The sequence below is a fragment of the Petromyzon marinus genome, chromosome 15, assembly GCF_048934315.1.
Source record: "Petromyzon marinus isolate PM22_M1 ecotype Great Lakes invasive population chromosome 15, UKy_Petmar_22M1.pri1.0, whole genome shotgun sequence".
Taxonomy (NCBI): domain Eukaryota; kingdom Metazoa; phylum Chordata; class Hyperoartia; order Petromyzontiformes; family Petromyzontidae; genus Petromyzon; species Petromyzon marinus.
Window position 1 is genome coordinate 13,883,532 of NC_133681.1, and position 64,805 is coordinate 13,948,336.

Here is a 64,805-nt window from a genome sequence, read left to right on the forward strand (position 1 = left end):
TCCAATCAGAGGCTGAGATATTCCTGTCCCTTTGACATTCGGATCCCTAATCCTACCTATAACAAAAGGCATTCAGTTGCTCCCGCATCCGTGCCGCCCTGTCCATTCAGAGGCCTGGTTATTCCTGTCCCTTTGTTATTTGGATCCCTAATCCTACCTATAACAGATGCATTCCGATCCGTGCCCCCCTTGGCCTTCTGCCCAATCAGATGCCCGGATTTTCCCGCCTTTTTGGTACTTTGATCATACTCTGGTGACGTCACCGTGGTGGTTTCTTGGACGTCCGCTCTCCGTTCTTCCCGCTATTGGCCCACTGACTCGCGCTTGTGTGTGTGTGCGGTTTCACTCGGGGTGGCTCAACGGCCTCCGCCGTGACCACGCGACTTTAATATCAGGTCACGGCGCCGCGGTGCGGGTCAGCCTCGGGGGTAGATCGCCCAATTTCCCGACCGCAGGAAACCATGAAGTTTGATCCCATTAGGGGCTTCTGGATAAAAACCTGTCGGCCAGATGACCTTCCCTCCCGGCTCTACGTGGGGTGTGCGTGCATTCATGTGGGGGGGGGGGGGGGGGCGGCGAGGGGCGCGCCGCGTCGGCGCCGTCACTCCCCGGTGGCGGTGTCACGGCGGTGGGCACGGCCCCCGACGGAGCGGCTCCGCTGTGTAGAGGGTAAAAAGCGGACGTCTGAGAGAGCACCGGCCTCGGGAGAGTGGCGGGAAATCCGAGGCACCGGTGGCGGTGTCGCGGCGGTGGGTACGGCCCCGACGGAGCGGCCGCCGCTGCGGCGGCACCACATGTAACAAAACCCCTTTCTATGCTAGAACATGCCATGTACAGGTCCAGAAAGATTAAAATAAAATACAGCTCTTACTATTCAACATTTGGCGGTGGTGTTTACATAAATGACGTTGCAAAACATCAAACTATGTTATTGCTATGTTTGTTCTTCCCAGGACATTCTCAGATGTCAGGAGCTTCAGCATCTGCCGTCCCTTCACCTGGTTCGAGTTTAGTTCACCGAAGTTGATCGTCTTTGTTGATCTCCTCGCCGGTGTTCTCGTGACATTTTATGTGGGGTTCGCGATGTTCAGAATATTGAGATGCAATAGCATGGATTACGCGATATGTAATACAATAATTTTTATTGATGTCATCGCTCTTGTCAAGCCACTGCTGCATTAAGGACTCTCCATGCACTGTTGCTGATCATGGGGGTTGTTTTACCATACTCCATGCACATGCTGGTCAATGCGAGTTGGTGAACAGGGGACTTAAGATTTTCAGACATCACTCGCCACTGATGTTAACCATAGCCGGGAATCAAACCTGGTTGGCTGGGTTAATCGCGTTGTTCTCCAATCGTCGCACCACCACTGCACCCCAACATAGAGTGACAATCGGAATATTGGTGTTACCTCCAGAAATCCGATGAGCTATTAAAGCTCTTTTTTCACAGATGTCCAGTAGGGGCGGGTAAGAATGTTTCAACAACAACCAATACAAAAATACGATAGGAGTACTAAGTATAGGAAAGCAAATTATTTTAATAATATACAACTTAAAATAAATATTTTTCTTAATCTTATCAGGTAACCCCCCCCCCCCACCTGTGGCTATGTGCCACTCTGGTCATGTACCGTGATAAATTATGTACCACTTTGTGTGGGAAGCCACCTGCGGTTATATCATGAAGTGATTGGTCCCTGCCGTAGAGAAACGAGAAAATGACACCCACAGCAAAGGAACGTCAACAGAAATGAGTACTAAGAGTAGTAATAGGCGATTTTGGCGATTCCGTACTGTACTGATGATTCCTAACAAGAAATGAAACAAGTATATAGATATTCAGGGTTCTTTTGGTAAAGTCACGCAGAAGGAAAACAATAAAATAATAAAAATATAAAACAATAAAATTCTCACGACGTTTCGACTGCAACACAAGCAATCATCATCAGGTGTGGTTTTCACACCTGTGGTTTTCACACCTGATGATGATTGCTTGTGTTGCAGTCGAAACGTCGTGAGAATTTTATTGTTTTATATATTTTTTATTGTTTCCCTTCTACGTGACTTTACCAAAAGAACCAAGAATAATAATTGTATTGTTTCCCTTCTACGTGACTTTACTGAAAGAACCAAGAATATGAATCCCTGCAGTCACGAAAGCTTTAACTCAAAAGTATATAGATGTATAATTGTCCTTGTAGAAAATAATCTGGCCACAATTTACATGTTCTCCCTGTGCTCGTGTGAATTCTTTCTCCGGGCCCTCCGGATTTCCGCTCCACATTTAGAAACATGCATTAAGATTATTTAGATTATTTTGATGCTATGAATGTCAAATGATGGGCCACTTTGTTAAACTATCATTTGTGGCCAGATTGCTTCAGAAAAATAAGTGAATACCTCGGTGACCTTTGCCTGGTTGGATGGGGATGGTTAAGTTGTATTTGTATGTTTGTGGGTGATTTGTTGACATTTCTTGTACTTTACACTACTATCACGTTTTTTTGCACTGTTTGTTGTTGTAACGTTCTTACCCGTCCCCACTGGACATCTCTAAAAAAGAGCTGTTTCGCTCACCAGAGTCTTCCACCAGTATAAATAATTATTCTGATTCTATAACGAGCCGACTGATTGGACGCGCACTCCTTTTGCGCGTGGATTGTGAGTTGGTGGTCTAAAACAAGGCTGTGTGCATTATACACACAAGTATTGTGGTGTCACATGACATACAAGGTATGATGGGAAGACCAAGCCTTTGGTCACAATCGTGCCTTTTGTGCGAATAAATCACCTTTCGTGTATAATAATTATCATCATTAGCCATGGTCATTCCACTGCTGGATGAAGGCCTCCTCAAGGTATGTTTGCTGAATTTCTTTCGCACCGTACGTAGCCAATATATAGATACTGTATAGTAATCCACAGTGCACCTAGATACGTGCTGGTGTCATCGCTCCATCTTCTCAGCAGACGTCCTCTTGGAAGCGTTCAGCCTGGCCGCACATTTTTTTTCGTACGATTAATCATTTACTGAAAGTGCTAGAATTGGTTCACAGATGAACGCTACTCAATGATCATGTGTGAGTGGCGGAGATACACTTTGTGTATCCACACGGCACTTACTGGGCCGTGCGTAAATGGGTAGCGTGCGGGAGTCGCGAATTCCCGTTCGCACGCATCACATCTCAAATGCGGACCACGAATCGGAGATGAGTCAGCCAGCTCGCATTACATAAAGCCCCACTCGTGGAATGAAAACAGCCCCGGTTTCCCGTAACCTCTTCATTAGCATCACAGCCATTGCTGTGAAGTCAGCGTGGAATGGTTGGCAGGGCACGTTAATGGGCGATGGGGGTTGTTTAAGGATGATCCACATTTAGTCATGTCACCGGATAGCCAGTCAGCGGAAATTCTGCATGTAAGTTGTTGTGACAAACCAAACACGGTTTATAGGAGGGCAGACACAACTCTGTGTAGGAACACAAGTCAGGCGGAAGGGAATACGAGTGAAAATTATTATAATTATGTGTGGTCTTGGTGGAGTGAATATAAAATGTTCTGAACCTTAGACCGGTGTTGAGAGCACAATGGTTGACAGCAACAGGAACTTTAAAAGTGCGTTGTTCGGAAAAATGGAAGGAACCGGTAAGTGAAGAAGACCTGGCAGAGAATGGCTTGGCGACATTTAAGATTGTTGCCAGAAAGTTGTTGCACTACTTGAGCATATTGGCACAAGACAGAGGAAAGTGGAAACATGCAAAATGTGCAGTGGAACACCTTTTGGGCCAATTGCCCATGGATCGTGATGATGATCGTGCTGTACATGCAATGTGGCGGTGACGTGACATGCATGGAAGACGTGATGTAAGTGGCGCACGCCCTGGCTATTTGTGAGCGCACCTTTCCGTGTTGTTATATAAACAATGGTCTGCAGGTGCGAGGTGTGGATTGTTGCATTGCAGGATTTGTGGAGGCCTTCATCCAGCAGTGTATTGATCGTGGCTGATGATGGTCTGTTTCAACACATCATATCAATAGTCCATCAACCTCTGTGCCACAATCCTCTGATGACAGACAAGCCTTAAACCAGCTGACCCACCACCCCTACGTCTTTCCACGTTTACCAAGTTACTCTCATTCAAATGAACTCGTACCACGCTGCACGCGCCCAATGCGTCACGTTGAACACGTGCACACACGCACGTGGAACACGTGCACACACACGTGGAACACGTGTACACAAACAGACATATATCAATCTTAATTTTAATGACTTTATTAACTAAGCGTTAATCGCATAGCACGTTACGTGGGGCATGTTTAACAAACATTCGGCGCGCACGGCGTAGAACGACTGAATTTGTATTCGAATGGGATACAATTGGTACTTTAACACGGAAAGTCGGAGCGTGGTGGTGGATGGCCGGGAGGGCTGAAGTTTGGGAAACCCTAAATTACGTCCATTTTACGAGGTGCATTTATCAATGTTCATACGCCTCTTCTTCCCCATAAGTTGGCACCAAAGTTTCTGGCTGTGTAATGCTGGAGCCTTAGCTACCTTATTAATTACATTGTCAAATTTTAATTTCATTCATACCGTGCCCTATGCGGTTTTATTGAACGCGCGTTTCGGCTATACACGGTTTACATATTGAGGTCCATTTTCCGGAACACTGGGGTGATATTTGGGCTCTGCGCGGTTTGACGTTGCTAAGATTCTCATCTCCGAATGCTGTTTGGGGTCTCCACCTGACACTGATGTGATTACATACATAAACGTGCAGCTCTTAAACTCTATGTTACTCTGGAGAAGGTCCCTCAACCCTGTAAGCCCGCTCCGACAGACCCAACAACATCATCTTCACCATCATCATTCATTGCAAGTCGAAACATATTTGATTTTCACTTTATTTCATTCAGTCTCAATATATAGTGTTATTATATTTACATGTACAGCATTACCAAGTGGGCTAAAATAATGTAGAATTACTGTAGTTAAACAAAGACGAAACGGTGCTAATTTCGGACGTGTTTTTTGCCCAACACTGAATTTTCCAGGAATGTAACCCCTGCGTTTGGTGAGGTATCAACTCTACTCTTAACCTATTACAACAGACGTACCACCAGATTTTTTCAAATTAGAAACATGTGCTCATGGCCTTAAACCATTATGAAATATCTCCAAGTCTTGTGGACCTTTCTACTTGTTCAGCCATACTCTATCTGCTGCTGGACAACACGTGCCATGCTGGGTTCAGTGTCTCGCTCCCACAAGTTCCCCGATGTCAGACATCTCCTCGTGTCCCCTTCATCATGCAGTCCCATAGTGAAAACCAAAAACGCATCTGTCAACCTGCCACATGAAAGAAGAAACAGATTTTAATAGACGACGTTTCGAACAGTGGCCCCTTATTCACAGCGCTCACGTAGTGGGGGGGGGGGGTGGCTGGGTGGGCCCATTTTCAAAGAAAACAATATGAAATTCATATTCTTGGTTCTTTCGGTAAAGTCACGTAGAAGGGAAACAATAAAATAATCAAAATATTTTTTACCGAAAGAACCAAGAATATGAATCCCTGCAGTCACGAAAGTTTCAAATCAAAATTTAATATGAAATTCGTAAAATTAACCGCGAACTATTATAATGATTAAACCTCTGTGACATGGGCTTTCCACGTTCTCACCCGAGGTGGGTGCAAGTGAACACAATAAATCCCGACTAATGCCCCCCCGCCATCCAGTAAGGCTCCCAACAACAACAACCACCACCACCAACAGCAGCCAACCACCCAGACGTCAACAGCAGCAGCAATGCGCAACAGATCAGAGGCGGGCGAGGGTGTGTCGGCTCCGCCCACACAATTAAGCTCCGCCCTCAGTTACGTTCGCCCCGCCCCCTATCTGCAGTATCCCCGCCTTTATCTCCAACAGCCGCGCTCCTGGCCGCGGTAGCCGCGCCCCTAGCTGCGGTAGACCCCGCCCCCTGACCGCATTAGCCCCGCCCCATGGCCGTGAGTGCCGCAGCGATGCAATCGCCCCGCAGTGGCGTCATGGCTATGCGACGGAGTCGGGCAGAGAAGAGCAATTTGTGAACTTCGCTATTAAGGGACCTCTCTGGGGATTGTTTTATTGGAAATGACCCATCCTTTTTGGCAACACAAATAAGCAGACGATACGTCTGCCTCGCGCAGCCGTCTCTCTCCGCACAACAGTAACAAGAGTTTGCTATTGCGCGACCCATCTCGTGGGGCGTTACGATTTAAAGGGCTTGCATTTGTTTTGCGCAATCGAATCCCTGTGGGCCGGATTCGACACTCATAATGCCTCATCAGCTGAGTTCAGACTCGTCTGAATCAATGCAGGTGGAACGGCCGATCCTACAGGCAATGGCCCTCTCTGAACGATATGGGTCCTCGTTGAACGCAGATATTACATGGTGGGAATTAACTCGGGATAATTCAGCATCCTGGAATGTCTCCATGTTTCCGTCTCTGTAAAAAAATATATTTTCTAAAGTGACAAACCTGTCGGGTGGTGGAGGGTTAATGACAGCAATTTTTGGTTTGAAGCCACCACGTGACCCAACCCAAAAACAAATATGGACTTATTGCATTGTCTATAAAACTTTTTTTTTAATTTCATGGTTCATCTGTTACTACATACATACCGCTCATGTGCCAAATTATTATTTCATCTGGAAACATTCCTAAAATTACATCTGTATCAGGTCCTCATGGTTGTATAAAGTCATGCAGTTTCCAACTTTTATTCACTCAATTCTCTCCAATCTCTGAGCAAGCTCTTACAAACTTGCTCAGTGGAGGACATGTCAGCTCTTAACTATTGCAACTTTGACAGTGCCGTTTGTTTCTGGAAGCTTGACGTTTTGAGCATTTGGGCTTGTGCTCACCAACTGTTAAATACATCTGACCTCCTTGTGCTGTGAGGAAGGGCCATTGTCCAACACGTCACCTATTGCAGAACTGTATGCTGTCCGAATAGGGCAGCACCATTTTATTGCAGAATATTTATACTGGAGGAATCCGATGAGCTGTAAAGTAATTTTTCATATGTTGAGCTTTTGTTAGGTGTCCGTGTGCACCACTGCCAGCAATATCACAACAAAAACACATTTAGTTCAGAATCTTCAGGGCATATTTATCTACTGCTGTATATAAAAAAAGCTTGCTTCTTACAGTCACCACCATGGGCCATAATTTGTGTCAACTCCTGCACACAAGCTAATTTAAACTCTCCGTGTGGTTGGATGTCTTCTCGGGCATGTGCCCTGCATTGGCTGCCATTCCATTACCAGCCTTGTCCACAGGCCATCAGCCTCTATCGTGAATGTGTCCTCTTGTTCAAGCCCAATTAGCTTCCTGAATCAATGTCTGTGTTTGTTCTCTGATCCACGTGTCCTCCTTTTCATTTCTCAGCGTAACTCCCAAGTACATACCTGTCAACCCATAAGGTTTACCGGTATTCTTGTACATGGAAATTGAGCTTTCAGGTCCAAACGGCATAAAGACGTTTCAATAATAACATTTTTGTTTGTGTTTCTCCCTTGTGGTAGGATGAACGTTGAGATGTATAAGGGCACGGGGGTGACTAATAAGGTCTGTAATAAGGTAGGCATTGATAATGGGTTGACAGTTATGCAAGTATGACATTTTCTTTGAGCTTTTATTCAATTTGTCAGTGTCCATGTTTCTTGATCCATGCCCTGGCAGAATGTATAATCAGAATCTTCATTTTGACTGGAGGAATCCGATGACCCACGAAGCACTTTTTCGCAGATGTCCAGCAGGATAGGCGGATCAGAGAGAAACAAGAACAACCATTCGCCGCTAAGTGGCGGGACGTCAGAACGGTGTTTGTGCCAGGCTCGGTGCACTTTGAGGCCACGTGAAGTGTCGAACGCCCGCTTACAGGAGGTCACGGGACAGACCCAGGTTCCATGGGTTGGCTGAGATGACTGGCCGATGCACCATCTGAGCTTCTTCCTACAATAACACACAGTATGACAATTATTGAAGGCGGACCCGGGATCAGAAATTATATTCGGACAAGCAACAAAAAAAAACAGGATGGCGTGGTTCTTTGCGGAAACGTCACTTTAATCATGAAAACCCAAAGCGGTAGCAGGAACACATGCCAGCGTGTCTCTTGGTGAAATCTGGGCAACAGGGAGCGGGGGGGGGTGGTGGTGGTAAATAATAAATAAATGTTTCATTATTGTCTCGCGCGACGCCGCCAACCAATGGGCGACTGTTGCTGGGGCTCCGGCTCGACCAATGGGCGCGACGCTGCGAGCGCTGCCGTTCAAGGCGACCGCGCCACGTGCGACGAGACTCCGGGGGCGGCCATCTTTCTCAGGGGGAGGGGGGGGGGAGGTTGTCAAACGCCTTTGTTTTAACAATCTGATGGAACCCGCACGCGAAAAACACGCTCGTTCGATCGATTTTAATTCGATTTAAACTCGATCCACGCGCTTTAAACGTCCCTTTTGGTAACATCGCAGCGATAAACTCCGCTGCTGCTGACGCGCTTGACCACCTGGACGTGACATTGCAGATCCGTTGCTCCCTTTCAATCGTCGCATCAGCCGAAACGAAAGGACGTAGGGAGTACCTTTGGTGAAAGATGACCACGTGAGGCTGCTGAAATGTTTGATTTTGTTTTAAAATGTATTATTAAATATACACGCACACACGAATGTCGTGATCGCGGAGGGGAGGAGCAGGCAGTGGGCTGAGCTACAGGGCGGTTCTCTCTCTTCTGTCTCTCTCTCTCTCTCCCCGCGGTCCCTCCCGCCTCTCACCCAACCACCGTCGCCTCCCTCCCTCCCTGGGCTGCTCCTCCTCCTCTCTCCCCTCCTCCTCTTCCCTCCCTTCTCCTCCCCAACCCGGGCCCGGCGACGAGGGGCAATGGTGCTGCTGTCTTGCGAGCTTCGCAGAGACGACAGCCGCACCATGGACGCGCGTCCCCGCCAGCACGCGGTGTTCGAAGCGGGCGGCTTCACGTGGTCCAAGTATAACGTGAGTTAGCCGGGACACGGGGAGGGTGGGGAAGAGGTGGGGTGAGGAAGCGGCGAGGCAGTGGTGGTGTAGAGGTGAGGAGGACTTGGTGAAGGGGAGGAGGAGACGTACTTGGAGTGGTGGTGGAGGAGGAGGAGGAGGAAGAAGACGAGAAAGAGGACAACACGGGGCAGGCAAAGACGACGACTGGACGGTGGTGATGGGGGAGGAGGTGACGGCGAGGAGGATGGAGGAGGTGGAAGATGAGATGATGGTGGCTGGTGGAGGTGGCCGCTCCGTTCCGGAGCTGATGGGGAGGAGGAGGAGGAGGAGGCCCTGTTCAGCTTCTGCTGTCACTGCTGTGGTGAGAGAGCGACCCTTGTTTATTGCGGTTTTGGTTCTCCCATTGTTGCTCGGCGTGGCTTGTGTCGGTGCAAATCTGTGTTTCTGTGTGCCAAAGTGTCATCAGCGGACACTGTCAATGTGAGTTTCCCCACCCCACCCCCCCTTGTTTCTCAGGTTGTTAAAGACACGTCTCCATTTGGTGTCACTATCAAGGTTGTTCGTGTCGCCTTGTGTGTGCCACGTTGTGTTTCTGTACGGCCAGGTGTCATTGTGCGTGCGTGTTCTCTCTCTGTCACTGCCAGGGTGTCAATGTGTGTCTGTGTGTGTCAGACTCATGAGGGTGGCATTGTTTTATGGTTAAATCGTCAATGTTGTCGACATTTATGCCACCCGATGTGGTACATATTGCCACCGTCTCTGGGTTCCTTTACTTGTGTTGAGTGACACAATACGTTGATCACTGTATTGACAAGCTGTCAATAGAATGTCAATGTAACGATGTCTTCATCACACTGGGTGGTGTGTGTGCACAAAGGCCTTTTTTTTAATCATTTTCAAGGTTAAATGAGAGCGTTTTAGTCCAAGGTTATCCATTTATAGACACCCCACTAAAATAATATGAAAAAAAAATTACAAACATGTTATTGTAAAGCATCTACATTCATTCCACCAATCTCCAGAAACACCGTTTTCGACCTTTTTTTTTTGCGCACATCGCTTATCCAATCACACTATTCAATCACCTGTTGAAAGGAAATGATGAGAAATCGGTAAGGATGTCGACAATTGTTATTCTCTCGAGTAGCAGCGGGGGGTCCGTGTGTGTGCGGGGATGGCAGTGCTTGCTTGCCCTGTTGTGCACGTGGCTCATTCCGTCGTGCCAATGCCGCCTTGTGGTGGTTTGTGCCTTGTGATCGCTGTGCCCTGCTGCCTTCGCCCTGCCTGATGATTCGAGTCTCGCAGGTGAGAGACCGAGAGACGTTATCCACAGAGCTGGTGCTGCAGTCTGGGTCCAACGCGTGTTAGTGGTCCTGAGCCCTGTCCTGTGATCCAGAATTCACATATATATACCACATTGGCACATGCGTATACATGCCCGTACATATCGGTGCAGTCATTTTGTCAGTCCATCCGTTAAATACAGCCCCTCTCTCCCCCCCCCGACACGTTCCGAGGATGGGTGGCCTCCTTGCGTTAAATAGGTGCCGTAGACTGTGAGGAAGTTGGTGGCAGATGGACGTGTTGCACCCAAAACTAAATAATTAAACGTGTTTCATTTCCTTTTTTCCAAAAGAGTTTTTTTCCCAAGAGCCGTCGCGCTGATAAGAAAATAATTGGTGGCCTTTAACGATTGTGAATGCACTTTTTTTAAACACACCCTGGAATAAAAAAGTGTTTTTTAATTAGAAGGCTTCATATGTTTATAGCACTTAACATATATTCATAATACCGGATTTTTGTAGTTAGATCGTGTAAATATATAAATGTGTCGTTAAACCCGCCACCACCCGACACAGCCAACTAGTAAGGTTTGTCACGTAAACAGAACGTGGCCAATTCGTCACTAGTACAGCACACCGGAACGTTGGAGATCCAAGCCACAAAATGTACAATCTGAGTACGACGTTTCGCTAGTTATTACAACCAGCTTCATCAGGCGACAGACATATTTGTGGATAAAATCCTCCTGCCTCGTTCCTTAAATGGAGGGGTGGATGTCATAGATGTTCATTTCTTATGCACAGTACATACACGTCAAGCCCCCTTTGTTGCTCCACAGCTGCATAATGATCTCCAACTCCATGCAGGTAGTGGGTGGCAATTTGACCATACTTCACATTGGTCGGCGCGGGTTGGTGAAGGAGGGGAGTACAGAGGTAGGAGCATAGAAACTACAGTACAAAGTAGATTTTACTACACCGCCCTCTACTGTCCACCACGTGGCCCTGCAGCAGTTTAAAACAACCTGTTTATGAATTCTAGATTTAAAGCTTTCGTGACTGCTAGGATCCATACTCTTTGGTTCTATTGGGTAAAGTCACGTAGGTGAAAATAAAATAACAAAAAATCACGACGTTTCGGCCACAACACAAGCGGCCTTCATCAGGTGAAGGGACGAGCCTGTCTGGAGGACAGCGCTTGAGTGGAAGAAGCCATGCTTAGATCACGACCTTTAAGCTGTGTGAGAATATAAAGAAGACCAAGCGCCTTGACAAAGGAATTAGCATATAATTTAGCATTGAAATGGCTCATTGAAATAGCTAAGTTAAAGTATACACATCCGCAGAGGTGCCCCTTGACAAAGGAATTAGCATCGAATTTAGCATTGAAATAGCTGAGTGATTAGCTAGTAACTGGTCACAGAAATAGCTATGTTAAAGTTAGAGTGTATACATTCACCGAGGCACCTAGTACTCATCAAACAGGAGAATTTATGCATGGTGGTTGCCCAATGCTGATTTGCTTCTGAGAACTGATGTCATCTGGCACATTCTGGGTGATTTGGTCATTCACTGTAAACTACCGATTATATCAAACGAGAGTTTATTTAATTGGATTTGTGATATGTTCAAAGATGTAGGCAATACACATGCTGGAAGGAACAACCTTTGGGAATTAGTGACCTTATGGCCAGCATGAATATCTGAGGGCACTAAGATAATAAAAATCTAGTGGCAGCAACGTGCCTACAAAAACTGTGGGCTGATTAAAACTAGGTTGTGGTTTCCACATAAGATGGGCCACCATCTAGCAGCGGATCAGAGAATGGGAACTATGTGCAGAAAATCTATATCACGTTGTTTGGAATACATGGTGAAATTTGGTACAAATTGTGCCTATGTTTGGGGGTCAATATTTAAGCAGAGGACATGCTTGACAATGTGAATTGGATAGAATGACATTTATGGAGATGGAGAAGCCATATGGGGAAAATGGGGAGTTATTTGGTGATGGAGAGCAATCTCGTGGTTTTCACAGGCAATAAAAAAATGCTGCAATGAGTCTTACTTTTGGAACAACATGAGTACTCTCCAAGTGAATGTCAGGGGAGTGCTGTATAATGATGCAAGTGCATTTATGAAGTATGCGGGGACAATGTGTTGCAGTACATCTTAAAGGATACGATGTTCACGTGGATGCATTTACATTCAATCTGGTTATTTTGTCAGCCTTCTAGTGTTCAGCAAGACAATTTACTGATAAACACTGTGCTATCTGACGAAATTGATGATAATGAAGATGGCAGCCTGACCATCTGCTTATATGTAGCTGCAGTTTTTCTTACTTTTGAAAATGTGTCAATTGCATCCACATAATTCTAGAACATTGCAAGTCCTTCAGTTTTAGTTTCGGCTGTACTTGTACATCCCTTTTCTCAATCCACTTCTGGATAAGTGCCTCACCACGGTGTGCAGGTCATGGGAGAGAGGGGGGGGGGGTTAATTGACCTTGGTTCAATGTTGGTTGGGTGCTGCTTGATGGACATGGTAGCATTGAAGTACAATACATATATTGCCACAATGAAATATTATTCACTGCCCTATGTTGCCCACCTCGGAGCCCCACCGATGATAACACCTGTTATGCATTGTGCAGACCCATCCATGCACTGTCCAGGTTCAAGCGTGCTTAGCTTTCGAGATTTGACGAGATTCGGCAAATTTCGGCGAATTTCGGGCGATCTTGGTCATAGGCGCAGACTTTGAATGGAGCATTAAAACTGATTTGCTTATGAACTCTTTTCTATACTATTCGTTATTTATAATGGTTATGCCAGTCTTACCATCTGTAATGTAGCTAGTAACACTGATAGTTAATTGACGATTTTTACAATTATGGCTCTTAAGCCACTGTTAAACTACTTAGTCAATGCTGATGAGTATTTAATTTTGCAATGTCTTTGCATGCACTATCAGCACTATGAAAAATTTACATGCTTCCTTTCGGCAGGTTTCACATACATTTAATCCAGATGACGATGTTTTTGTATTTTAAATGAAATACTGTTTTACAAAGCAGACAGTCTAATTATTATATTACTAAAAGCATGTTCACCCTTGGTATTTACTGGTACCCCGATTCACAGCTCCCCCCCCCCCCCGCCTTTTACATCGATTTGCAAATACGTCATCACTTTATTCACACCACTACCCAATTTTGCATCGCCTGAACCCAAACGTCGCTGACGGCATCGTCCATCCTCTCTCGTTATCTGTCACCTCTCAGCCTTGGCCTCCACCACCGAGCCTGTAAATCGCTTTGATTTGCATCGTTTCGATTTTTCGTAGTCGCACCTTTCAGGAACTCATTCCTCCCCTCCCCCCCCCGGCGTAAACTGGGATGTTACTTGTATGTCAGCCGCATTAAAATATAAGCATTTATTCTTTGACGTTGCATCTATGAAGTCAGGGCCATCCGTCTTCAGATGACTGGCCTCGGCAGAAACATTTAAAATAGCGGCTTTAAAAAAAAAAATCAACCGTCACCAGTAATTGACCCCGACCTTTCTTTGCAGCCTGTGACAGCACGCGATAGCTGACATCTCTCTTACAAAGTGTCTGCTGATGTTTGCATGCCGCAGGAAGCAAAATATGAAAAAAATAAGCAAAAGAGAGGTACTGGGCCACAGATGTTCGGTGGATCATAAAGATTTGCACTTTCTTTTTTTGAGGGGGGGGGGCTCGAAATGCATTACGCTGTCACGTGGGGATATGTGTTGCCAATTTGTAGTGCTGATAGTGCATGCAAAGTGCTCCCCGGAATCCTATTGTTGATAGCTGCAAACATCTGCTCCATTTCAATTGTCATCTAACGAGCTCTTATGTGCAGGGCCAACTGTACGCAATTTAAAATATTTGATAATGTAGGTGGCGCTTTATAGGGCTGCTGTATTTTTTCTGCATTGCTGCACACAATTTATAAACTCTACTGTACATTATTAGCGTGTTTTTTTTTCCTTCCATAGATTTCATAAAAATCCTTTCAAAGCCCTGCTGTCATGGATATGTTTAGTTCTATCCTGCACACATTTTAGAATAAACTTTGAGGTCGACTGGTGATTCACCAGTTGCATTGCTTTTGGCAGGGCAGACGTAAAAATAAGAATGCAAATAATTTTTTCCAGAAAAACCTCACCGAGTGTCAAGATCTTATGAGGTGGGATCTGCATTGGAATATTTTAGCTAATTTCTTGAAAAAGTATTGAAGAGAAACACACAGATGTGGGGTAGCACATTTCCTGGCCACCCGATAGCTCCACACCTTAAACACCTGACAAGCCCTTTCAGTCAATCGGGCAGACACCAGGCTCAACCCTCATGAGCTTCTGAGATTAGGCACACGAAGGGGAATTTGGTTTGTGGCTTTTGTTTTTTTTTTAACATGTAGGCTTTTGTGACCAATATCCATAATGCAGGTTTTTTTTTGGGGGGTTAGATTCCATAAACATAATTGTGCCGTTAAACCCGCCACCACCCGACACAGCAAATTAGTAAGCTTTCATCTTCTTTGGTTCTTTCGGTAAAGTCACGTAGAATGAGAATAAAATAATACATTGATAAAATAAAATAACACAATATTGTGTTATTTTATAATAACACAATATTTTATAATAACACAATATTGTGTTATTTTATTTTATCAATTTATTATTTTATTCTCATTCTACGTGACTTTACCGAAAGAACCAAAGAAGATGAATCATTGCAGTCACGAAAGCTTTAAATCGAAATTTAGTAAGCTTTGTCATGTAAACAGAACATGCCAATTCGTCACTCGAACAGCACACCGGTGTGGTTAGCGAGCAAATCCACAACATTTACAATCAGAGTACGACGTTTCGCCAATAATTACAACCGGCATCATCAGGCGAAGAGCCAGATTTGTGGAGAAATTCTCCTGTTTCGTTCCTTAAATAGAAGGATAGATGTGATGATGTCACTTGGGAGCCCTTCACAAATGCGAAGAGGGGGATTCATGAATGCATATAAAATGACAATGGGTATCCATTACCAGTCGGGTTATTCATATGGTAATCAACGCACATTATGCATGCACATTTTCCTTGTACCTCCTGTCATTTGTGTGCAACTAAAATAGCAGTGCCTGTTATTGTCAATCCACAGGTAATCCCCATTAACGTATGTTGACCTGTATAGGCATGTTTTTAAACAATGTATTATTTCATAATTCGCTTCCAAGCAGAGCTAAGCCTGTAGCTATACGAACGGTTCAAATTATTTGTATTTCTCTCAATTTCGATAGATTATATGATTCGTCTTGGCCAGTCGTAACTAGTTTTGCACAGAACTTCAACATTATCAAAATCAATTGAGTGTCATTGTTGGCACACATGTTCTGCCACTGCCATCAGTTGTATTTGGGAGTATTTAATCATCCTTTGGTGTTCTTTTAGTCTCATGCTGATCATTCGTCCTTTCTGCCGACCATAGCATTTGCCAAGATAAATTAATCTGGTACACACTTTTTGTTGATAGCTTCGGTAATGCATCTTAAGTTCCGGATATTATATTCTTGGTTCTTTCGGTAAAGTCACGTAGAAGGGAAACATTAAAATAATAAAAATATAAAACAATAAAATTCTCACGACGTTTCGACTGCAACACAAGCAATCATCATCAGGTGTGAAAACCACAGCAAGAAAATTTGAAAAAAGTGACGTTTTTTTTAGCGTTAGCACCATGGAGAGCGATTGGGCAGTTATTCAGATGGACGATTCCATCTATGTTCGGAAAAGAGGAGGGGGGAGACGAAAATAATGGATGCGGTCTGAAAGCCACCGTAAGCGTGAACAATCAATTAAGACCCGAAATGGTTTATCAAATCCTTCCAATGATTGCTAAGTCAGAATCCATCTTCTCGGTTGAAATTGTCTCTGTGTTTATATATGTGGATAGCCTCATGAACGAATCTCTCATGGTAGCCAGATGGCTTGCAAAGAACCTCTGTCTTGGAGAAGTCAATGTCTTGTGAGCCTACTGAATTATAACATGGATCTGCCACGGCCGAGGTGTTGGTCCTACCGTGTTTTAGGTCTGCTTTGTGTTCACGAATGCGGTCCGAGACATGTCGTTTGGTTTCTCCAATGTAACTACTACCACAGAGGCAACTTAGTTTGTAGACGCCAGGGTACTGTATGTCCGGAATCACATCTTTTACAGACGGAACCAGATCACGGATTTTATGTAATGTGTTGAATTAGACCTGGATCTTGTGTTTATTCAAGATTTTGGAGATCTTTTTTGTGATCCCTGCAATGTAGGCTAAAGTGATGGTTTTGAAAGGCTCCTCAAGAGGGTCCTTCTTCATGGTTGGAGTGATAGCTTTCCGGATTGTGTAGTCGGAGTAACCATTAGCTTTAAGAGCTTGGTGTACGTGCTTGAGTTCACTGGCTATGTGTTCCTGGTCGGATATGCATTGGGCTCTATGGTGTAGAGTCTTGATGAGGGAATTATTCTGGGATGGATGGTGGTGGGAATCCGGTTTCAGGTAAGCATCCGTATGGGTAGCTTTCCTGTAGACAGAGTGGCTCATTGAACCATCAGGTCTCTTTTTTATTAGGACATCCAAAAAAGGTAGCTTGCCATCTCTTTTTCGACTTCCATGGTAAATCTGATGGCTGGGTGTATGGAATTGATGTGGTCGAGCAATTGGTCTAGAGCAGACTGGCCATGTGGCAAGATGGCAAAAGTGTCATCCACGTACCTCTTCCATAAGGTTGGGCACAGTGGCAGTCTGGATGGCGTCAGTTTCAAATTTCTCCATGAAAATGTTGGCTACAACCGGAGATAGGGGGGAGCCCATTGGGGTGCCCTCATTTTGTTTGTAGAACGTTCCATTCCAAGTGAAGTGTGTATTGGTTAAGCAGTGTCTCATCAGGGGGGTACCTCAGTGTTTAGTCCTTGATGAACCAAGTCTTCAATGATTGCGATGGTGTCAGGTACAGGAACTTTGGTGAATACGGAAACTACATCAAAACTGACAAGCAGGTCGTCTGGGGACAGGGAAATACCCGTGATTGTCGATACCAGGTGAGTAGAATTTTGTACCGCAGAGGTGGGTTTTCCAGTGAAAGGCCGCAGGATTTCAGACAGAAAACGAGCCAGTTTGTAGGTGGGGGAGTTGATAGCAGAGACGATGGGACGTCAGTACCCTGGCGTCTACAAACTAAGTTGCCTCTGTGGTAGTTACATTGGAGAAACCAAACGACATGTCTCGGACCGCATTCGTGAACACAAAGCAGACCTAAAACACGGTAGGACCAACACCTCGGCCGTGGCAGTTCACTGTTATAATTCAGTAGGCTCACATGACATTGACTTTTCCACGACGGAGGTTCTTTGCAAGCCATCTGGCTACCATGAGAGATTCGTTCATGAGGCTATCCACATATACAAACACAGACAATTTCAACCGAGAAGATGGATTCTTGCTTAGCAATCAATGGAAGTATTTGATAAACCATTTCGGGTCTTAATTGATTGTTCACGCTTACGGTGGCTTTCAGACCGCATCCGAACATAGATGGACTCGTCCATTTGAATAACTGCCAAATCGCTCTCCGTGGTGCTAACGTTAAAAAAAACGCCATTTTTTTCAAATTTTCTTGCTGTGGTTTTCACACCTGATGATTGCTTGTGTTGCAGTCGAAACGTCGTGAGAATTGTATTGTTTTATATTTTTATTGTTTCCCTTCTACGTGACCTTACCGAAAGAACCAAGAATATGAATCCCTGCAGTCACGAAAGCTTTAAATCAAAATTCCAGATATTAGTTTGTGTTTTTTATGTACCGTACCAAATCTGACTCGGATTTTTTTTTTAAATCCGGATAGTTTATCAGTTACTCTCACAATGTATGCTATTTTAATAGTTTTAATTACTTGGTCAGTTTCAACGCTCCTGTTATTTGATTTGGTTTTGGCATTCAGTGCCCTGTTGATTTTGTGCATCATTGTAACTGTTCAAATGCAGCGCTTTTTTAACATTTAATTTCACTTCTCAGACTGTCACCATCTGACACTTTCCTTAGCCTGATGTATGAGCATCTTGATGAGAGAGGATTTATGTGCGGGGTGATGGTGTGACTGCATTCAGGCGAAACATCATCCTCAGGTTGTAAATGTTCTGGATTTTCTCTCCACCACACTGGTGTGCTGTAGTATTAGTAGTAGTAACGAATTATCATGTCCTGTTTACGTGACAAACTTTACTCATTGGCTGTGTCGGGATGGTAGCGGGTTTAACGACACATTTATATTTACGCGATCTAACCCAAAAAAAAAAAAACTTGTGTTATGGCTTTTGGTTTGTTGGTTGAATTATTGCCGAGCCAATTACAAGTGAAATATTTCATTTGGACGTACAGTCCTCACAACTGCGCACTCTTTTGTCGATCTTCACCTCAACAGTACCTTCCATCATCCCTTCCACCTCGTTCTTTGTTTGCCATCCTTCCCCCCCTCCCCCCCAATGCCCCTGCCAACTCCCCCCATTTTCCATTCACGGTGCACAGTCCTGTAAACACAGCGTGGCGCGGGCCGACATGAATAGCCTCGGTGCCACTGTGTCTTTCTTTGAACCGTAATACGATCGCCACGCTGTATAACACTACACAAGCCCCTCTTGAATGTGACCCTCATCCCAGCCGGGGTGCACAAGCAGATCTGCTTTCTGGCTGTGTTTATCCCCGTGCCGGAATGGTTGCACACTGTTGCCATCGTGTGTGTGTGTGTGCCGCCCGAAATGTATTTCCTTTGGCTACACTCGGCGCTCGGGTTGCGGAGCAGGTGTAACCATGTAATGGAGCTGTCAACGGTGCATTATTTAAAAAAAAAACAAAAGCAAACATTTATCAGGTGTCCCAATTACTTGATGATGTTAGCATTTTTGCAGGAGCATGTGTAATGTTTTAAAATTAAACCGTGTTACATCTGAAACATGTGAAAACATTATGCGGTACAGTATATCAAAAAAATGTCATATCATCTTTTAAGTTTAGTGGCGTACTGCACTTATCAGTTGGCTTGTCATCAATAGCCACCTCGTTGATTTTATAAATTGTGGCGATTCCATATAAATTGTGTCAATTTGATGAGTTAGTGCATTTTGCTGTCCACCTGGTAGCCTGAGTCTTTTTTTCTTCCCGGCCACAGATAACATCAGCAGCGAGTGACGTCTGTCCTGGCCCCTTTGCCATCTCACCTTTCCCAACCCGCACTTACCAGCGTGGTGCATTATGGTTAAACAACCCTATGGCCAAAAGTATGGGGAGGCCTTCATATTCCAGTGAATTGACAAAGGGCTGAAAATTAATACATTTATACTATCCTCATTACAGAACATGCCAGAAGCCCTTCACCTGGTAAATGACCAAGTGCTTGGTAGCTGTTCCTTTTTCTTTTCTGTATCCATGAGGGACAAGTTATTTGTCTACAGCAAACAGATTTATTCGTCATTTTTCTGTGCGAACTTTACTTCTGCAAACTGTTACTTCATGCGTGCCAACAAAAGAACAAAGTGATGAACATTTGCGGAATTAAATGTGTCCTTGGGGATTCTGTGGATGATCTATCTCAAGAAATGTAAACCTATTATGAAAATATTTGACATTTTCATAATTGAGTATTACATTTCATTGGGAGGTATTGTATATTTCATATGGAAATACATTTAATCATTGGCTCTGGCTGAAATTGCTGCTTTTACATAGTACACGGGCAATCAAACCGTGATTCACGAGCAGTCCAACTGCGGCTCAATACATAGTACACGGGCAATCAAACCGTGATTCACGAGCAGTCCAACTGCGGCTCAATAGTCGCATCTCACTTGTAACTTTTCAGTGTAACTTTATTTTAAGCAGGAAATATCTTTGGTCATGGGAGCGGCCCGGGACACTCGATCCTGGTAGCGGAGTTTGACACCAGTACATCCAGTAATATTCACGCCAATTTCTAAATTCTAAGATCCAGAGCCCTCTCGACCATGTTAAGATTTTGGTTTGTGGCTTCATCGGTTTAGGAAGTTTCTGCCATCCCTGACAGTATAGCTTGGAGTTTACATCGTATATCGAGCCTCCCTCTTCAACTTCAGCCCTCGTTGCCTTTGTTGTCAGCTCATCTGGGTCTTTAAAACTGGCCGTGCCTGTTCAATGTTGGAGTTGCCACAGAATCATTTGCCAGCATCTTGCCAATTAAATCGGAGCCTCCCAAACTCAACCCCCCCCCCCGCCTTACCATAAGTGGGCCTTTTCCAGTTGTTTCCATTCAAACGCAAATTAAGTTGTTGTGCATTTCTTGCATCATTTTTTGAGGGTGAGGAGTAAAATGTACAAAAAAAATGTTAAATACATACAAGAGGGACAAGATATAGTAGCAAGATATAGTAATAGGTTTCTACCCTTTTATCTGGCACCAAAACTGACACCTTTATACAAGGGATAAAGGAGTCCGTTTTATCTTGCTACTGGCAAAGGAGGTCTCATAGTGTAATTGCTTACCCCGAGCTCTCAATGCTCTGATGGTGCGCTGTTTTTGAGTTGTGCGCCTTTTGGCGTCATCTGGTCCAACACCAGTGGAGACTGGGCTCTAAGAAAAGCCGTCTCGGGTGTGGACCAATCAATTTCACGGACAGTGCATATCATTATCAGAGTTGTCTCTTTTTGTTTGCATTTTGACTGCTTGTGTTCTGGTTATTGCAAACATGATCCCTTGTATAAAGGTGTCAGTTTTGGTGCCAGATAAAAGGGTAAAAACCTATTACTACTACTGAATTAGTGTTATAATATTTAATTGGCATTGCAGCGCATTCACGTTTGAGCGTTCATGGTAACTTATTTTACTCGAGTGGCCTTTACATAACCCAGGAGGGAAGTGAGGTCACTTTCAAACTTTTCAACTTCCGCGGTGCAAGTGGGAGACCTTTGGCCAACAGCAAATGCCTGTGATAACGTGATCTCCGGAATACCTCCCGCTGTCAAACAGAACAGAGTAACCCCTATGGTAGCTTTTGGTGGCTGTAATTCATCGCATTGTCGTGTCTTCACGGGCAGCTAGTGGCCAATCTGCCACCCACATTTAATTAATCAAGAGGAATTTCAATAATCTGAAACGGCAGCGGAATATCATCTGCCAATAATTGCCTGCTATCACACGTGGTCTGTTCTGCTTGTGATTTAAATAATCCTGTAGTTTATTGCAGCCCATTGTCATAAGTTATAGATCCTGTAATAATTGGCCCGATAAATATGGCACATGTTGCATAATATATTAAAATATGGATGGTGCATCTAGCCACTATGATGAACTGTTATGCCACGTATATTTATTAAAGGTGCAAAATGAGTTGCCTATTTCCAGTGATATATTGGGTGTATTTTCATTATGAAGTAAATTAATTACATTGTATCATTCTGTCCTTTGCCTAGCTCGAGCTTTACCACAGACCAGTAGACATGCATGCCTGCTGAGCATGAAACAACAGCTCAGAAGATACACTATACAGTATGTGAAGGAAGCATTTGCCAATTACAGTAGTCGCATGTACCAGCATCTTTTCTTCTGCGTCCTTGTGGTCAGACTAATAGATTTAACATAAATTTAATGGAAAACAAAAGTAAATAACCATATTAACCTACCTTGCCTGAATACTCGGATACATTTTTTTCTGATTGGGTAGCAACAAGGTTAATCTGTGGTAGATTCCTGCGTTTAGTCGTGAAGCTCACATGACATTGTAGTGCCATTAGTGCATACTGGCCTGTAAATGCAGGAGCAGTTTGCAACAGTTCCGCATGACTTGACACTATATGCACACACACAAAATTTTTTTCCGTCTAATCACTCGGCATGTTAGGTCTCAGTCAGGCAAAGGCAGAACCATGCTTGCCACCAAACGATGAGCGTCATTATGTAACGTAGTGGCATGTTCGTTGCTGCGTGCGCACCCATGTCGGCACCGATGTTGGAGTGCCAGCTGCAGCTTGAGCGTTTGTGCTGGAGCGCTGTGCATTCTCTTCTTTGCAATTCACCGCGCGTGCCACCAAAGCGAGGATTTTTACGAGCGGTCAAGCTTCGTGCGTGTGAGAGGTGCCACCTCAAATGCACAATGCGGGCGTGCTGAACGCCCCTTTTCATTTTGCTGCAACGTTTCTCTTTGTTTCGCAGGCCGTTGAACAAAAAAAAATATCACCAATGGCTGGAAATGTCAAGGAAATGTACAGGCGTTTTGGTAGTCCACTGCTAGATGTGGGCTTCACCTATTCTGTGAGGTTTCCGGGAGTTATTTGAACACTTAATCACACTGGTCCGTGCGGGTTGATAAAGGTGAAGAGCATTTGATGCGTTAGTAGAGAACCACTGGTCAACAGTCGATGTTTTTGCACTGTCCTCTGCTGTCGGCAACATCGCAGAGCCCTGAAGCCACCTAATAATACCTGGCATGCAATGTAGCCACCCATCCGAGCACTGTTTAGGCTCAACTCTGCCTATCTTTCGAGATCTGACGAGGTCAAGGTGCTTTCCGGATGATTTGGTCACATGTGGAACACTCATACTTGGCTATGAGTCGGAATGAGGAATCATTCGCCTGTCAGGAATGGCCCATAGCGAGAATTTTGCAAATATGTTGGTTGCCCACTGTTTGCAATGACCATAAAAAGGTGTAATAGGAAACAACACATTTTTATGAAATGGCCCAACATTCCTGTGCATTCGTAATGTTATGATAAATTATGATACTTTTTACATTAACTATGTTCATCAGGAATATGATCTGATTCATCTTTTTAATTTGGCCGATGGTATTTTACATATTAACACTTAACAGCATTAATTTAGAATGTTATATTAGTAGGACAATAGTGGGTTCTGTGGAGTGAATGTTAGGCATTCCTCAACTGGCGCTTAAATTCCAATTCTCACAAACGATGCTGGGTTAACATCGAGGCATAGTGCGCTGGAAGGAACCAATGGGAATGTTAACTCTGAACACAAGGACCAGAGCAGGAGAGATTTTGGCCAGCTCACTACACAGACGTACGTGCTGTGGGATGCGACGCACATGTACGCAGTAATTAACAAGTCATTCCGGCACAGCGGGTCGAAACACTGGCGCTCAAATTCTCACTTGGCTTGGAAGTAATGTTTAATTGCTCGCAAAACCATTGCTTCACATTAGCTCCTGTAAAATGTCAATGGGCGAATAAATATTTCCCATTTTTTCAAACGTTTAATTATTAATTGCATGCCCTGCAGTTCTAACTTTTGCTTTGTTTCTGTCATCTCGACAGCTGTGCTTTTGGTTTGCTGTTGGTGCTGTTGCTGCCCAGAATCCCAACTATGCCTCCAACTCAAGCCAACTACCCCTTTTGCCCAAGAGCTATGCAGAACTGGACAATGGAAATGCTTCCCAGCTCCGTGACTACTCTGGCCATCAGCAAGGCGTTGAGCACCCAGAACCATCTGAAGGACACAACCTTACGGCCGAACAAGCTGGAGAAGCGGGTCCTTCCGTCGCTTCCACTTTAGGCCCCACTCCTAATCAAGACTACAAACAGCCAAAGTGGCTGCCAAGTCATGCCGATCCACGCCGAGAGCTACGTGAGAAGCCTGTTCACGGTCGCACCGGAAGATCCACGGAAGCCGGCGAAAGCGGCCAGTCGAATGTTCTGCTCTCAGGGATATCCCAGCACCGCCAACTGGACTTTAAGGAAGCGATAGGTGGAAGTGGAAGAAACGGTGAGGACATCGGGCACCTACGTGGAAGGAGGACCAGGAGCGCCAGGGAGACGGACACGTTTACAGAATTGCAAACAAAACTACCAAAGAATGTGAGAAACCATGACGTCGATGGCCTGTCCGAACAAGAGCACAGGCTTAGAAGCTACCATCGGCATCATCCATGGATTGGAACGCCCTATGATGGTGTCTCAGGACCCAGGGAATCCAGGGAAGGCCACTGGAGAGATTCACCAGGCGAACAGAGAGTCGGCACCACCAAGAAAATCAGACACAGGCGGAAGAAACCAAGCGTGCAACAGAAACGCAGACCCAGCATCAGCACCATCCTAATCAAGGACAGCAGCTCCCCTGAAGACATGCACGTCGCGGACTCCATGCCACGAACACCTGTTGGCCACAGCTCTCGACACATCCCGCTGCGACGTGAAAGGAATCCCAGGTTGGAAGAAAATGCAGAGCATCTGCTGGCTGAATTGGTTGAGACTCATCGAGGAAGGTCGGAACCACGGTTAGGTCATCAGAAGATGTCAGCTGGAGTGGCCGGACTAAAGCAATCAACATCCCAGCAGGGCCAACTCGACACAAGCAGAAGGCAACACCACGATGAGAAGCCAATTGAGCAGGTTGGTTCACCAGCAGAAGGTGAAGATGCACTGGACAGTATGTCGAGGGAGACACTGGCAGTCGATTTGCCAGCCGGGCATGAAATGTACTCAAACCCACCAAGATTCGCGCCTATTTATAGAACTTCCGACAACTCAGCAGCACCAACAAATGAAGACAACCATGGCTTGGATGTGGAAATGGCAAGCGCGGTGTCGGCGGCGCCTGGCACTAGCAACAGCAGCAGCAGCAGCAGCAACAACAACGAGAGCGCCGGTGAAGAGAGCCGGTCCCACTACTGGCGCGTGGACCCGCAGTCCGGGCTGGAGGTGCTGTGCGACAAGTGCCCAGCTGGCACGCGCGTGCTTTCGCACTGCACGGCGAACGAGCTGCGTGTGTGCGTGGCCTGCAAGTCCGGCACCTTCTTGGGGCACGAGAACGCGGCGAACGGCTGCCGGCGCTGCGGGCCGCCCTGCGGCGAGTCCGATGGCGTGGAGCGGGCGCCGTGCACGCAGCGGCACGACCGCGTGTGCGCGTGCCCGGCAGGGTGGTACGCGCGCGACGGCGGCGACGGCGTCGGCGAAGGCGGCGGCGAAGGCGGCGGCGACGGCGGCGATGCGCTGCCCGGGGGGCGCTTGCGCTGCGCTCCGCACACCAAGTGCCCGCCCGGATGGGGCGTCCGACGCAGGGGCACGGAGACTCGAGACGTCAGGTGTGAGCGAGTGGGGGAGGTTGGACGGAAGTGACCCGATGCGTCGATGGTTTGACGTTAAAAGTCGCCCTGCTGTTGGCGTGCACAATAAAGCGAATACGCATGTAGAGTAGGCACGTTCATATAAACATGTGCGATTAAACCAATAGAAGCATGTACAATACAACCTAGAAGCATGTGCAACAGGCATTTTGTAGCCATGTCCATTATTCACTGCCCCAATGCACAAACCCTTCTCCCAACAATTGGATGAATTGTCATTCATTGTCACTTTTTGAATCAAGAATATTTTTGTCCCATTTTTACCATATCCCCTCGTGTTATATCTGTCTCTTATGTGTCAACGAGTTTATTTGGTCAAATTTTTTTTTAATTACCACAAAATTTACATTAGCCTACGTGCATTTTGGAGAGGATCGACTGCGTTTTTCAATGGCGATTTTTGTTGTTGTAACAATGTACAAAACTCCTGGGGGGCTGGATTGGCTTTTACAGATTTACATGACAGCTGTTCATGTAAGAACACCTGGGGAAGTCACTTGAATGCTTCAAGGATGTGTGTTGCAGGCCACACGTGGAAATTGCAACTGGCTTTTGTATTATCATCAGCTTTTCCTAACTGCTTAGTGAACCGAAGCCTGTCTATGCTGATGTCGCTGATCCTGTGCAGCTCTAAATCCACTGCTCAGCCTCCATCTGTGTTAATTTCCTTGTTCCACCTCCGCTTCGGTTGTGCCTGTTATGGCCACCCGTGGCCGTTATTGTGCCACTTGGCTTGAATGTAGGCTTTCTTTCCTCTTAAGTCTGCCTTGTCTGTCTTTCATCCTAGGCAGTGTCTTTCTGAATTACTCTTCATTTATATAATTGACATGTTCCTTTTGTGTTGTATTTGAGCCAAATGGTTCATGATTTGAAGTGGCCTGTAAATAGTAATTGTGTTCATGGTGTTCGCTTGTATTAACATTAGTTGTTAGGTTCAGGGTAGTTCTTGACTTTATTGTTTGTAGTTGGGAACATGAACCAGTGTAGGGTGGAGACTGTAAGAGGTTGCAGATAGTGTTGCGTAAACAAACTCGAAGGGCAATGTTGCACTCAAAGCTCCTAACATGATCTGGCAAGCTGGCAGCTGTGCAGGATGCGGTACCATTGTTTATCAATTTCACAACGTGTTGCAAGTTCCCCTCTGATGGATGGATAAAAATTTGTTTTTACATATTTTTTACACTCACGGGTGTTTGTTTCCGACCTGGGTTCAGTACTAATGACGCCAAGCAGTTCAACTGGGCCACTGCTGCCCCTGCATAGGCTTTGCATGGGCACGTAGCACTGTCTGATACAGAGCAGCTAAACTCTATATCTGTATACATGACAGATATTTAACAGGCATGGCTAAGGGTGGACCATGTTAATGATTTACTTCCTCAGTTTAACACCTAGGCTTTTGCGACCAATATTATTCATAATAAACGTTTTTGGGTTAGATCGCGTTATCTATAAATGTGTCGTAACCCTCCACCACCCGACACGGCCAATCAGCAAAAAAAGTGTCACGTTGACAAAAGACAATTAGTTCACTACTTTAGCCCACCGGTGTGTTGAAGAGTGAATCTACAACATTTACAGTTTTTTTCGCCAGAATGGCGAATTGCCCGATGATGCTGGATGTAATTACCAGCGAAACATCGTGCTCAAAAAATTGTAAATGTTGTGGATTCACTCTTCAACACACCGGTGGGCTAAAGTAGTGAACTATTTGTCTTTTGTCAACGTGACACTTTTTTTTGCTGATTGGCCGTGTCGGGTGGTGGAGGGTTACGACACATTTATAAATAAACGCGATCTAACCCAAAAACGTTAATTATGATTTACTTCCTCCCGCATATCAGGCTCGTCCCCTGCCTTCTGGACAAATTGTATCTGCCATCGCTATTTTGAGCACGTGCGTTGCCTCCCAAGAGTTTAAATACATTCACCTATTAGGGGCAGTGCAGCTAGAACACTTCCAGCTATATTGTATGGACACATCGCTGTGGAATGAGGGAAATATAATGGCAAACATAATGTCCGCCAAAATGCAAATGTGTGTGCTCTGTAGCTTTAAGAGACATGGCTTTCCCTCGCCTTCCCTCCCGCACACACACCCCCTTCCGCCCCCCCCCTCTTTCTAACGCGTCCCGACGCAGATGCAAGCAGTGTTCCCGCGGCACCTTCTCCTCCGAGGAGTCGTCGACCACCCGCTGTCGGCCCCACACGGATTGCGCGCTGCTGGATCTCCACATCGCCTCCCCGGGTGACGGACGCCAGGACAACGTGTGCGGCGGCAGCGGGGGCTCGGCAGGAGAAGATGGTGGAGTGGTGGACGCTCGGGCAGAGCCGAGCAGCGTCCCCACGCCAGCCAGTGCCGCCCTGCCTGGTGAGTCAAGTGTTTTGTGGTGCTTGAACGTGTGGTCTGTGCGGAAATTAGCCTGGGCTTCCTGTGTCAGAAAGTTGTTGCAGGTGTATGCAAATGACTTGACTGCTGGGCTACTCAAAAGTCCGTATTAATTCCCTCTCGTCATAGGAGGCACGTCGGGCAGCCCTACAGTATCTGTGTACGTGTACAGCTGGAGATGTGGTTGGCGCAGTGATTAAGGGGTTAGGCACGAGTGAATCACTATAAAGAACGCTGCTGCTGCTGCTGCAGTTCCATGCAGTTCCTGGGTGCATGCATTGTCACGTTAAAGGATGGATCCTGACAGTTCAAGTTTATTTTGTTTAACTAGGTGAGAACTCTGAGACCAGGAAAGTCTAATTTTCAAGAGCGACCTGGAGAATTAGTCTCTCGTAGAGGGCTATGTGAGCACTGTGCATAATCACAATTGAGTAATTTTGCGAGCAGTTTTCGAATTTGGCAAATTTGGATCCTGACACCTCCGCCCAGTTGTGAATGACGTCACGTCAGGGGATCTTTAACATCCATGCGATGCAGGAGGGGCCCGTATTTTTGTTACGGTTACAAGTAAAGATCCTGTTGCTGCGCAACGGAAAATAAGGCACATCTGTTCTTTTCATCCTCTTCTCACTTCCTGCACTTGGAGGACTTAACGTCCTTTTTTCTGTAGTAAAAAAATATTACGTATCGTCAGTTTTTTTTTAACAGTTTTCAGGATTTAATAAATTAATATGGGCACAAATTGAATCAATACGATCACACGTGGAAAAGTTCGAGTAATTTGAAATAAACCATGTTGGACTTCTGTATTTGTTACTCGCGCCTCCATTTTGTAGGTCTTCCGAACTTCTTCCGCCGTTTCAAACCAGTGTTTATTTGTAACACGTTAAATCCCGTCTTAGCCAATTGCCCCATCTAGTTTCGGTGACAATGGGCCCACAGAGTTATCGTTGGGGCTGAAGAGGTGCCCAGCCAGCAGCCAACCAGGAAACTCAAGGCCATAGATTCTTCTTAAGAGGCGTATGATTACACACGCAATAATAATCAGGATGGCCACTGGGTTCGATCGGAGAACCTCCGCAACAAGCGGCGAACGTGTTCCCACTAGGCCGTGGCACCATCCTGAAATAGAAATTGGCACTTAGTTCGCAATCACGCTGTCTGAACTTTGCACATCCTTAGACCAAATTGATGCATCAGTCTGACACGGCAGTGGCCAGTGACTTGCACTACTTGTCAAAAAGACGATTCTTTCATCGGTAAATTTATTAGTTTATGTATGTTTAACTGAAAAATTGTTCTGCTCACATTAGTTCGGTAATTTATTGAATGTATGTGCTTGAGAATCAATTTATTACGATCTATGCAATTGGATGCCAATGTGCCTTTAGACCAATTGAGCAAAGAGAGAGCACAAATGAGACATACGCTGCAATGAAATAGACCGTGCAAATAAAACGGTACAAACAAGACAAAGGTTAATCAATCCTTAAGTTTATTAAGAGTTTACAGATGTAAAATCTTTACTACGTAGCATCATAGACCTAACGGTAAACTTTGATTCCAATGACATTCTACCCAAGGAATAATCATCCGCAAGCATAATATTATATCATTAGACCTCCTTTGTCAGTACCAAAATATAATTATAATTTTGACCACAATACTTGTGGTCAAAATGCAAACAAAAAAACACACTCTAATAATAAATGCATTGTCCTTGAAACTGATTGGTCCACTAGAGACGGCTTTCTTTTGAGCCTCGTCTCAATTGGTGCTAGACCAGATGACGCCAAAAGGCGTACAGCTCAAAGACAATGCATTTACATGATGCTTACCCCGAGCCCTCATTACTTTGACAATGCATTGTCTTTGAGCTGTACGCCTTTTGGCGTCATCTGGTCTAGCACCAATTGAGACGAGGCTCGAAAGAAAGCCGTCTCTGGCCAATCAGTTTCAAGGACAATGCATATATTATCAGTGTGTTTTTTTGTTTGCATTTGACCACAAGTATTGTGGTTAATGCACACATGATTCCTTGTAAAAAGGTTTCACTTTTGTTGCCAGAAAAAAGTGGAAAAAACCCTATTATCATAATATTATACATAGTCCACCCAAGTTAGTGCAGCGTTATTGCCAATCAATCAGTGACCGTGTAACCAAACATAAGGCTGCACATGTTTGGCCTGGGTCCTGAGCAATGTGTGTGCACCAGCCCGTTGCGAGGTTTTGTTTGGATCTTAGCAGGACTTGCTGGTTTTGAAATGAAAGGAGCGCACAGATGGTGATGTTGGAAGGTTTGAAGGCATTTGAACAGATTGATATCAGTAAAAAAAAAATAGCAGTTGTGACATTATTTACTGGCACACTTTCCATTTATCGCAAGGGATTTTTAAAAAATGTATAAATAATTCGGTAAAAGTTGTATAGGTACAGAGAGGTTGACAGTACAATTTTCAAGAAAGCCTTTTAATTAAACACACTACATTACCTCTTGCAAGCATTGTCACAGTATATTTATTATTATTTAGCAAAACTTAACATTGAATTGGCAATATATTTCAGCAGCACTTAAGAGCAGATTGTCAGAATAAAAAATTCCCGTTGCATTAAAGTTTTTAATTAAGTTATTGGCAAAATACAGCTCTTGTTGTGATGAAGAAATTAAAGAAACTTGTTAAATAAAGTGACCTAAATAATGTAGTTATTCTACCTGGAAAAGCCACAATGAGTTTCAAGAGACTTTATCAGAAGGGTTCTGCCTTGGGATGTTTGGTCAGACAAAAAACCCAGCGTACCCAGAGGGAAGCAGTGCATCTCATACACACTGCTTTTTTCTGGTTACTCGGCACCTCCAATTAGCACGGTTGGCTACGTACGGTGCGAAAGAAGTTCAGCATACACACATACTCACGTTTACAGCCGGTGATCCACCAACCCTTGCCTCAAAAGCAGTGGATCACCGGTGAGTGCCACATAACAAATGGGATAACACTTGTGAAATGAATGTTGTTTGAACAAGATATTAAAAACATATTTTTGTCTTGTCCAGGTGGGGCAGAGGAGGAGGGTGGGGTAGAGCTGGTGGCTCCAGCCACACCACGTTCTAGCGGTGAGCATCACCTGGACCCACTTCCTCTGCCCAGTGGTGCTGACAGCAGCTATGCACCTTCACCCTCAGGGCTCCAACCACAGCCAGGAGATCCTCATCAGCAGGGCCTGGTTACATCACCACTCACTCTGGAGAGCCGAGGTAGTGCCATTTGGCAAACCAATCCCGAATCTGATGTCGCTACCACTGCGTTCAGCTCCGACATCCCAATCACACCAGTGGGCGACAGCGCGCACACCTTCAGCGCTCAAAGCGAGAGTGGCAGAAACATGACCAAATTGCCAAAGCGCGCAGTGCCAGTTATATCCGGAGACAGCACCTCCGGTGAAGCCCCCACGATGCAAGCGCGGCCCTCCCTCGACGATGTCGACCGACGCGACAAGGCATCGCCACCGTCAAGGGAGCCACCCCGTCGCTGGCCATCCCTCTCTGGCTCATCGGCGGCAAACATTCCGCCTGGGTTCAGCAGGATTCCTTCCCGCTCGTCATCAGGCCGTGCTCTGGCCAAGCCTCCACAGCCTCCGCCAGCGCCCTTTGACATCAACGAGCACGTGGCCTGGCTGGTGGTGGTTTTCATCCTGCTGCTGCTCGTGGTGGCAGTGGCGTGCAGCGTGTACCGCAGCTCGCGAGCACTACGCAAGGGGCCTGGAGAGCCGCCCGAGACCATCCGCCAACGAGCCGTGCCGCCCCAGATGCAGCAGCAGCAACAGCAGCAGCAGCAGCATCAGCAGCTGCCCCATCACCACCACCATCACCACCACCTCCACCAGCAGCAGCATAGTCAGAGGGCGAGAGGGCAGTCCCGCACGCAGCTCAACCTGCAGATCGCTGAACCGGCGAACAAGTGGGTCTTCAGCTACCAGGGCCAACGTAAGTCTGATATAACCTAACTTATTGCTCAAATGTTCTTTGTTTGGTCCTGAACCACTGATAAAAATTCCACATTCCTGTGGCAGAGATCATTGATATTAAACCATGTTTGTGGAATTGAAGCTGCAATCATCTTCAGTGAAAAATGAGAAATAAGTCAACTTCTGCCAAAAGTGGCCAGTGGACCAGTGATTGCACTGAAATGCTTCACCCGGCAGGGATGACATTCAGGGAATTTTGAACGTAGTTTTATACTGACTACGGCGTATCAAATTACACGTTTATGTACAAATTTGCCTTTCATTATCCAACTATGTGGCTACCAACATGATACGAATGCCGTACCCATTTGTGAAACAACATATTTAACATGTTTTGGTTTGGCTGAACAGATTTAAATCATTCCTTGTCTTACTGTTTGAGATCCATTATAGGCAAGACACAGAATCATAAAAAGTATGAACATTTTCTTCTCGTGGGGACATCACCCTATGATTCCCATTTATCGACGCTGTTTAAATGTCGAGTTTAGCAAATTATTGTACTGTTACACATTTAATTCTGCACGGCCAAGACGACATGCTTGACATTGTACCATAAGCTAAAGTTCAATGATGATCTCCGTGCTATAGACAGCACTGAATTTAGTTTTATTTTTGTACCTTGAAACATTTCTCATGACAAATTTGTCAACAAAGGTTGAACCAAGTAAGTAGTAAGAACCTTAAACAATTGCCATTTTTTAAAACCGCCTCTTTACAACATTTGTGAAGCAAAAATATAATTGCAGTGTAATTTTTTGTTTTTTTATATCTGTTTGCCATGACTCGTCTTATTTTGTTGACAGAAAATCTAAAATAAACCAGCATTGAATGAGATGGTGTTACTTTGGGTTATAGAGTTCATTGGGATCAAAAATAGCATTTTCCAATTGCGTACCATGGGCTTGACAACATATCTTTCCATCAATTTAGATTCCCCCCCCCCATCCCCTTTTCATTTAGTGAGTTTCTCAAAGAGTTTACAAAGGGTGGCTTTAAGACGGGCACCAGTATAACAGATGTGAAATGAAACAACGATTGTGATGGAAATCAAACTGAAAATGAAAGAACCGCATAAGTTGGCGGTGTACAAGTACGAAAGAAAACATCAACTTTTGTTCTTAACGCTGCCTCAAGTTTCGTTCTTAACAGACATTATGGCAGGCTGAAGTTCTCGGTGTAGTGGCCCTCTTTTAGAGAGCAGTGAGCTGGGGAGGTGATGTTTTTGGGGGGCCATCGAACAAAGACGGTCATCTCTCAGGTGCGCTTCTGCGGCTGTCTGGGATGCTCTTCCTTTCGATATTAGGAAGTGACCTGAGGCTCTGCACTTTTCAATCTACATTGAAAATAATTTATTTTTAATCAGATTTTTTTGTGTTTAGTTTGTTGTCTTTCCCGCTCGCATCTGATTAGCGCGGTTGGCTACGTACAGTGCGAAAGACATCCAACGTACGTAAATATAAATGACCTACGGTTGCGAATCAAGGGACACTGTGGTTCCCTGAGTAACCAACTTATTAATCAGTCCATTTGCCTTTTCCTGCTCGCTCCCATCCTAAGTCCAATTGGCAGAAACATTAGTCTTTCGTATATATTTGTTCATCATAAACCAGTGTTGAATGGCGTCTCCACCATCATCATCGTTTCCTTCTCTCCGTTCCCATGAGTGCTATTCCTTCTGTCCCCAAGGGGTCAGTTCCCTTTCCATCCCTTGAGCTTCTAAATGGATAAATACGGTTCCCGTACATTCCCGTACATTCCCGTGAGCATCACTTTCGTTCCCGCCCTTTCCTATTATTTTAAGGATCATTACCATTTCCGTAAATAAGTGTAACATCGTGACCGTAGCCAGCCATGCTAACCGTGGCGATTGGAGGTGCGATTATCACGGTAATAAGTGTAATGCCCAGAATCTCTTAGTTGATGCTGATCCACCTATTTTCAGCTTCTCTTTCGCAGGGCTTGATTGCGAAGGAACAAATTTAGCTTTGAGTAAATAGCTTTAGGTTTGCCTGGGCTGCTTCTTGATGAGTTGATTCAAGCTTACTTAATGAAGCTGTTTTCCATGATGTTATCCCAAAATTACTTGGTGCAAGATTAGAGTTGTCTTTTCGCCAACTTCAACAAAAATGGTTGACGTGGCCTTGCATACCGGGCCATAAGGTCATTTGATAAACACGTTACGACTGGAGTAGAATATAACCCCGTTTTTAGGCAAGAGGACGGTGTTGTTGTGAAATGTACGAGACTTGACAAATGCTTGCCCTTAATTTTACACTTATTTTTAGGCTAGCTTTTTTTAAAACCTAATCTGCCCATGTTATCGAGATGATATTTGCGTCAAATCTTGACTTAAAGCTTTCGAGACTGCAGGGATTCATATTCTTGGGTCTTTCGGTAAAGTCACGTAGATAGGTTCAAAGAAAAGAACAAAAAAAACTACTACATTTAGATCGCAACACAAGCGGTCGTCATCAGCCACCGTTGCTCGTTCTCCTCGATGTGGCGGTGGCTCTGCGATCTTACATTGACATGCAAATTTCTCACTTTAACATAACTAGCCCCGCCCACTTCGCTTATGACCCTTGGGCTACACCCATTTCAAACCTTTAAAAAAGCCTGCCTCAGCAGCTTTCCCGCTATTTTTTCTCCTGATGATGATTGCCTGTGCGGGTTTACTGAAAGACCCAAAGAATATGAATTCCTGCAGTCACGAAAGCTTTAAGCCAAGATTTAGCTGTAACCTGTTAGGCAAGATACGGTTTAAGCAAAACATCATATTACAATGCAGTGCAGAGTAGGCACAACTGCTTAGTTACTTTTCACCGTGGCCTAGTTGTAAATAAACTACGTGTGTGTTCCAGACAAGTCGTTGGAAAAGCATAAATGCCACCTATATTAAGACCCATGCCAAAACCGATCGTAGGGCTGTGATTGATAGATTATTTGAGATAAAGCCAAGGTAATATCTTTTGGCATTTGAAGTTTTGTCGCTGGGATGTATGATTGCACAGTTATCACCAAGTATGCATGCGTTTACAATTTTTCCTTAAGGAACACTCTGTTAAATCTTGACTTAAAGCTTTCGTATTTCAGGAATTCATATTCTTTGGGTCTCTCGGTACAGTCACATAGATGGTTCAAAGAAAATAACAAAACACTACGAAGTTGCGATCGCAACACAAACGATCGTCATCAGGAGGAAAGATGACGATAGCTTGTGTTGTGATAGAAACGTCGTAGTTTTTTGTTATTTTCTTTGAACCATCTACGTGACTATCGAAAGTCCCAAAGAATATGAACACAGTGTTCCATTTGATATATTTTTTTGCTTTTGACTGACTGTTCAAACAAAAATCAGTCGGAACACGGTATTCCAGAAGGCATTGTACATCCAGAAACTTTGAACGTAACTTAATATTCTCAACACGCTGCCTTTTAAATAAAATTATAATGCAGTACATCATTGTGAGCTTGCTAGCACAATAGCATTATCAATTTTGAAAATGAATATTCCTTTTATTGCAGACTGTATTAATAGCACTAATTTGATATGGAGCCTCTGACCGTATCACCCAGAATGTGCCTGATGTTGTCAGATCTCAGAACCTAAGCGGAATGGAACCCGGATATGCCCCTTGCATTGGCAACCACCATGCATGATAGTTTGCTATAGACTGACGGGCTACGTGGTGGGCATAAGAATGCAGTGCAGCGAAAAACCATTTGGAGTCCTACGCCTATTGCTGTAGCTTCGTAAATCAAATATTTTCTGTCTTCATGGGTTAATCTAATTATGATTCGCAGAAGATTCACAAATATTCCTGGACACATGAACAGCCAGATTTGTACTATTGATATATTTAAGAAAGCATTGCTTCCATGTGTAGTTATTCACAGTATTGTACGCCTTTTGGCGTCCTCTGGTCTAACACCGTTTTTAGACTAGGCTCAAAAGAAAGCTGTCTCTGGTGTGGACCAATCAGTTTCAAGGACAATGTATATATGATCAGAGTGTTTTTGTCTGCATTCTGACCACAAGTATCGTGGTTAATGCAGACATGATTCCTTGTAAAAGGTTTCAGTTTGGTATTTTAACATCTTAACACCTGTTTTGTTGCCAGAAAAAAGGGGAAAACCTGTTCTCAATATTCTTGTTGTCTCATGCCTTTACTGTGGTTGTGTTGTTTTGGCTGTGGCTTTTTGGTTGCTAGAGCTTGATTATACTCGCATGCATATTGTGAGTGTTAGCTGCAGGAGTGACCCTCGTGGTGGAGAGATGCTCAAATATCGAGTGCTGCTTTTGAGCGAGATTTTAAAATGAATGGGTAGGCAGATGTATTGGCAGCCGCGGATCCAGATCTTGCCAGACTTGGCAGCGATTCGTCAAAACCTAAAAAAAATAGATTTCATAGGTCATCCGTAGAGTATCTCAGACATGTCTAAACGTTTCTGGTGTTTGCATACATTGCTTCAAGGATGTTGCGCGGTAGGGGTCTCTCACCGAGACGCTGACATCGAGCATGCAGAGAAAGTACCAAAGTGAAGCTTTGTTTTGAATGAGAGCCAATCCCAGCACCAGGCGTAGCGAACCTATACAAGATCGTCTTGTGTGTGGAAAAAGGCACTTGCCTGAGTTGATGCAGCAGGGGGGCATAGCACGGACGTCCATGGTTTTGTCATTTGAGGCACAGTACCTCTGATGATTAAGACAATGTGCATTCATCTGACACACGCGTAAACAGGTCCCTTGCAGGGTGGGCTGGTAGGAACATTGGAATTTTTTTTTTTTACACCCAACAGCACGAGATTTCACTTCGTTAAAGTATTGAAAGGGGACGGACGGACGGACGCATTAATCTATTGCAGGCTGGTACACTCAGTTTACAACTTCGTTCCTACCAGTATCAGATCAACCATACATGCAGATGAAAGAATGCCATACGGGCTTGCCCGAATGGGAAACAAATATAAACTTTTGTTTACCCCCTCCGACATGCTCAGAGTGTGACTTGCCCGTGGCACAGCAACCTCTCTTCACTGGGCGTCATGGCGTCCGACCGCCAGGCCAGCTGTGCTAGAGAAGGGAGTGGATAATCGTGGCTTTTAACGCCTCTGTAGGTGATGTGGTGACATTTTATGATCAGGGGATATATGTGGCCTGTCTGCGGCTTTTCATTTTGGACATGTAATCCGTACGCGGGAATTTAGGTAAAAAAAAAATGTGGCTCTCGAATTGTTGTCACTGAAAAGTTTTTGCTTGTTTTTCATTGGGGTTCGAGAGGGGTGGGATGGGGTGGGGAAGAGGGCTGGGAACTCTATACTTGTCCAGAGCTGTGCTCCAATGTCTGATCATTAGCCTACCTCTGTTCTCAGCCAAGACTGGAACACCAGCTGTTCATTAAAAGTCTGCTGAGGTTGGCTGTTCCACCAGCAAAAAAATTTTACAGAATATTTTTGGTTCCTGTTATCTTAAAGTATCTTCACAGGGTAGTTTCAAAGCAGGATTACATTGCATGTGCGCAGCATGTGTGTTGTTTAAAGCAAGTTAAGTTAAATCTGGCTAAGGCATTGATACATTGCTGAATTATGCATAAAGAATAGCAACCTCCCCGATCACTGTAGATTCTTTAAATGTAAGTCATATTTTTTTGCCCAATTTTATTGTAGCTCAGCCATCGTTACCATGCCATGAGATAGCTGAATATCCTTTCGGAGAACAATTCTGTAAATTGATGCCATGGAGCGACTTCTGATATTGACTAGTCAGGCCTCGTTATCCACATTAGGGGGTGCACCTTTTTGTATATCTTACAAAATGTGCTCATTGCTTGTCAATCCAACCCAACAAATATATTACTGAGAGCCTGGAATAAGCTGATGAAAGTCCATGTGTCATTATTATTTGTTCAGTAACTGGACTGAGGCCAACAATTCTCGACACTTGAGACGACACTACCCATTTTAATCATGGGCGGCTGCCCAGATTCAAACCCAGGAGGTGTCAGCTCAATGCTCTCATGTGGTATTAGCCTCCTAAGCTACCCATCCTTGAGTCATCTATCCAGTGGTGATGAGACCCAACTATAACGTTTTAAATCGAGACTTAAAGCTTTTGTGACTGCAGGAATTTATATTCTTTGGGTCTTTTGGTAAAGTCACGTAGATAGGTTCACTAACACAATGACCCACCACTTGCATTGGCATTGGCTGGTGATATTTGGGCTACGCCCATTTCAAACCTTTATAAGCAGTTGTCTTTAGAAGCTGACCCCCCTTTTCCTGACGACGACCGCTTGTGTTGCGATCAAAACGTTGTAGTTTTTTGTTATCTTTTTTTCTTTTAACCTATCTACGTGACTTTACCGAAAGACGTAAAGAATGACGTTTTACCAAGGGGATTTTTTTCCTTTGTATTATTTCCCCTCTTATCAAAGCAGTCGAGTTTATGCACGATCCAGCACTCGCTAATTCTCACTTCCAGTCACTCGCTCATTAGCGGTCGGTCACCTCTTTACCGCTCTTTTTTTTTCTGCTGCCAAGATTCCTGTTTCCGTGGACCTCATTTATTGATTCCTCCACCCATGTTGAGGATACAGTGTGCCAGGCTGACTGCTTCATCTTGTCCGTGCTGTGTTCATCGATCATACTGCAGGTCAAAACACTTCTCTGTCTGCTTGTTCCCTCACACTGCTCGACTTTTGGAGTTCCCCTCCCATCATTTCCTCCCTACTGGACATCTGTGAAAAAAGAGCTTTATTGCCCATCGGATTCCTCCAGTATAAATACAGATTCTGATTCTGATCGTCCCTTTTCCGAAGCTCGTGTAACGTCGCTCAGTTCAAGAAACACGTTAGCTTTCATGGTGAGGTTGGAGAGCACATATATACAATACAACAGCAGAGTTTGCTGCACCACCCTCAGCTGTCCACCATGCAACTTACAGTCGTCTATAGAACATAACGACGTGCCAAGCATGGTGATCGCCCATCCAGGCGATATCCTTGTTCAACTTTGCATGATTGGTGGGATTGAATGCATTCCAGGCAATTTGGTCATTGGGTAGTGGGCTCTTGCGGCTAATTCCCACAATTCATGACGCTGGTCAGTGCGGTTTAGGAACAATTGCACCCAGAATCCTTTAACGTATCGCTCGCCACTGATGTTAGCCATGGCCGGGAATGGAGCTTGAGTCGCCAGGTTCATCGTGCGGTGTGTTCACCACTGGCTCTTACCTAGCTTTTAGTAATGTCATGTAAATAATCATTTAAGAAATGCAAAATCATGCTCTTAGCATCTCGAATGTGCATTGCTGTCTGGTCACACTGTGTTCATTATATTTATTTTAAGGTCTCGAATTTGTTGAGCTCAAGGTTTTTTATTATTGAGTTTGTCGGGTAGAGAATTCCATCCGATGGGGCCCAGCCTTCTGAAAAGCGTGGTCGTTGCGCGTCTGTGGTTGGCTTCGTGTAACAACAACAACAACCGGGTCACCACGAGCAGCAGCAGCAGCAGCAGCAGACCGAAGGTGTTTCCGTTTCCGATCGTTGGCGACAGGCGCGCATAGCGCCGACAGAGAGAGAGAGAGAAGCGCCGCTGCGTTACCACGCCGGCGCTTGTGCGGTGGACCGTCTTGACGTCTGTCTGCGGGAGTTAACCGAGGTGAGGCGCCCCCCTTCTCTCTCTCTCTCGCCTGCCATTCTCCCCGTCGGCGCAGGCGTGGACATCCTGCTTCTCGTCGCCGGCCACATCGGCTGCCAGTGGAAGGAGCTGTACCGCGCGCTACTCGCCTCGGCCGCCTCCTCGTCCTCCTCCGCGGCGGCGGCGACGGCGGCGGCGGCGGCGGCGGCGGCGGCGGCGACCGAGGACCCGACGGCAATGGTGGACGAGTCGGCGCACGCCTCCTACCAAGAGGCGGCGTACGCCGCGCTGCTCGGGTGGACGGTGCTGGACGCCGAGGCCAACCTGGCGCGCCTCATCGGGGCCCTGCGCACGTGTGGCTGGAACAGCCTCGTAGAGCGCATCCGCGCCATCATGGAGGACTCCGCGCTGGTGGGTCGGGTCTCCCCCGTCGCGCCTGCCTTCGCAACGCTCGGTCTCCCCGTCGAGCTGTCTGTCTGCATTCCCAGCTCTGAGATGCGGTTTGGGGGGGTGTTTGGTCCCACGTGTTGCTCTCCCAACACACCGGTGTGTTGTACCAGTGGCATGTTCTGTTTACGTGACACACCTTACTAAGTGGCTGTGCCGGGAGGTGGCGGGTTTAACGACACATTTATATATTTGCACGATCTAACCCAAAAAAATCTGTTATTTTGGATGATATTGGTCGCGAAAAGCCTACGTGTTAAACTGACGGCGTCTGACGTTTCGCTAAAAGTGCTGCCGGGATGTGGCGTAAAACGTCGGGTTGTTCCGAGTGTTGTGCGGAATGATTTCCGACGTTTCGCTTCGGACACTGGGAGCTTCCTAAAGGTGCTCCCAGAAGAAGCCTCCAGAGGCACGTGGAGAGAAACGTTGGACATTTTGCAACCCATCGGAGAGCTATACAGCACACCCCTGGGAAAAAAAAAGCTGTGCAGTGGTCTTCAGCAATATCCTTCAGACCAGAGAAGGGCAAGTGCCTGAAATTTTCTTACTAAACTAAAATGTCTTATTTTACCAGGTAATGCCCCCACTGAGCTATGTAGCTCTTTTTCAGAAGCGACCTGGCCACAAATGATAGCTCCACGATGTGGCTTATCAAGTGGAAATGTGTAGCAATCAAATACTCTAAATGCATTTTGATTCTAAATGTGGAGGGAAAAACAGGAGGAGAACATGTAAACTCCAAAATATACAGGCATCAGGGTTCAGATCGAACTCGCGACCTCCTGTATACCAGGTGAGGTAGTTAACATCTCGCCACCGTGGTGCCCATATACTTCTACTACATTATACTACTATTGTCAACGCTGTTCCTTATATTTTTGGTGCAGATACAAAGAAAAACATTTCCACGTCAGAATTGTATCGGTTGTTCTCTAAATTAAATCCTCCATACCCGGTCGGTGCGAAATTTTATGGAAGCTAAATTTAACATGATATGTGCAAGTTATTACCCACTGGTGGAAACCTTCATCTTGCTACATATGTAAAGTGCATCTAATACCGAGTGTCTGCACAGATTCAAAGCCAGGATCCCAGTGGTGCTGGATCATTGATTGACATGACCAGTGGAGCCCTCTGATACACCCCAAGTCACCTTGGCATAATTAACCTTACATTTGTTTACTGTTCTCTCCGAATGTACACATTGTTAAACGTGTTTTTTTTCTTTCACATCGTTATATCTTAATAATGTTTAAGTTTAACATGTATATATTTCCTTGGCTGCTGCGGGCATTTATTACACACTCATAATTTATTTCATGTTTAAGACACTTTTTACTTGTTGCGTATTTCTCGATGGCAACCAGTCAATTAAACATCTTGAGCCGCATATGGAGACTAATGATTGAGATTGTTGTTCACCCATTATGAAAAATTCCTATTCTAAAGGATTATGTAACCAGCAAATGATATAACTAGACAATAACAAATGCATCAAGAGCGACAATTAGCAGAGTGTATTTACATACCACATCTAAAGATTGGTCACTAAATGGCCCTGTTAAGCAGTCACAGATCAATGCACATGCCTCTAGCTATTTCAATACTAAGAGCTGGCCTATTGATGTATCATACATTTTTAATCTGCTGAAGGTACCCAGAAACTTTGGGCTGCTTTGGGTCAGAAACTAAATAATCCTCGTTGCTATCTGGTTCACCATAACATCGTTTTATTGTTTTGAAAGAATAATAATAACACGAAGAGTGGAAATATTCTGGTTTGCATTCTGTGATGTGCCGTGTCGAGGGTAATGCATCTCTCCTGCCTTCCGACTGTCATGGCCTCGTCATCCCATTAAGGGCGGACAGCAAGTGGATTTGTCTTGGTGCACGCAACGCTAGCTATTTATAACACATTGTAAAATAATTGGCATTCAAACCAATAAAGAATTACCACGTTAAAAATTGTTTATTTAGTTCCCATAATTGGTCAGCGTTTTCTTAAGTGTGATTTGCACAGTACGTGAGCGCCAGCTGTCGACATTTGATGCAATCTAAGTTTTCTGCCTTCCTTTAACACAATGTTCCCTTCGGATCCTTGAATAAAATGAATAAATAACCCGAACAACATTGCATGACAGGAATAATGGCTTTGGCCATGAAAATCGTTGCTATGTATATATATATCATTTGTAGAAATATCTCCCGAGAGAGAACGCTAAAAGCACCGCACCTTTTGGAAATTAGATTAAACGTTTTCTTGCACATTTCCTTGAAAATGCTAATAAATGTGGCTTTGTGAAGTACAAGTTATTATTTCAAACATCTATTCATTGCAACGAGGTGCACAGTGATGCCTCTCTCTGTAAGCATTAGTCACAACCGACTTCTGGTGATCAAACCGCTGTCAACATGTTGACTCCTGTATCGTGATAAATGCATGTATGGAATGTTGGTAAACTCATGTCCTCTTGGTTTAGCATCGCTTGGGTTTTTTGTTGTAGATTTTTGCTTTTTTCCCATTGTAGATTGCATTCCTTATTAGAATATTTACATTAAACAAAACCGAATTATTGGTGTTATTGCCAAAAGACGTGGCTGCACTTTGTGTTGCATTAAACCTTGCATTTGAGCAATGACAAGAGGTGTTTTATTAAACAGTCCGTTGCTGGAACGTGAGCTCTATGAGATAGTACGGCTGTGGTCCGTGGTAACGTAATGGCATCGTAAACATCTGCAACAAAGGGGCTTCGCCAAGTGCCTTGTTTTGTCTGTGTGCCGAATTTGCACGTGCAGGAAATCCCTGTGTTCAGGTGTGAGATGAAGTGGTGTGTAGATTTTCTGCACACGATATATATCCGAGCAGAAACATACAAGGGGGATTAATTCAAAGGGACGAGCAACTCCAACCTTGTCACATCTGCATGATGCAAGGAGCCTGCATGGCTCAAGGCTAAATTTGGTGAGAGAAAAAGACAATAAGCAGAACAGGGCATGGAGTAGACGGAAAAAAAGACATTGCTGCGATTTAGTGTTGACAAAATAGCATTTTTCTACATTGTTATTCAAAAGGCGCAGTCCATGAAGGTAGAATTCACTTGGTGACCTTGAGCTAAAATCCTCAAAATGAGATGGGGCGGCAGTTCTTTGCATCTATGTTTTCCCGAGGTGACGTGCTGGAGGCCGCGCTGTGTCAATGGCTATAAATCTTACGCTGGAGAGAAAAATGCTGACCTGCCAAAGACTAGGAAGCGCCTTTTTAGCATTTATTCTGCGGATCACGGCATCATGTTTGGCGTGGAAATACATTTTAACAGGGTTAAGGCAAGGGTGCAGCCCTTGGATTTAATATCTATACACAATCATGCAATCTCCGGCGGGCCGTTCGATTTGTGTGTTGCGAGCATGAGAAAAAAACTTTAATAAAAAAAAATCTACGCCCCATTGGGTGCCTGACACGAACTCACTCTATCCCCATAATACAGGTTTTTTTGGGTTAAATCGAAATGTGTCGCTAAACCCGCCACAAACCGACCCAGCCAATTACTAAGGTTTGTCACGTCAACAGAACGTGGCCAATTTGTTTGGAGTACAGCACACCGGTGTGTGTTGGAGAGCAAAGCCACAACATTTACAATCGGAGTACGACGTTTCGCAAGTAATTACAACTAGCTTCATCAGGCGACAGCCAGATTTGTGGAGAAATCCTCCTGACAACACTTGTGCGCTCTTCTTCCGCCAAGTGGTGGGGGGGATTAATAAGCGCCTATAAATGACTATGGGTATCCATTGCCGTTTGCGTTAATTATATGGTAATCGACGTATGTTATGCATGCGCATTATGCAAGCCCATTCCTGTACATCCTATCGATTGCGTGTACTAAAATGGTCCCGATTGTAGTATGGTGACCTGTATATAGGCATGCATTTAAACCAATGAATTATTTGATGATTTGCTTCGAAGCAGCAGTAAGTCTGCAGCTATCCGAACGGTTAATCATTTAAATACTACACTTGTATAACCCAAAAAAAACTGTATTATGGATGATATTGGTCGCGAAAGCCTCCGTGTTAACCTCGCTTTATCCCACCGCACGTTTGTGCACTGTCATCTCGAATCTGCCGCTCACCAGCGACGGGGGATGCCCCCCGAAACCGCTCCCGTGTGCACCCCCTCTAGACGGAACGGGACGAGGTGGGTCCTCTGCCGGTGGTGCTTTGCGCCGGGCGGGGTACGCGAGGATCCCTGGCGCCGGGGTCTGACGCGGGGACGCTGTCGGGGGCCGGGGTCGGGGCCGGTGGCGAGGGGCGGCTGGGCCTCCACACGCCCGTCGGTGGGGCCTGCAAGCCGGGCCGCACCGCCCCCTTCCAGGACGAGTCGGAGCCGCTGCTGCGCTGCGACTCCACCTCGTCCGGCTCGTCCACCGGCTCCGCCAAGGCCTGGTCCTTCATCGCCAAGGGTGAGGCTGCCCCACCCGGCAGAGGCGCAGAAGTTCCCCCTTGAACGTCGTCTTACTCGAGCGTTTCGTGGCAATTTGTAACGATTTGTATGTACGTATGTTGAGCTTCATTTGTACCGTACGTTGCCAACGGTGATAATATAATCAGAGGTGTGGGATTTGCCCCCCTCCCCCCCTCCCTCATTGCAATTTGAGGCCGCGGTTCGATTGGATGCTTATTTTTTGTATCATTGTTGTGGAGCACAGGCCCGGAACGCCAAGTGGCCAGCAACAAACCGCACTAGGTCTAGAAAGAGATGATGCGTTTCTTGAATTGAGCAAGGGAATAGAAGCGTTGATGAGATGTAACGGTCCAGTAGACAAAGCCTTAATATGGGTTGAGGATTCAAGAGTGCAGATCAAGGGAACAGTCACGTGAATCGATTACTTTACGACATATACACCTCGCATATAATCGATTCTCATATGTGATTTCGAAGCATGAGCATAATAAGATTTGATGTGAATCAGTGATTGATGAGACATTGCATGATCGCCGTGTTGAAATGTTAAAGGCTTAAAGCTACTGATTAATGAAGGTTTTACTTGAGGATGAGTCTGATCTTCTTTGGTTCTTTCGGTAAAGTCACGTAGAATGAGAATAAAATAATAAATTGATCAAATAAAATAACACAATAATATTCTCACGACGTTTCGGCCACAACACAAGCGGCCTTCATCAGGTGAAGGGGACGAGACTGTCCTCCAGACAGGAGGACAGTGTGGCCGAAACGTCGAGACAATATGATTGTGTTATTTTATTTTATCAATTTATTATTTTATTCTCATTCTACGTCACTTTACCGAAAGAACCAAAGAAGACGAATCCTTGCAGTCACGAAAGCTTTAAATCGAGATGAGTCTGATGTTTAAATTAGATTTACATGGAGGTGGCTAATGAGCTGATGAAATGGAGCGAAAAAAATGCGTACGTAAATAAACAGACGCGTCCTTCACCAACACCAAATGTGTATATGGCCTTGGATTTTAGGCCTTGGTTTTTAGGCCTTGGGGATGAAGGGCGGTGCACTAACTCCCACCGTTTCTGCGTGCGTGCGTGCGTGCGCGCAGAGAAACGAGACACCATCCTACGGCAGGTGCTGGCCGACTCGCTGCAGCTGCAGCCCATCTTCGACGACGTCTTCTCGCTGCTCTCGGTGGAGGAGCTGCGCGCCGTGGAGGCGTGCGGCCAGCCCGACGAGAAGCTGGAGCGCATCTTCGACATCCTCGGCTGCAAGAGCCGCGAGGCGAGCCAGCGCCTGCTCGACTCGCTCTACGAGCACCTGCCCGAGCTACTGTGAGGCGCCGTTTGGCAGGAGACCGCCGGCGCCGGAGTGGTCGCCCGCTTACTTGGGTCGTGGACCGAGCCGCTGTAAAACTCGCGCACGTGCGCACAGCCCTGAGCTCTCTACCTTGCGTCATCTCCGCAACGCAAACGCCCAGTTATTTTTGCGGGCAGAAGAAGATGTTGCGGATTCACCGGGGTTTGCGCCGGGTTTCAGAACGCATCCGCGAGTTAACTTTTGCCCCACCTCCGCAACAACCCTCGACGCTTGGCCGGCGGAGACCAGTCGGCTACAGCCTGAAACCAGCTGCCGTGCTCGCACACGCACACACACGCGCGTATACACGCACACGTGTTTACCCGTGAGCGAGCGTCTGTGCGCGCATCACGTGACTCCCTCACAAACACGGTCAGTCTGAACGCCCCGACCGGGCGGTCATGCCTGGTGTCGCATATTTCTCGTCGTGGGACACCTTGCACGTGTAACGACAGGTGAACAAACGCCTGGAACAGGCGCCAACGGAATTATTGCGCCCAACCTATGGGCGTGGAGCTGCCACAACAAAGCTTTCTTCCCTAGATGCACCGAGCGGGCAAGTTGTTGTACACGTAATGTTCGTCTGCGTAAGCAGTTTCTGACTAATATTCGGTGAACCCAAATGCATGACAAGTAATTGTCCGAAAGGGTAACGAGTCGAGTAACACCGCCAGCTCGTTAACTCCCTGCACGTGCATGCGTGTTCTAATTCAAATATTTACACTTCAAGCACTTGCTTGACTGGCATTCACAAGGCGGTATAAGCAAAGACAAGTTTATTCGTAGGGAGGCTAATCGTGTTTACTATTTGATAGCGTTTTCTTGTTTAGTACATCAACCCTTTAAGAGCGACAACGTCTCTTGATCATTTGTCGAGTGGTTTCCCCTGCACGGCACTTACTTTACACGTTGCCCCGAGTAAGTCCCTGAGCATCTTCTCCTTGCCAGTTTCCCATTTTAGTTCCTTTTTTCATGGAAACAATGCCGCAACGCATCGATGTGGTTTTACCATTCTGTGGTTGTCGTCAATGTGCGTGCCAAGTCGGTAGCGTGATCGTTTATAAGGTTTTTTTTTGTTGGCAACCCCCCCCCCCCCCCAAAGGAGTGCGCACGATTGTCACGTGCAAGTGGGCATCAGTCATTTTGTTTTCCAATTTGAATTATGTTTCACTGCACTACTTAATGGTACTGTGTTTTGTCGCCAAGTGTAATGTATTTATGTATGTTACTAAGTACTGTGTGTGTTTCATGCGTTCATAGATTATTAGTACTTTAGCGGCCATACAAACATCGGTTAAAGACATGAAGGGATTTTTTTTTTTCCTCGGTGGAAGGATACGGTTTCCCATGCCCTCTTTGTAATGTAAAACTGTATATACGTAAACATTCACGTGTGTAATGGGTGTGTTATGTTTCCATATTTACCTGCATGTGTCTTTCCATGTGTACACAGCATATACATGTGTGTGTGTGTCTCTACCCATGTCATCACATTATTACTCCAGAGAAAATGCTCAAATCACTTCACTCGGTGACGCGCAAACAATATATGGCTTTATCTAAAACCCAACCTGGCAAATTTCTGATAACGTTACAGAGTTGTATTTTAAAAAAAAAGACTTGTCTACTTTTGTAGAGGTGGTGATACCTACAAGAAAACCTAAATTGACTTTTAAACATAGATTCGTTTGTGGAAAGTGTAAGTAAATTAAGTTAGAGCAGCACTTACGACGGACAACAATTACTTGCAAGTTATTATTCTGGCAAAGCTTCACGCTCACAGAACTAGCGCACGATTGTTAAACAAACGAGGCCCCTGTGTATTTCAGCCAATGTTAATATTGATGTTTGAAACTTGTGCTCAGAGCTTTCGGGAGTTGCTTTCTCTGTTGTACTGGAATATCTGCAGTCAATGCAATTGAGAACGAGAGTGGCATAAGCATGGCATTGACAAAAGCTAACTGGCGTTGATATAACGTCCCGATTGAGCCAGTTTGTGCTTTAGCCATCGTATTTCTGTGCTCCGTCTGCTGGACATTAATTTGGTTGCTGATGAAACATTAATTGGAAACGTCTAACGCAGCTTCGGCATCCCACAACTGCGCTGTTTTGACGAGCTGCAACGGAAGCTTTTGCGCAAGAGCCGCCTGTGATCGTCTGCTTCATAACGGCTGGACAAGCACTCGCCTTAAATTACATAAATCGAGACTGATGCACCGCAGTGGCACCAACAACCGGGGACCAAGGCATTCTCCTGTAGAAGATGGCGAAGATGCTTTCCGAACCTTCCCGTGTGACTTTGGCAAGTGAACGGGCATTTCGCGTGGACCTTTCGTAGTGAAATTTACCGCTGGCTTGAGAAGACGACGTCCGTCACGGCAGGCCTGCATATATCCGCAAGGACAAGCGACGTGAGCGCACACTCGCACGCCCAAAAGCATATCGCGTCCCGTCTCGAGCAGAACCGGTCCATTGCTCTGGGAGTAACAACGCGAGAGGCCTTTATTTCGCACAGGGTATGCGTCTTAGCCACCGAGCGAGATCGGAAAATGTGTCGCTGATGATTTCAAAAAAACGTAACTGTTGCGGATTAAGTATATATTGGTATATCAACCACAAGCACAGCTTGTATTGCTGAGTAGTGTGGATAAACCTCCCCCTGCCCATGCATGCAAGTATTCCGTCGGTGAGTGCTGTTGTGCTGACGTGGTGTATGTTGTGTAGACAAAATGCACTGTGCGCGCGCGCGTGTGTTTGTAAACGGTTAGACTCTACAAATTATCCTGTGTGTTCTTGCCGGATGGTGTTGCTGTAGTTGGGATATTTTAAAGCTTTCGGCTCAAAGCCTTATTTAACGATTGCCTCTTAAACAAGTGCTTCTGGATATCTTGGCTATGAGGCACGCACACGTGTTTGTTTATTTTTTAATTTGTAACGTGGAAGTTTCGCCACTGAGCGATTGGTATTCGCCACCGATTTCAGTGGCTCTGAAGGGAACAAGTGCAGTTCACTTTGGAGTGGAGTGTGTATACGTAAACATGTGGGAGATACTCTTTTGACACATTTACACTATACTCTTGAACACCAACCACCACTTGATAGTTAATGCTCTATTTAAATTATTACTAAACGCACTTATGAACACCTTTTGGCTGTGCAGGCCATTGCCATCGGAAACGTGGCATTTCAGTACGTTTGTGTAAAAGCGTTTGCCGCGCGTTAATTCTGGTAGTTACTCCTTCAAATGCTGTACTATTTTTTAACAAAAGTGATGTGCGGCAGATTTGCAGGGCGAGTGATTCCTTTAATGGCTCCATGCCAACGGTGCAATGATTGTTTAATGTAGGTGTAATCTTTCAGGTGCTTCTGTTTTTATTTCGTATGCTGATGTTTTGGCACACCTTTATTGAATTACCACGTTTGTCCGGTTTGCTGTTTTTGGTAATTTTTTTTCCTTATTTGTCATACGTTTAGATTTTTTTTGTATGTGTGTGTGTGTGTGTTTTGGTGACATGCGATCCATTCCTGCCAGTCTTGCAGGAAAGGCCCTTCGGAGATTGTAACGGACATCGCCCCGCTCATTTAGTTCACCTTACCTGTTTAGCCATGGGTTTGTTTGCTTGATGCACAATTAAATGTTCAACATTTAAAACTCTTACCGACTTGTTTGACATTTAATGATCATCATAGGCTTTGCCTCCCCCCCCCCCCCCTCGTCGTGTGGCAGTTGAAACAATGGGAGAAACGTTCCTAAATAGCACCCGTCTCTGTCCACGTGGCGGTATAAATAGGTACAGTGAGGGAAAAAAGTATTTGACCCCCTGCTGATTTTGTACGTTTGCACACTGACAAAGAAATGATCAGTCTATAATTTTAATGGTAGGTTTATTTGAACAGTGAGAGACAGAATAACAACAAAAAATCCAGAAAAACGCATGTCAAAAATGTTATAAATTGATTTGCATTTTAATGAGGGAAATAAGTATTTGACTCCCTCTCAATCAGAAAGATTTCTGGCTACCAGGTGTCTTTTATACAGGTAACGAGCTGAGATTAGGAGCACACTCTTAAAGGGAGTGCTCCTAATCTCAGCTTGTTACCTGTATAAAAGACACCTGTCCACAGAAGCAATCAATCAGATTCCAAACTCTCCACCATGGCCAAGACCAAAGAGCTCTCCAAGGATGTCAGGGACAAGATTGTAGACCTACACAAGGCTGGAATGGGCTACAAGACCATTGCCAAGCAGCTTGGTGAGAAGGTGACAACAGTTGGTGCGATTATTCGCAAATGGAAGAAACACAAAAGAACTGTCAATCTCCCTCGGCCTGGGGCTCCATGCAAGATCTCACCTCGTGGAGTTGCAATGATCATAAGAACGATGAGGAATCAGCCCAGAACTACACGGGAGGATCTTGTCAATGATCTCAAGGCAGCTGGGACCACAGTCACCAAGAAAACAATTGGTAACACACTACGCCGTGAAGGACTGAAATCCTGCAGCGCCCACAAGGTCCCCCTGCTCAAGAAAGCACATATACATGCCCGTCTGAAGTTTGCCAATGAACATCTGAATGATTCAGAGGACAACTGGGTGAAAGTGTTGTGGTCAGATGAGACCAAAATTGAGCTCTTTGGCATCAACTCAACTCGCCGTGTTTGGAGGAGGAGGAATGCTGCCTATGACCCCAAGAACACCATCCCCACCGTCAAACATGGAGGTGGAAACATGCTTTGGGGGTGTTTTTCTGCTAAGGGGATAGGACAACTTCACCGCATCAAAGGGACGATGGACGGGGCCATGTACCGTCAAATCTTAGGTGAGAACCTCCTTCCCTCAGCCAGGGCATTGAAAATGGGTCGTGGATGGGTATTCCAGAATGACAATGACCCAAACACACGGTCAAGGCAACAAAGGAGTGGCTCAAGAAGAAGCACATTAAGGTCCTGGAGTGGCCTAGCCAGTCTCCAGACCTTAATCCCATAGAAAATCTGTGGAGGGAGCTGACGGTTCGAGTTGCCAAACGTCAGCCTCGAAACCTTAATGACTTGGAGAAGATCTGCAAAGAGGAGTGGGACAAAATCCCTCCTGAGATGTGTGCAAACCTGGTGGCCAACTACAAGAAACGTCTGACCTCTGTGATTGCCAACAAGGGTTTTGCCACCAAGTACTAAGTCATGTTTTGCAGAGGGGTCAAATACTTATTTCCCTCATTAAAATGCAAATCAATTTATAATATTGTTGACATGCGTTTTTCTGGATTTTTTTGTTGTTATTCTGTCTCTCACTGTTCAAATAAACCTACCATTAAAATTATAGACTGATCATTTCTTTGTCAGTGGGCAAACGTACAAAATCAGCAGGGGATCAAATACTTTTTTCCCTCACTGTACACCACAGTCAATTGTCAGGTCACACGTCGTGAGGTATAATGTGGGTACTCCCATCCTTTTCAGCATAGAAAAGTCGAACAACATACCCACTGGAGGGGCTCTCTTGGGCTTCCTCCATAGTGGAGGCCCTTTTACCAGCAGTAGCATGGGCAAGCAATTGCTGGGCTGCACTTTTACCGGCTTGAGAATAGGTTTTCCCCTTTTTTCTGGAAACAAAACAGGTGTTAAGATGTTAAAACACCAAACTGAAACCTTTTTCAAGGAATCATGTCTGCATTAACCACAATACTTGTGGTCAGAATGCAAAAAAACATACTCTGATAATAAATGCATTGTCCTTGAAACTGATTGGTCCACACTAGAGACAGCTTTCTTTCGAGCCTCGTCTCAAAAGGTGTTAGACCTTTTGGCGTCCTCTGATCTAACACCTTTTGAGACGAGGCTCCAAAGAAAGCTGTCTTGGTGTGGACCAATCCGTTTCAAAGACGATGCATATATTTTGATTTAAAGATTTCGCGACTGCAGTGATTAATATTCTTGGTTCTTTCGGTAAAGTTTTATTGTTTTATATATATTTTATTATTTTATTGTTTCCCTTCAACGTGACTTTACCGAAAGAACCAAAAAGATGCATATATTATCAGATTGTTTTTTTTTGCATTCTGACCACAAGTATTGTGGTTAATGCAGACTTGATTCCTTGAAAAAGGTTCCAGTTTGGTGTTTTAACGTCGTAACACCTGTTTTGTTACTCATTGGTTCTTTTGGTAATGTCATGTAGGTAGAAAAATAATATATCGCGACGTTTCGATCGCAACACAAGCAGTCGTCATCAGTAGGCCGGCTTCAGCAGTTTTTTCCTTGCTGTGATTGTCTGACCTGATGAAGGTCGCTTGTGTTGCGATCGAAACGTCGTAATCTATTATTTTTCTACCCACGTGACTTTACCGAAAGAACCAAAGAGTATGGATTCCTGCAGTCACGAAAGCTGCAAACCTGTTTAGTTGCCAGAAAAAAAGGGGAAAACCTATTCTCATATTTTGTTACTGGCAATGGAGGAGGTCCCATGATTTTACCGGCTTGTTTGAACGCACGGTAAATGCTCAGAAGCGGGTTCAGGCATGAGGCAGAGGAGCAGCGCGCTGGACCGCTTTTGTTTGGGAATGCTGGCAAAGAAGAGACGGCGACAATGAAACCTGAAGGGATTTCAGCTGCCTCGTGCATCCTAGGCAAAACTAACCCAGAATAAAGAATAGCTGATGAAGATGACATCCTTTCAACAAGACTATCAGGCATTGCTTGTAGATATATCATTTTTCACCAATGGAAATGTCTGAAATCGCTTGGCATGTGAAATTTGAACACGTCGAAGGGGAGTAATTCAAAACGTTAACGGCGGATTGAGAAGCTCATTTTACACCAATTCTGCAGCAAGTTTCCCTTTCATAGGTGAACGAGGATCCTGGAAACTGACATTTAAATTTGATGTGAGATGCCCTTAAAAACAATTGTAATGCTTGAATACCGTATGTGGCCCCGCTGTTGGCAAGGAAACAGGTTTAAGTGCTGCCTCCAGAAAATATCCCTGCTTGAATTTGTTTCATTTGCATGGTTTGTGTTTGCTGATCAATCGCTCACGTCTGTCTGCTGATACTAATGCATACTAATGCGGCTTCCCACTGATGGATTTTAGGTAGACCTGTGGTCCGAATCACAGAAAGAATGCGGTCAACAAAAAACTCCATAATACAAAAAAAAAACTCATAATGAAAGTATTAATGAATGCAATATATAAACACTATAACATTGAGTGCAATAGTGTTTGTTTCAGGACAGTGTACGCAAATCAGGATGTAATCCTACGTGGCATCGGAAAGTATAGGATTCAAACGTATGTGGTTTATTTTAGATTGCTGCAGGAAGCTCTCATCCTGGCATAATAAGAAATAACATTTAACGTGGCATTGCTCCCACAATTCTGCGTTGGGAAAGACGAGTTAACCCCATGGATTGCGGGATTTTGATGGTGGGAGGAACAGCCCTGTGGAAACGAAGTGAGCAGCGGTGGAGATTTGGTGAGGCGGTGTGCTGGTGCAGAAGCAGCCTGGGGGTGGCGGTGGGTGGGGGGACGCGGAGGAGGAGGAAACTGTCGGCGAGGATGGCACCCTTGCCCCGCAATGTCTTTATATGCCTCTGATAGACAAACATAAAGGCATGGATGGATGTGTAGTGACTGACTCGGAGACACTAAGAGTAGGAGGCACTCTGATTTATTAACAATAACGCTTAGTAACTAAAGTTCCCAGTCAGGACAGTTGGTAGACTGCCTGATTGGCGACGCCGGGACGGTGAAGACTCCAGCAGCAGCACGACGGGGACCCCCCCCCCCCCACTCCACACGGTAGCCCCGAGGTCCCCTCCCGGGGCCCCTCTTATACTGTCAGCGTGGCCTGGCTCCGCCCCTCGGCCACGCCCCCCTTCTGGATCCTTCTAGCGGGTTCTCGATGTGGCCCTTCCGTAACCTTTCCCCTACATCTCTCTCTGGTCTATCACGTGACCTGCTGTCAGTCAGGGCTGCTGTAAGCTGCAGATCCCCTTCCCTGCCAGCAGCCAGCGCTATGCTGCTACGTGACTGAGTCTATGTCACTACAGATGGATGAATGGGAAAGCAGGGGATTGATGTGGTTAGAACAGCTGACTTGGTGCCAATCCATCACCCTTGTCCAGGGGGTGATTGTTGCATTATTAAAGTGATCCGAACTCGGCTCATTCGTCCATTTAGGGCTGATGAACGTGTTCAAATATGAGTGATGGATTTTAGGTTGTGGACTTGTTTTTGATGCTGTTCTCAAGATGCTTGAATATTTACCGCACGTGTGTTCAGTTCATACTGTTGTTTATTTCTTACACCCCAAGTGCTGCTTAGAAGTGGGGCAGTAGTTGGCGTTCCTGCGCGATAAACACGGCGACCGGAGTTTGATTCTCGACCGTGGATAACATTATGGTTGAGTGATGTCATAAGTGGTCCTGGACTCCCCCATTCACCAATCTGCACTGACCAGTGTGGTGAAGTATGGTCAAATGTATCCTGATGACAGGGCCACGGATTAAAAAAAATAGTTTTATATATTTTTTTAAAAAATCAGCATTTTATTTTACAGAATGTAATCAAAACCACTTTCATCAACATTAGTTTCAATGTATACAGATACATATATAGAAACAAATCACAGTGGGCTTTTAGAGATACTCGCTCAGGGGTGGGCAACCTGCGGCTTCGGTGCTGCGTGTGGCTCTTTAAAGAGCCGCTTCGTCACGTCGTCCATGCCTGTCAACCGCTTATCGGTGGCCTACCTTGTTACACACCAATTCAGACCTCATTGGTCAACCCGTGTCCCTTTTATATCTCAACGTTCATCCTACAAAGTCCCATCACAAGGGAGAAACACAAACAGATAGACAACGTTTTTGGTTTTGCCCGTATTGAAACGGCTGTGCGCCGCGTGGACCTTGAAAACTCAATTTCCCTGTACAAGAACACGGGCTAAACCGTGTGGGTTGCCACGGTGTGCGTCATTCGTCAAGTTCCGGCCGTCTCCTCGTATTCACCACCACAGTGCATTGCGGCTCTCGAAATATTGAGATGTGTTTATATTTTTTTACTTTACCGAATTGCAACAACAAAAACAAATTGCCTCTTCTTGTTATTGCTGCTTGACAGCCCCCCTTGGACTAGCTCATCACAACGCGTGCGCACTTGATGAGCCTGCTCGCGACATTCCCCGTTTCCAATTTCCGCACTCGCGAGCGAGAGTTCAATTATCTGCTTTTTACATAAGCCAAGGTTATAATTCATACGATAACTATAATAATTCATGTTAGCATTCCGTATTTCAGGCAGCGTACAGTAACACATTATCTTAAGTGCTCTTTTGTACACAATAAAGGGATTAATAATTCAATTTAGTTGTTTTGCTTGCCAAGCTGTTTGTAAATTAACGTGGTCTTACTATCAGGCATACATAACCACAAGCCATAACTACAATTCATTATCGGCCTTTTCATGAGCGTCTGTGCAATTTTTAGTGCTTCCCTTTACCAGAAGACCACAACATTCAAAATCTGATCCTAAGCTCAATCAGACAAGCTCAAGTATATTGAATGAAGCCAAGCCAGTTTTTTGGTTGAAGCGAATGCTGTTGTACCCCTTTCGCCGGTTAACGGACACTGAAGTAGGATCCCAATACGGCACATTGGGATCCTTGGATGAAATGCGCTCTACAAATGCAACTTATTATTATTAGTGCCGAACGAATGCCTCGGGGAGAAAAGGAAAATAATTTCTGACAAAGGTGCCAGACGTATAAGTGACGAACACCGGCCCTCCGACTTAATGTCAAAATGTGTGAAGAATGTTGGCAGTTCCTGAGCCATTGGGCCACCTTTTTTTACGTCTGGAACTTATTTTCTAGCACTGGTGCAGGGAGTGGGCTTGTTTAAATAACTTGGGAGGTGGGTGGTTGTGCCGTCGTGTCGGGCCTCGTGTGCACCACTGTAACCTTGCCTCGGTTAACGCACAAATGCAACGACATCTGTACAAGAGCACTCGAGGGGGGGGGGGGGGGAGGACGATGTAGATGGTGGATCGCGTTGCGTTCCAGCCTTACTTTGAATGCAGGGACCCTGCACACACACTCTCTTCCGAGGACAAAGCTGCCACGCCGTTTTCCAGCGATGAGGTCCTTCGACAATGTATGTGTGTGCACGGTGACTCTCTTTCGCACCGTACGTTTGCCAACCGCGCTAATCGGAGGTGCGGCGCGGCAGGGAGGGAGGGAAGGACAACAAACTAATCACAAAAAGCTGTTATAAAAGAAATACGTTTTCAATTTACATTTAGAAATATATAGCTCCAATGGCTTCCTAATATCGGGCCGCAACAGCGCAATCTGCAAATCCCGCCGATGCGGTGACCGTATTTTGTTTGACGTTTAGCCAAAAATCCACCGCTGCAAGGATGCCCGTGGTTTGCGTGATGGGTTAATGCTCCTTGACGAGATCAGCAAGGCATCGTGTGGTTCAAAGGTATTCATCATGCGTCATCTGCATTAACGACCAAACAACAACGTGCGGCTCCTCGCACGCACAATGCCTCACCGCCCCCCAAAAGACTCCTTGTGTCGCCGTTCACTCAATGGTGCCAGATTTCCAATGTGAATTTCGAGGTGGAATGTCAACAGTTGTAGTTTACCAGCCAATCGCAATTGTCTATTCCCAGGTTTCAATAAACAAGAACACATCTTAACGACTGTACCTTCCTCAGTGGCTAGTGCTCAGAACCATATCCTTTGGTTCTTTCGGTAAAGTCACGTGGGTAGAACAAAAAAAAATTGATCACGACGTTTCGATCGCAACACAAGCGGCCGTCATCAGGTGGCACAAACCACAGCAGGGCCTGCTTCAGCAGTTTCCCTGCTGTGATTGTCTCACCTGATGAAGGTCGCTTGTGTTGCGATCGAAACGTCGTGATCTATTATTTTTTCTACCCACGTGACTTTGCCGAAAGAACCAAAGAGTATGGATTCCTGCAGTCACGAAAGCTTCAAATCCACAGTGCTCAGAACCGTTTAGAAAAAAAAAATCAGAAATTACCATTTTTTTTATTTAATTCCAAAGCGAACACATGCAGACTGCTCGGTCATAAACCTGCTCGACGCATCCCACACCACAGAAAATATTTAAAACAACAACACTTGTTGAGATGCCATTTCATGTGTAATTCGTACGAGGCAATAACACACCTGTTATATACATTGACGTGCACTCGCTCTTGTTTCCTGTTCCCCACAAAACAAGACGTAACATTCAAAACACACAAAACAAGACATATAACATTAAAAACACACAAAACAAGACGTATAACATTCAAAACACACAAAACAAGACATATAACATTAAAAACACACAAAACAAGACATATAACATTAAAAACACACAAAACAAGACATATAACATTAAAAACACACAAAACAAGACATATAACATTAAAAACACACAAAACAAGACATATAACATTAAAAACACACAAAACAAGACATATAACATTAAAAACACACAAAACAAGACATATAACATTCAAAACACACAAAACAAGACGTAACATTCAAAACACAGTGGCGTTGGCAAATTATGGTGAACATTGGCACGCACTGTATTGCATTTTTGAATGTCTGCTAGGTCTGGAATTAGCGAATGAATTATGAACGCGCAGCAAAGGAACTCGGGGAGTTGGAGAGGCGACAAAAAGAGTAAAAGCGGTGGCGTGAGGACAAACGCGAGGGAACGTCGCCGTGACTGCTGAGACACAGGCGGGCTTGGACAGGACGCTCGAAGCGCCGGCTCCAAATGAGGGAACACGTGTGCGACGGGATGATGCCGATGAGCAAAATGGTCACGGAGGGCAAAGGCCCCATTGAAACTATACAACTATAAACTGGCCACGAATGCGCATGTTTTGTTTACGTGACAAACATTTACTAATTGGCTGCGTCGGGTGGTGGCGGGTTTAACGACGCATTTATATTTACGTGATGTAACCCCCCCCCCCCCAAACAAAAAAAAAACCTCATGGATAATATTGGTCGTCAAAGCTTACGTGTTACATTTTTCGGTTTTTTTATTTTACCGGGTAAGGCCCACTGAGCTACATAGCTATTTTTCAGGAGTTACCTGGTCACAAATGATAGCTGAACGGAGTGGCTTATCAAGTGAAAATGTATAGCAGACAAATAATCTAAACGCATGATGTTAATTCTAAAAGTGGAGGCGAAAACCGGAGGACCCGGAGAAAAATCCACGCGACCACGGGAAGAGAGAGACACGCAAACTCCAAATACACAGCTAGGCGTCAGGGTCGGGATCGAACCCACGACCTCCTGTATACCAGGCGAGGTAGTTAACATCTCATAGCCACCGTGGCGCCCCATATGGAGCAATTGCATCCATACATTGTAACACCGCATTGCGGGAATCATCAAGTACATACATTGATTTGTTTTGCCGCCATCGACAACCTAACCCTCTCCTCCACCCAACAACACATGTTGTTAATACCCGATTACAAATCCGGAATGTTTGCAGGACAAACACAGTTAATAAGTAGGTCTGAGCATTCCTGTTATCGCACTCGTATGAGTCCAGTCCATCACAAATGCGCACAAATATGCAGAATAGGGTCGCACATAATAATTTTCTGTAGACCCTAACAGCTACCGCGAATAATCGGAGCAACGTGCAAGAGGGTCGTGAATAAGAGGAGCTCAATAATTGGCTGCCTTGTAAAGTTTTGGGGACTGGAGCTGCTCGTGCGATTGGTCACCTCGTGCCCACATAGGTGACGTTGGCTACGAACACCACAAATAACTGCCCATGAGATCGATGTAGTCAAAACATTTATCACAGTAAGGAATGTCGCTGTGTTACTCCTGCATTGCAATTTTAAAAGCTTGAGGTGGGTTACTATTCTGGAAAATCGCCCGATGATGCTGGATTTAATTACCAGCGAAACGTCGTACTCAGATTGTAAATGTTGTGGATTCACTCTCCAACACACCGGTGGGCTGAAGTAGTAACCGTTTGGCGTTTTGTTTACGTGACAAATCCCTTACTGATTTGCCGTGTCGGGTGGTGGAGGATTTCGACACATGTATGCTTACGCGATCTCACCCAAAAACCTTAACTATGAATAATATTGGTCACGAAAGCCTATGTGTTAAACTACTATCACAGAGGCTCTCAGCTGAGTAATGTGGCCCTCCGGTGGAGTGTTTCGGAATAGCATCTTATTGCTGTGACGCAGTAACACTCATTCATTGCCATGGCATAATGTTGGGTGGGTTTGTTGGCACAGTGCTGTCACTCAGTGCAGTGTATGCACGCGCTACGGAGCCGACAACCTAAGTTCGATTCCCGACCATGGATACAATTAGTGGCAATCGATTTCTGAACCGGTCATGCCACTCCATCAACCTCCATGGTGAAGTATGGTCAAACAAGCACCTCCAAGATCACCATGGCAGGATAAAGCTTTCATCCAGCAGTGGATGGAAACAAACACAACTCGGAGCCAAGATGTCTCAAAAGCACCAATGTATCTCCGATCAATGTGCTCTGTCTCTCGGTATTATTACAAAGCGCGCGTCTCTTTGTGCTTCTGTGCGCAGTTCTCAGTTTTTGTTCCGTCTTTACTTTCGCGTGTCCTTGTCATGGATGGCTGCGCGCACTTGTGGGAAACTCCTTTTCAGGCACATTGTCACGACTCCGTTCTTTCTCGCCTCTGGCCTCCCCCTTATATTGGAACAAGCTCGCCTACACATCAAACAATCAGCCTCGCTGTACATTGTCCAAATTTAAAATGTAAACTTTCGTCAGTTTAACACGTAGGCTTTCGCGACCAATATTATTCATAGTAAAGGTTTTTGGGTTAGATCGCGTTTATTTATAAATGTGTCGTAACCCTCCACCACCCGACACGGCCAATCAGCAAAAAAAAGTGTCACGTTGACAAAAGACAAATAATTCACTACTTCAGCCCACCGGTGTGTTGAAGAGTTAATCCACATCTTCCACATCTTCAACACACCGGTGGGCTGAAGTAGTGAATTATTTGTCTTTTGTCAACGTGACACTTTTTTTGCTGATTGGCCGTGTCGGGTGGTGGAGGGTTACGACACATTTATAAATAAACGCGATCTAACCCAAAAACCTTTACTATGAGTAAACTTTCGTGACTGCAGGAATTCATATCCCTGGTTCTTTCGGTGAAGTCACGTAGATAGAAAACAAAACTCTCAATTAAAAGCAAAAAAAATCCACGACGTTTCGATCGCAACACAAGCGCTCTTCTTCAGGTGGAAAGAAAAGAGTTTAACACGTGGTTGGCGTTCGCGTCCAATATCCACAAGAGAGGTTTTTTTGGGGGGGATAGATCACGTAAACATAAATGTGTTGGTAAACCCGGCATCGCCCGACACAGACAATTAGCAAAGGGTTGTCACGTAAATAAAACATGCGTTACTAGTTTACTCTTAAACACACCAATGTTCTGCACTCGTAACGAAATGGCACGTTTTGTTTACGAGACAAACCTTACTAATTGGCTGTGTCGGGTGGTGGCGGGTTAAACGACACATTTATATATTTACGCGATCAAACCTAAAAAAAACCCTCTATTATGTACAATTTTCACCCTTCCCCTAAAACACTCACTTATTATCCCTTGCTTATCCAAAACTCATCTTACCCCCCTCTCCCTTCCCCATCATTGACACCATCCATCTTTCCAACTTCTCTCCCCATTTCTCACGCCCAATTATCATTAACCACTCATTGTAACTCTCGTCATCGTTCATTGCAACGTGTCATCATCATGTTCATCACGCGCTGCCATCCTTCTCATCGACTCATCTCATCGCACTAGTCTGCTGTACAAAGTGTTAATTCTTTGTTCTGCGTATTAATCTAATATAGGAAAGGTTGGATTTTTCAAAAGCATTGCGACTAGCTCTTTCTCATTTATTTCACCATTTTGATCTAAATATGCCTTAGTGCTACTACTTTCAAGTGCTTCACATCTCATCGAATTCCTCCAGTCTAAATACAAAATTCTGATTCCCATATTTTGCAGTCCAGCATAAAGCAATTGTGAGTAATAATATTGTAACTGTGTTCAAGGACTAGAGAACTTACATTTTCACGTATCATTAAAAACACTCCGAAATAGTGGGCCAAGATTTTTCAATGGTTTTGCGCCTGAATGTAACGCCTATTAAAGTTTCTATCAGGAGGTAATCAAGGGTGCTGAATAAAAATATAACATTCGATTTTTGAAATCCAAAAAAGAGTATTTGTTGATTCTTGACCCTGCCCTCCCCCAAATAATAATAATTAGGGGTAAAACAACCTTGAGCCGTTTGTTTTTTAAACGGGTCTATGGAAGTTTGTATTTGGAGGCTTTCAAGGATGCTTAATCGAAATATGATTTTTTTAGAGATCCATATTCGTGTTCATTTTGGAAGAGCGTGACACTAAAGTCGCTATGAAGCGGGCAGAAGCCATCGACTATTGTACTAATAGTTCTGCTCGGCTTGGCCAGTAAGTGGGGGCATGTTGTAATGTGCAATTAGCCCACGATAGTATTTCCTCGATGGCCGCTGATGCTTGGTTTACAATAAACTTTGTTCGTGATGAGTTTGGAATGCATATTTGTGTATCGATTGCTAGCTGCATCATTAACGGATGGAGATCGCTCTTAATGGTTTTTTGGATACTGTAATTATGTAATAGCCATGTTAACAGTTCGGGGTTGCGATTGGAGTATATTGTCTCGTTTAGTATAGTTTCTCATTATTTCCCTTCTCACGTGTATTTTGTAATCCCTAATAGCCTAAAATGTAAAATGAGTATTTGCATATGATTTGCACAAATTGCAAGTAATTGATTCCCCGTGAGCACAGTTTTGCACAGGTCGTGGGTTTTATTTTAAATAAATTAATCGGTGCATTGTTCGGTACAAACCATTTAATAGGGTTGCCATGGTTTTGTTTGATTTTGAGCCCAGGACATTAGCCATGCGAACAGTCATGCGGCCTTTATAAATTGGATATGATAATTACAAACTCAAACTATTGATGTAATTTTAATACTTATTCATGTATATTAATCGTAATCAGTCAAGGTCAATGAAGGCCTTGGCAAGCCACATGTATATTATTGGCACATGAGAGAGCAAACTTTAATTTAAGCCACTATGAAGTTGACCTGCGGTAATTATTTAAGCAGATGTTCACGTTCATTTCAAAGTATGCGTCGTCCAAAAATGAAATTGGTGTTTACTTTAAAGAAATTAATACAAAATTTTAATCTGAGAGGTCATTAAGGTCAACATTTTGGTCAATATTTTCCATAGGCAATTGTAGAGACTGTCAAAAAAATGTGAAAATTAATACTCCATTACCGTAGTTGGTTAGACTAACTGCATACAGTATAGATATTCAGGGAGATCATACTGTCACCAGCCTCATGTATTATTCAGGAACTCGATCCATTCTTGTGAAGTGCGCAGAAACAGCCATATATATATACACACACACACAGCACTCTCGACCAGCCAGGCAATATTTCACCCGTGTTTAACCTGTTCAGCTCCAACGTTCGTACAGGATGCACGCATGGCTCATGGTTGTTATACTTTTGTTCAACCAGCTGAGACCTCAAGAGGGCAGAACAGGTCTCATTTGAGAGTGACTTCGGTCACAGAAAATTACAAACCACAAAATAAAATAATGCACAGCGATGAAGCAGATTGAGATCAGAGCAAAAACGCGTGAGAAATCAGTACAGTACTCATGAAGCACGGTCACATCGTCTTTAATTTCCAAGGGATATTTCATCTCGTGCACGAACCTGCGTCGTGCGTTTTTATTTACAAACTGTTGGATGAGGGTCTCCCCCACGCCTTATAGGCCGTGTGTGATATAGCATTTGACGATACTTCACCACCCTGGTCAGTGCTGGTCGAAGGTGCTCATTATTGCCGCTGACGCTGTATTGCGCCCGTACTTTTCACACGGCCACCCATCTGAGTAATATCAAGACTAAAACCTGCTTAGCTTGTCAGATTTAATGAGATCGGGCAAACTTCTGCTTTGTTTTAGTTCTTTCAAAAATGCAAAATAACAATTTGTATCCATGTCACGAGCTGATGCGTAAGGCAAACATGGACTGTCTTCTCTCAACTAAGGCAACTGATTTGTGTCTTCTATGTGCAGATGACCAAATCACCTAGGATGGTACCTGATCTCGTCAGATCTTGGAAGTTAAGCAGGTTGGAGCCTGTATTCCTGTTGGTTGAGCAACACCCATGCATAACAGGTGTTACAGGATGCGGTGCTACGTGGTGAGCAGCAGAGGACAGTGCAGTGTAAACGGCATAGTTGTATTGTACTTCAATGCTCCAACGTCTGTGCTCTTTGAATCCACTAATTTTCAGTGATCAGCTTGGTGAAGTATATTCATAATAACCCTCATGACTTGTACGGTGTGGAGAGGACCTCATTCAGCAGTGGACTGGAAAAGGGCTGCACATGCTCTATATATTGCTAAATAATTAGCTATCACATATTCACATCCACGATATAAACCTGTCCTGCTTATATTCACACTTTTATTATTAGCCTTTTTGTAGAGATGGTATCTGGGAAAGACTCGTATATAACCTTAACTCCCCTCTGGCTTGCAGAATTCTACACATAATCCCCTGCACTAATTATAAATACATCCTATTCACACTCTGTAGATAGTCGTGTGTCTTCCTATTTGAATAACGTGTTCAGATTGTAGTTGCATTAGAAATATATATCCGTCCAAATCATATTGCACTGTAAATGTAAAAGATTAAGGTGCAGTCCTGAAAATGACCGTTCACTCCACTGCTGGAGGAATGGTCATCAGTAGAGTGAGTTGAAGTGAGTATTTTGCCTACTCTTCCACGCTGGCCGGATGTCCTGGAAGATTTGGGAGTATTTACGCTTTACCCCAACACACGCGTCCGTTCATTCGATTAACTGCGATGCACCCTGATACTGCTGAGTGGACAAGAGGATGGGATGATTTAAGAAATGTCCACCAATGTATCAACTGCCGTGCTGGGATATGAATCTGCACCCACTTGATTGTAAGTGCAGTCAGCGAACCAACAATAGACCACAGCAGCGTCACGTGTACGTGTCGACACGTGGAGCGTGGCGGGCATTGATGCACCACGTGGCAACATGTGGTGCATGGCGGGCATTGATGCACCACGTGTCGACACGTGGAGCGTGGCGGGCATTGATGCACCACGTGTCGACACGTGGAGCGTGGCGGGCATTGATGCACCACGTGTCGACACGTGGAGCGTGGCGGGCATTGATGCACCACGTGGGGCGTGGCGGGCATTGATGTACCACGTGGGGTGTGGCGGGCATTGATGGACCACGTGTCGACACGTGGTGCGTGGCGGGCATTGATGCACCACGTGTCGACACGTGGAGCGTGGCGGGCATTGATGCACCACGTGGCGACACGTGGAGCGTGGCTGGGCATTGATGCACCACGTGGCGACACGTGGAGCGTGGCCGGCATTGATGCACCACGTGGCGACACGTGGAGCGTGGCGGGCATTGATGCACCACGTGGCGACATGTGGTGCGTGGCGGGCATTGATGCACCACGTGTCGACACGTGGAGCGTGGCCGGCATTGATGCACCACGTGGCGACACGTGGAGCGTGGCCGGCATTGATGCACCACGTGTCGACACGTGGAGCGTGGCGGGCATTGATGCACCAGAAGGAGTTAAGCTTTCGCAGTGAGTTCAAGAGCCAGGCAGCCCGCACAGGGTCAAACGATAAAGTAAGCAGTGCCATGTCAATAGAGCACAGTCAGCCAGCCGCACAGGAAAGGGCATACATTTGTGTGCTCTGCAGTGTACGCTACAGGAATACATTTTGCCATCACTCAAAGGCGGAGGGGGGGGGGTAGTTCGAGGACCTTGCCCGACTGTTT

At 45.1% G+C, this 64,805-nt stretch overlaps 1 protein-coding gene across 1 annotated transcript; it reads left to right on the forward strand.

Moving 5' to 3' along the window:
* The first annotated feature begins 8,841 nt into the window (after window positions 1-8,841).
* Window positions 8,842-49,462, forward strand: TNFRSF21 (TNF receptor superfamily member 21). Its single transcript, XM_032954959.2, has 7 exons — window positions 8,842-9,387; window positions 23,679-25,444; window positions 27,628-27,857; window positions 30,928-31,857; window positions 39,616-39,950; window positions 44,167-44,446; window positions 45,557-49,462. The coding sequence occupies exons 1-7, from the start codon at window positions 9,244-9,246 to the stop codon at window positions 45,784-45,786; spliced, it is 3,915 nt and encodes a 1,304-aa protein (XP_032810850.2). The 5' UTR covers window positions 8,842-9,243; the 3' UTR covers window positions 45,787-49,462.
* Window positions 49,463-64,805: the final 15,343 nt, after the last annotated feature.

Bases quoted from the DNA above. Each gene is read 5' to 3' on its own strand.
- TNFRSF21 (XM_032954959.2), top strand. From the start codon at position 9,244: ATGGGGGAGGAGGTGACGGCGAGGAGGATGGAGGAGGTGGAAGATGAG. The intron at 25,445-27,627 runs GTGTGAGCGAGT...GTCCCGACGCAG, and splicing joins ACGGAGACTCGAGACGTCAG to ATGCAAGCAGTGTTCCCGCG. The intron at 44,447-45,556 runs GTGAGGCTGCCC...GCGTGCGCGCAG, and splicing joins CTGGTCCTTCATCGCCAAGG to AGAAACGAGACACCATCCTA.